Source organism: Leuresthes tenuis, unplaced genomic scaffold (assembly GCF_036924035.1).
Source record: "Leuresthes tenuis unplaced genomic scaffold, fLeuTen1.0.hap1 SCAF_194, whole genome shotgun sequence".
NCBI lineage: Eukaryota > Metazoa > Chordata > Actinopteri > Atheriniformes > Atherinopsidae > Leuresthes > Leuresthes tenuis.
The window spans coordinates 1-61,155 of NW_027325548.1; the positions used below are offsets into that span (position 1 = coordinate 1).

The 61,155-nt window shown below is 41.5% G+C and overlaps 7 non-coding genes and 4 pseudogenes across 7 annotated transcripts; 4 read left to right on the forward strand and 7 right to left on the reverse strand.

Moving 5' to 3' along the window:
- Positions 1–1,739: 1,739 nt before the first annotated feature.
- LOC140287979 (U2 spliceosomal RNA) lies at positions 1,740–1,927 on the reverse strand. Its single transcript, XR_011911915.1, has one exon. It is a non-coding gene; the product is annotated as a U2 spliceosomal RNA (small nuclear RNA).
- Positions 1,928–2,202: 275 nt separating this feature from the next.
- On the reverse strand, positions 2,203–2,316 carry LOC140287975 (U5 spliceosomal RNA). Its single transcript, XR_011911911.1, has one exon. It is a non-coding gene; the product is annotated as a U5 spliceosomal RNA (small nuclear RNA).
- A 411-nt stretch (positions 2,317–2,727) lies between these two features.
- On the reverse strand, positions 2,728–2,861 carry LOC140287974 (U2 spliceosomal RNA; annotated as a pseudogene).
- A 302-nt stretch (positions 2,862–3,163) lies between these two features.
- On the reverse strand, positions 3,164–3,253 carry LOC140287972 (U2 spliceosomal RNA; annotated as a pseudogene).
- Positions 3,254–39,158: 35,905 nt separating this feature from the next.
- On the forward strand, positions 39,159–39,348 carry LOC140287971 (U2 spliceosomal RNA). Its single transcript, XR_011911910.1, has one exon. It is a non-coding gene; the product is annotated as a U2 spliceosomal RNA (small nuclear RNA).
- A 411-nt stretch (positions 39,349–39,759) lies between these two features.
- On the forward strand, positions 39,760–39,873 carry LOC140287977 (U5 spliceosomal RNA). Its single transcript, XR_011911913.1, has one exon. It is a non-coding gene; the product is annotated as a U5 spliceosomal RNA (small nuclear RNA).
- Positions 39,874–40,148: 275 nt separating this feature from the next.
- LOC140287980 (U2 spliceosomal RNA) lies at positions 40,149–40,336 on the forward strand. The gene has a single exon (XR_011911916.1). It is a non-coding gene; the product is annotated as a U2 spliceosomal RNA (small nuclear RNA).
- A 2,516-nt stretch (positions 40,337–42,852) lies between these two features.
- LOC140287981 (U2 spliceosomal RNA) lies at positions 42,853–43,020 on the reverse strand (annotated as a pseudogene).
- A 298-nt stretch (positions 43,021–43,318) lies between these two features.
- On the reverse strand, positions 43,319–43,432 carry LOC140287976 (U5 spliceosomal RNA). The gene has a single exon (XR_011911912.1). It is a non-coding gene; the product is annotated as a U5 spliceosomal RNA (small nuclear RNA).
- Positions 43,433–47,336: 3,904 nt separating this feature from the next.
- On the reverse strand, positions 47,337–47,456 carry LOC140287978 (U5 spliceosomal RNA). Its single transcript, XR_011911914.1, has one exon. It is a non-coding gene; the product is annotated as a U5 spliceosomal RNA (small nuclear RNA).
- A 12,188-nt stretch (positions 47,457–59,644) lies between these two features.
- LOC140287982 (U2 spliceosomal RNA) lies at positions 59,645–59,821 on the forward strand (annotated as a pseudogene).
- The last annotated feature ends 1,334 nt before the right edge of the window (positions 59,822–61,155 follow it).

A 61,155-nucleotide genomic window follows, 5' to 3' on the forward strand; every position in this document is an offset into this window, starting at 1 on the left:
ACCTCCGCTCCCTCTTTTGATTGTGTATGTTCGGGCATTCGAACCTTTTCTTACCCGCCTTTTACAAACTATGGTCGGACATTCAAACCTTCTTGTGGCCGAACACATCCACTTCTGCTTGTGATGATGTATAGTTGGGCATTCACACCTTTTCTTACCCATTTTTCAGTAATTATTGGTGGACATTCAGACCTTCTTGCAGCTGAACACCTCCGCTCCCGCTTTTGATGGTGTATAGTCGGGCTTTCGAGCCTTTTCTTCAACGGTGTTTACAAATTATGGTTGGAAATTCAGACCTTGCAGCCGAACACCTCCGCTCCCTCTTTTGATCATACATTGTCGGGCATTCGCACCTTGTCTTACCCGCTTTTTACAAACCATGGTCGGACTTTCACACCTTCTTGTAGCCGAACAACTCCGCTCCCGCTATTGATTGTGTACAGTCCGGTTTTTTAACCTTTTCTTACCCGCTTTTTACCAACTATGGTCGGACATTCGCAGCATCTTACAGTGGAACACCTCCGCTCCCTCTTTTGATGGTGTATGTTCGGGCATTCGAACTTTTTCTTACCCGCTTTTTACAAACTATGGTCGGACATTCAAACCTTCTTGTAGCAGAACACATCCACTTCTTCTTTTGATGATGTATGGTTGGGCATTCGCACCTTTTCTTACCCATTTTTCAGGAATTATGGGTGGATATTCACACCTACTTGCAGTCGAACAGCTCTGCTCCCACTTTTGATTATGTTTGGTTGGATATTCGAACCTTTTCTTAACTGCTTTTTACAAACTTTGGTCGGACGTTCACACCTTCTTGCAGCCGAACACCTCCGCTTCCGCTTTTGATGGTATATATTCGGGCATTCGAACCTTTTCTTACCCACTTTTTACCAACTATGGTCGGACTTTCACACCGTCTTTCAAGTGTAACACCTCCGCTCCCTCTTTTGATGGTGTATGTTCGGGCATTCGCACCTTTTCTTACCCGCTTTTTACAAACTATGGTCGTACATTCAAACCTTGTAGCCGAAAACCTCCACTCCCTCTTTTGATCATACTTTGTCGGGCATTCGCACCTTTTCTTACCCGCTTTTTACAAACTATGCTCGGACATTCAAACCTTCTTGTAGCCAAACACATCCACTCCTGCTTTTGTTGATGTATGGTTGGACATTCGCACCTTTTCTCACCCGCTTTTTGCAAACTATGGTCGGCCATTCACAGCTTCCTCTCCACCATACTTGTATGGTGGGATATTCACACCCACTTGCATCCGAAGACCTCCGCCCCCACTTTTGTTGATATTTAGCCGATCATTCGCACCTTACCCGCTTTTGGCAAACTATGGCCTTCTTGCAGCCAAAAACCTCTGATCTCGCTTTTGATGATGTAAGGTTGGGCATTCAGACCTTGCTTCACCTGCTTTTCACCAAATATAGTCGGACATTCACACCTTCTTGCAGCCGAACACTTCCGCTCCACCTTTTAGTTTTCTATGGGGCATTCACACCTTTTTTTACACCGCATTTTATAAAAACACCACAGGAACACCGTATTGAGGCTTTGTTCTGACCGCTCATTCGGTGTCGCGTTTCTTTCAAGCAATTCTCCTGGTTAGCCCACACTCGGCTCGCTCCCAGAGCCATGTTAAAGTCTGCTTCGCATTCACTCTCTTTTCTCAGCAGATTAAAGAAACTTCCATCCTGCACCGCTGTTTGCTTTTTCACAAGAGCAGAGGAGAGCGCACCGTTCCCAGCGGCACTGCAGTACCGGGTCGATGCTTGGAGTGAACGGAGCAAGCTCCTTTTTCAACTCCTATTGATAAAAATCCATTTAATATGTAGTCCTTGCATAGACATATAACATATTAAACTGATAAGTACAGATACTACACTTGATCTTAGCCAAAATGCCGAGAAGCGATAACTGTCCACTGGTTCACGTCCGAGGGCCCTTCCTGGCACAATCCGCACTTGTAGCGGTGTTCGTTTTATGGCCATAGTGTCACTTTGCACCTCCGCCCACCCGCTGCACTGAGCACTCTTCAACCCTTTTAAATGGCATAACTTTACACTACCGCACGCTCCAGCGAGCACCATTCAAGCAACATCGGCACAGTCGCAACAAGTGAGGCGACTCTACTCAGAGAAGTCACTCTGCGCAGTAACAAGATTTCTTTTGCACAGACAGAAAGGGCTTCACCCGCAAAGGTAAAGCCTGCCAAAAATAGAAACAACTCATTAGTGCTGCTCTACACGGAAGTCTTTAGTAAAAGGCGAAAGACTTGTACATTATGAAGAGAAACCAGTGTATGATTATCCATCACTGCGGGAGCAGGGCATCAGGCTAGTTGGCATAGCCACCTTCCCCATGGTGAGCTTTGCTTGGTTGAGACGCTTGCTCCCCCCCCTTGCTCCTCGGCTGACCAAGTAGGAACAATCGGGCCATATTCGATGGCTGCCTTGTCTTTTACTCTGTGCAAAAGACAAGGCAGCCACAAACAACACGGGAACACCGTGTTGAGGCTTTGATCTGACTGCTCATTCGGTGTCGCGTTTCTTTCAAGCAATTCTCCCAGTTAGCCCGCACTCGGCTCGCTCCCAGAACCGTGTTAAAGTCTGCTTCGCATTCACTCTCTTTTATCAGCAGATTAAAAGAAAGTTTCATCTTAGGCTCCCTGAAACTTCCATCCTGCACCGCTGTTTGCTTTTTCACAAGAGCAGAGGAGAGCGCACCGTTCCCAGCGGCACTGCAGTACCGGGTCGATGCTTGGAGTGAACGGAGCAAGCTCCTTTTTCAACTCCTATTGATACAAATCCATTTAATATGTAGTCTCGCATAGAGGACATATCAGACATTCAATTCAATTCAATTCAATTCAATTTTATTTATATAGCGCCAGATTACAACAATTGTCATCTCAAGGCACTTAAGTAATATAGTCCAATTCAAGCCAATTGGAATTCAATTCATTGTAATCATGATCCAATTAATTCATATAGAGCCAATTCAAAAAATTAATATCCTAGCTAAGGAAACCAACAGATTGCACCGAAACGTGTCTTCAGTCCAATCTCCCGTCCTGAGCGTGCCTGTGGCAACTGTGGAAAGGAACGACTCCCTTTTAACAGGAAGAAACCTCTGGCAGAACCAGACTCAGGAAGGGTGGCCATCCGCCTCGACCAGCTGGGGTTTAAGAAGATAAGAACAGATACTACACTTGATCTTAGCCAAAAGGCCGAGAAGCGATAACTGTCCACTGGTTCACGTCCGAGGGCCCTTCCTGGCACAATGCGCACTTGTAGCGGTGTTCTTTTTATGGCCATAGTGTCACTTTGCACCTCCGCCCACCCGCTGCACTGAGCACTCTTCAGCCCTTTTAAATGGTATAACTTTACACTACCACACGCTCCAGCGAGCACCATTCAAGCAACAACTTTGCACTCCAGCTTCGAACATCGGCACAGTCGCAACAAGTAAGGCGACTCTACTCAGAGAAGTCACTCTGCACAGTAACAAGATTTCTTTTGCACAGACAGAAAGGGCTTCATCCGCAAAGGTAAAGCCTGCCAAAAATAGAAACAACTCATTAGTGCTGCTCAACGTTGTACTTTGCAGTAAAAGAAAGAGCAAATCTAATGTTTCAGGAATCCGAGAATAAGCTTACTTTCATGAGTTCTTCACGATTTCGGATTTTGCTATAAAATGAATTCCTTCACTCAAACTAAATTAAAACTGCTAAACCGCTAATCTGTTACATACAAGGCAGATGTCAAATTCACCGAAATAGGATCTAAGGGTATTTGGCCAATCGAGCTGTAGCAGCTTCGGTAAAAGAGTATAAGTTGAAGAGTTTGTGAATAAAGGTGTGCGCACACATAGTGAGTTGTAGGAAAATAGGCAGGGAGCAATGCCGGCTGGGGTATATGTTCTTGTATGTTGTCTGACTGTTTGATTTGAATGTGTTGTGTAAGTGTCCTGTTGAATGTTACATGTTTGGGCTTTGACACGCTTCACTGTGGTTGTTAACTGTGTGGTGTGTCCTGAAATGTTATATGTTTGGGCTGTGTGACATGCTTAATGCTTTTCAGTAGCAACCCACTTATTCATATATAGCAACTGACAACATAAGAAGTCCGGACATACTTTGATAGTAGTTGTAGAAGTATCCTTATTGATAATAGATAAACTAATTCATAGTGATAGAACAGTAGATGAACAGGTGCCTGCACATGTCTCATGAAAATAAAATGGGTGTATGATTGCTGACGGCAGAGCAATACTGCCAAACTTATGAGTTCTTGTGGCAAACTTGATTCAGTGTCTTGACGTGTATACGCTGTTTTGCTGACTTGTCACAAGAAACAAAGTGTGTTTGATAAGATCCGACCATTTTATTACGGGAGGATCAGTATGTATGGATTCTGATGTGACTGATAAACCCATTCGTATCTTAAGCATAATCTAATACGTGAGACAACGCCCTGGCACACAATCAAAAAAAAAAAAGAGAGAGAGCGGTTTTGTGTCCCCACAGTCCATAATGTAGAAAAGAGAGAAAAAAGCCTTTCTGATTTGGTGTGTGTGCTCACAGTGCAGAGTGTAGAGAAAAGAGAGAAAAGAAAGCCGTTTTGGTGTCACGGGTGTTGTGACTTACACACACACATTTCTGAATTGAGAAAGGAAATTATTTTAGAGAAAGCACTAGAGTTTAGATCCCACATTTGTTGATAGGCATTCATTTAATTTTTCTTTTAATCAGTTTTAAAGTGAATACTAACTGAGAAATGAAAAAGGTGAAGAGTTTAGAAGCTTGGTTCAAGAGCAAAACTTGGTTTATGATCAGCTGAGTCTCTAAACAGAACAGCAAAGGGCTTCATCGAACATTTAAAAAAGATTCAGATTGTTAGAATATCCAGAATTTATAGGAATGGTGGTGATTACTCTTATTTTCTAGAATGGAAATAACTGCACCATGTCTGTTTTATGAATTTAAGGGGCTAAAAAGTTTTGTTCTCGTTTTTCTATGATTAACCGAATGTATGTGAGAGTCCAAACAGACAGAAGGGCCGAGCGCTGGACCTTCCAAAAAAGATGAGACAGGCTGGACCTGTGCCATACTAGTTAAGACCTGCCTGTGGATAACAGGTTCATTAAACTCTCACACACACAAACTCACACACGTTCGCACACATACACCCATACACACACACCTTCTTGAACTTGCTGCAAGATTAAACATTTGCATTAACTGACTCCAGCAACTCTGAGTCTCATTGAGAGACTTTTCTCAACAATTGGGTCCTCAAACCAGATCTCAACGTTTTTTCCGCTTTCCAGGGTCGGAGCTGAAACCGTGCACGGGGGAGTCCAGTACTCCTAATGAAAGACCCCCTGCTGAATTGCGGTAATTAGGGGCCAGTGTCCACTGAAAGGGGGAAACAGGGACGAGATCGTACTTTTGAATCAATGGCCAGAAGCCATTGGCAGTGCAGGCATCAACAATAATGGTGTTATTTCACCCATTAACACTTAAGGTACCTCATGCAGTGGCTGTGATATGGTTACTTAACAAAATATCTTTACCAGACATCTCTCCTACATAACAGTTCTTCTTTCACAGCCACACCTTGTTGTCGAGAGATGTGCTACACTTAATCCATCCACACTGCTACCTACCCCACAGATGGAAAGCCTCATGATTGCATGTCAGAAATAACCATCAGTGTTTTACCCAGGCCAGACTTAACTGATATACGTTATGAAAATGCAGAAATAACTATATTTATTCAACAGGTCAAGCAAAAAACCCTGATGGCACAAATGCTACAGGATTTGCAGTAGTAACAGAAACTGAAGTTTTCTTAAAACAACCACTACCAAAAAATTACTCTGTTCAAGCAGTCGAATTGGTAGCTTTAACTGAAGCTTGTAAATTAAATAACAAAAAGGTTGTTAACGTTTACACTGACAGTCAGTATGCCTTCTCAACTGTACATGTGTTAACACAGCATTGGAAAAACAGGTATGTTGACATCCACAGCTAAATGTATAAACTACAAATATTTTAGCATTATTAGATGTTATTCAATTGCCATCTACAATAGACTCGTATGAATGACCGGAAGGAAAACCATACTGCCAAAGAATTTGTTTAAATATGCTGCAGTATTGAGCCACGGACCATGTCATGTCTCAACAGGAGGGATGGAAGCAATAATGAACAAGGTTTTTACAGCATATGGTTTTACTAATTATTGAATTTTTTTTTTTAGAATAAATAAATGAATAAAGTTTTGTCTAGCAGGTCAAATATGTGCAAAATACATTCCACAGGGCAATCTAAGACCAAAACGAAGATAATTCCCTAAGCCAGTGTATCTTTTTCAACATATTTGTTTGTATTTCATTATTTCATTATTGTGTAGATTTCATTGAACTAAATTAATGTTAAGGGAAACGATTCTGCTCAGTGACAACAGAGGTTTTTACCAAATGGTCTGAAATATTTCCATGTGCACAAGCAGATGCACTCTCAGTAGCAAAATCACGCGTAAAATAACTCATTTCTAGATTTGAAATTCCTGAAAAGATCTTCAGTGATAATTTGACACACTTTGTAAACTATGTCATCTCACTGATGGCAAAGAACTTAAAATAGATCTTAGAAACCACTGTGATATAGAAGGTTTCGCTAACACATTGGAATTGTTTTACTATTTACATATGCATGTGCAGTGAAGAATTGCTTGCTGCTGATAAATGCAAAGAAGAACAGCTTACACATAGATGCTCACATATAGGCTGCTGAATGCAATGAAGACCTGCTTATCCAGTAAAGTTCAATGTCAATGTGTAATATTCAATTAGGATTTGCAAAACAGTGAAGTTAAACAATGAATGGGTCCATAGTCGGTATGAGAAGACTACAGGAATATTTACCTGGGTGTACGTTCAAACAGAGATGAGAAAATTGCGATAAATTATTGTTTGTTTGTTTGTTAGTATGTATATGAATGTTATGTGTATAAACTGTGTTGAGTTGTAGTTACTCAGTAGTGTCTCAGTGAAACAACCGACGGGGGAAGCCTTGCGGTGACAACAAAAGCAGTGTTTTACTGATCAGTCAAGTTGCTCCAGTGTACTCCATACAAACTGGTTGGCTACTGAAGGGATAGAAAATGGGGAATACTTGTTTTAAAGCAAACAAGGAATTAGATGGGAAAAATACATGTTTTAACGGGACCCAGACAATATTATATAGATGTCGCCACTGAAGTAAAGAACATTTACGTGGGATGGTGTGAGGGTCCTCGTTTGGCTGACGTTCGCCGATATGCTCGCCATGCTCAGAACCAAGTTGAGACGCGTAAGACAACCAAAAGGGACAAGTGTGAAAAGGAGCTGCATTTGGCAACCATGACCATGTATTACGCAGTTGGTGTAAACAGAGGACGAGGCCGAAGTCGAAGACGTGGACGTGTGGGAGAGGAGGTCGAAATGGGCCACGCCAGAGCTGTGATCCGAATATTTGTTTTTACTGTGGCCAGACTGGACACTGGAAGAAGGACTGTCCACAGCTAAAAAGTGATGAAATTGGGCAAAAGGCTGACTGAGGGTGGGAGGCAGGTTCTGGACGTCACGCGGCAGCGGAGCCTCCACTAATGGGTGATAGCACAAACACACTCACACATTTTTCCTGCTCTGTGTAGTGAAGCAACGCTTGCCGACTGTGATTCACGTAGTAAAGTTTTGCATGCTATTTCCGTCCTAGAGCAAAGATATTTCTCTCAGAATATAGGAACTTATGTTCATCAGTAGTGACGTCAGGGGAGTTTGATTGTCCTCCAAAGTTAAGTGGAAACCACGTTTACTGTATGTCTGCATCAGGCCAGGTTGTGAAGGAGAAAATGACAATGCCCATTGCGTGTTGTCACTCCCGATGAGCTCTCCTTCAAACACTCATTTTTGTTATCAGAGTTGTGTCCCATTAACCTGATGGGCTGTGATCTCATGTGTAAATTAGGCATTATTTTAACTTCTACACCAGAGGGTGTTAAGGTTATGTTACAGCCTGACAAAGTTTTCACAGCAGTGCAGTTTGATTCATCGGCACTTACATATGCTTATGAGTGGAAACTTCCCAGCTCTCCTTTTTCACAACAACTAGTGGAAGAAGCAAAAGCGTTAGTTTCACCCCTTTCTGATTTCATGCAACCTACTGATTTGCACTGCACATCACACATTTCTTTGGGGCCTGACAATGACTATGAGAAGAAGTGAAAAAATATGTGCGCCTACTTTATTGGCTGTGTCGCTCACTCCAGAGCACTTCGATTTTTTTAATGTTTGTGGTACTCGCCCTCACATTTCCTTGGCCAAACGTACACACTGGCAGTGACAAGGTGTGGGAGAGTTTGTTGCGACATGTCAGAAAGAAATGGAGTGGACCGTTTCACCTGCTGATCCAAATTTGATGTTTTCTGAACGATTGTCAGCATACAAAAAAACATTTTTGAGTACAATGCATTGTCAAAGAACTGTGGACTTAATTCCTACCACAGAATCACATTTTGAAGCATGTTTTTTATCTGAAACAGATTTGTCTTCGATACCCATGTTGGCTGAAGTGCCCAATGATCTTTGGGCTAAGAGCAAATATGATGTGGGGTTGATAAAAGGCTGTGAACCAGTAATTGTCACCCCTAAATCAGACTTTTGTCCATGTAAAAAACAATACTCTTTTAAGCCTGAAGCAATTAAAGGGATTAAACCTGTTTTTCAATCTTTTCAGAAAACAGGCGTTATTGTTCCTTTTGAAAATTCACCTGTGCTTACTCCATTGTTTCCTGTTAAAAAGATTAAAGATGCTGGCCAGCCAGATGAATGGCGTTTTGTACAGGACCTCCAAGCGGTGAATGCTAAAGTTTAGCCACATGCTCCTACTGTGCCCAACCCACACACTATTTTGTCTCAAATTACATCAGATGCACAGTTTTTCTCAGTGGTTGACTTGTCGCCAGTGCACCCTGATAGCCCATTTTGGTTTGCTTTTTAGTTTGAAGGGAGATCTTGGACTTTTACCCGGTTATGCCAGGGGTACTGTGAAAGTCCCACTATTTACAATGCTGCCCTCAAAGCTAGTCTGGATTAACTTCAATCAACCACAGGTTCTGCTCTTTTGCAGTATGTGGATGACATCCTTTTATGTAGTCCATCTAAACAACAGTGTGAAAAAGACCAAATGACTCAAATAACTTTCTTGCTTTCAAAATCTTTCCTCTAGTGACGCTGACTTAGAGAGGGATGAAGATAATCATGTTTAATTGTTCATGTTTTGATTGTTTATCATTGGACCCTTTATTACTATGATGCCTGCATTTTAAACTCACGTTGTGTGCAAATGCAGGCTGATGTTTTACAGATAAAGTTATTATTTTCCTTGTTTCTTTTGGGTTGATTAATATAATGGTATTATTATAATCAAAAGGGAGGAATGTAATGGAAAATAATTCTTATATGCATTGTATTGAGTGTTACTGTGTATAACCTGCAAATGACCGAGCTGCAAGGTACCACCCTGCCCTGTTTTCTTAAATTCCTCTTTACAATGGTGGGCTTGTTATAATGAGATAGCTGCACTTTAGGGGGGACAGGGTTAGGCTGGTATTTACGAGTGTGTCTGGGTAACCTCAACTGATGGTTGGGGAGGAAAGTTAGAAGAACAATCAATTATACCCAAAAACAGATGACGTGATGAGCGGGCAATATAACTGTGTGTTTTTGCTTCAGTGGTCAGAGCAACTCTGTATTCTGTACTGTGTTGTTCTCTCTTGCAAGATATTATTATTAAAGCCTCTTATCTCCTCACAAGAAAATAACTGACTCCCCAAATGCAAGTGTCAAGACAAATGATCAAACTTCTCCAAGCTTCAGTCTGCAGAGAAGTACAAGACAGGGTTGCTCACTTTCTCCCTCACTTTTTGCTATTTTCATCAAACCTTTAGCAGCTGCTATCAGACAAGATAGAAATATTAAAGACATCCAACCCCAAAATATTGAGCATAAAATAAGTCTTTATGCTGATGATGTATTACTTTTCCTTCAGAACTCACAGACGTCTCTCACTCACGATCACACTCATAAATAAATTCTCAGCACTTTCTGACTACTCTATCAATTGGTCTAAGACCACAGTTCTGCCCATTAACTGTAGGGTCCAGAATATACCTGCGATCACTTTACAGTCAGGAAATATTAGATATTTAGGCATAAACATTTCCTCCAGGCTCTCAGAGCTAACAAAGCTAATTTATGTGCAATTATTAAAGACAGTAGAGGACAATCTCTCTCGTTGGAAGTCCTTACCTATATCACTTATGGGGAGAGTTACAACCATTAAAATGATGATACTACCAAAAGTTAACTATTTGTTCTCAATGATCCCCATAAAACCAACCTGCTACTTGGTTTAAGTCACTAGATTCATGCATCTCCAAATTTCTGTGGAAAAACAAACCACCACGTATTAGTTTAAAAACCCTACAGAAGACCAAGGACAGTGGTGGATTAGATTTACCTAATTTTCAGCACTATTCCTTAGCCAATAGGTTACGGTATATATCAAAATGGTTTAAACCTAGCCCAATAGATGAACATGGATAAATATAGAACAAGCATTGTGTGATAATCTGGAAATCTCTGACCTGCCACTTATTAGTCAAAACGTAAAAAATCACAAATGTTTCAAAAGCATTAACATCAGCACCTCTCTGACAGCCTGGTGGGAATTTCTTAAAATAACAAAGTCTTCACTTGTCTAAGCTTACACCCATCTGGAACAATCCTGACATCCTGCAAAACAAAAAAATGCTAAACTTTACTCTCTGGAAGATCAAAGGAATCAAACATCTGGAACATATAATCCAAAATGGACATTTTATTTCATTTGATGAGCTCATATCACAACATGAGATAGGCAGCAATAAATTCCTAGAATATCAACAACTTAAGTCTATAATAACAAAGAAATATATCCTCCACCAACCAGACTTACAACTCCCGATTAGGGTAGTAGAATTTCTAAGCATCTGCACCCCAAAACTACTATCAAAAATATATAAATTATTGTCTAAGATAGATGACACAATGTCTCTACCGTCCTCAAAATGGGAGGCAGATTTATCCATCAGTTCTAGTCATAGCTTCTGGCCACATATATGTTTGAACACCTTCAGAATGACTCGAAATCCTAATTTACAGCTCATACAATACAAAATTCTTCATAGAACACACTATACAGGACAAAGGATGTTCAGGATGGGTCTAACACACTCAAACATCTGCTCACATTGCACAGATAACACACCTGATGATTATGCACACGCTTTGTGGTTTTGTGCGCCTGTCCAGAGGTTCTGGCTTGAAGTCTGTGCGGACCTATCAACATGACTAAAGTGTAGCATTCCTGCATGCCCCACACTGTGCATACTGGGTGACTTAGATAACATCAATGTGGAATTTAGCTTAGCACACATGATCCTCACAGTGTTATGTATAGCAAAGAAAACTATTCTCATGAACTGGAAAGCGAAGAACAATCTGTGTATTAACCAGTTTAGAAATTTTCTTTTAGATTATATTAGCATGGAAACAATGTCTGCTTCCTCAAAACATCAATTGGCTGAATTTAATTCTCTCTGGTCCCTTCTGATTAGCTTGATCACATAGTGGTGGTGGTGGGTTGCTGTCCCGTCGCTCTGGGCGGTTGGGTGTGTGCTGGGGGGGGCTGTGTGGCTTCGGGCGTCTGGTGGTCTCTCGGGTCGTGGGGAAATACAGCAGCCCTGTATTATTGCTTCCTGTGAAATCAAGATACAATGTGCACATGCTGGTTACAAATAAGAAAATACAAACAACAAACAGTTTCTTCCATGGTTCACAGCATGTGTATGATCATCTTCATCGCTGGTCTCAGTAAGGATGTTTCAATCTTCGGTGTCAGAGGTTACTAGCACTTAACACACCGGTGGAGTACAGCTTTTACTGCTGACTCTTATCTTTGTCCTTCCGGGCGTGTTGGTTAGGCTGATGTATGTCAGGGTGGAAGTCATCTACTGGTTCTGGTACCTTCTTACAGTGACTGGCATGAATCCAGGTTGCTCTCTCTGCAACTTTAACAGCTGTGTGAGTGACCAGTAGCACCTGGAACGGGCCTTGCCAACGTTTGGACTTCCAATGTTTCCTGCGAAGTTCCTTCACCACCTGTCATCTGGTTGGAGTGGTGTGTTTTCTGTGGCTGGAAGGGCTGCTTTTACTGCCTGTGAAACTTGAGATAGAACAGTGGAAAGGTTTCGACAGTAAGACAACATAGCATCATCACAAACAGTTGTGGAAGGGAGGGGTCTGGTTACAGGTCCCAATCCCAGGTTAGGAGGTCTGCCAAATAAAATTTCAAATGGGCTGAGATTCACTTGAGCTCTGATTCTCATTCTCATGTAGGTAAGCACAATAGGTAATGCTTTTGTCCATGGCAGACCTGTTTCTTCACAACATTTGGCTAACTTGGACTTTAATGTACCATTTTCTCTTTCCACAGCACCTCCACTCTGTGGATGATAAGCACAATGTGTGCGCAAGCTTATTCCCAGGAATTTACCAACCTCAGTCAATGCAGTGTTTACAAAATGTGTGCCATTATCACTGCTGATCTTCTCTGGAATGCCCCATCTAGGAATGATTTCTGTTTAGCAGTGCTTTAGTCACTGCATTACTGTTTGCATGTTTTGCAGGGAAAACTTCAACCCATTTACTAAACACGTCCACTATTACTAGTGCATATTTCTTTCCTTCAGCTGGTGTGAGTTCAACAAAATCCATCATCAAATGTTCAAAAGGTTTCTCTGGTGGAGGGTGTGCAACTTGCGATGTGTGTAATGCCTTTCCTACATTATGTGTGGCACAAACCATACATGACTGACAGTATTTTTGCGCATATGAACTGAACCCTTTTGTGAACCACTGAGCAGTGAGTGCATTCAGCATCCCCCCTTTTGACACATGGTTCAACCCATGTGTCAATTTTGAAAAATGAGGAAAAAAATGTTTAGGTAGACAGGGTTCACCATCAGGTCCCATCCAAACACCATCCGTATGAGTTGCACCCACAGAGGACCAAATGCGTCCAGAGGACCAAATTTCATCTGCAGAGGCAAAAGTTTGCAAAGCATGGAGATCTGTGAGGGAGTCTTTTGCCTGCAAAGAGAGGGAAGCGAAAACAGGAAAAAAATTAGCTGCTTGCTTAGCTGCAGCATCAGCTCTGGCATTGCCACAAGCAACAGGATCGTCTGAGTTAGTGTGAGCCGCACACTTACAGACCGAGATTGCTGTAGGCAAAAGGATCGCATCAAGAAGATCAGAAACCTGCTTGGAGTTCAGAATAGTTTTACCATCTGATTTAAGGAAATGCCTGTGTTTCCACAGCGCACCAAAGTCATGAACAACACCAAAAGCATATCTGGAATCTGTGTAAATAGTGACAGACTTACCAGCTGCCAACTTACAAGCTTCAGTAAGTGCAATAAGCTCAGTAGTTTGAGCAGAGAAATGTTTAGGAAGAGAACCAGACAACAAAGTGTCATGTGAAGAACATACTGCAAACCAAACACAGTTAGTACCTGTGGCTGGATCACGCAAAGCTGATCCATCTACAAAAAGAATCATGTCAGAGTTTGGAAGAGGAGTCTCTAAAAGATCAGGTCGGGGTGTACAAACTTGTTCCAAAACAGCTTCACAGTCATGAGGCTCCCCATCCTCAGGAGTCGGAAGCAAAGTAGCAGGATTCAGAACAGTACAATGTTTAACAGTGACATTTGGCATATCACGGAGCACAGAGGTGTATCTGAGCCAACAAGCAGTTGAAAGATGTGAAGTTTTCTGCTCGAGAAGAATAATGGCAACAGCATGAGGAACCAAAACAGTCAAATTAGCGTAGCCCACAATATCTTGGGAGGCCAGGACAGCTTTCTCTGCAGCTGCAACAGCACGAAGACAACCAGGCAGGCCTGCAGCCACAGAGTCCAGTTTTGCTGAGAAATGAGCCACTGGCCTTTGCCTGCCCCATGTTCCTGCATAAGAACAGATGTCATACAACCATGCTTGTCATCAACTGCCTGTATGAAAGGTTTATGAGGATCTGGAATGCCAAGTGTTGGTGCTGTTTGAAGAGCCAGCTTAAGCTGACTAAAGGCTGATTCAGCCTCAGGAGTCCATGGAACACGATCAGCTGACTGGAGCTGCATGTCAGAACTGCAGCTGCCTTTACCATGGATAAGAGCACCTAAGAGAGCTTCGAGAAAAGAGTAGTTAGGAATAAAGTTCCTGCAGTAAGATGTTATACCTAAGAATGACATAAGCTGTTTTTTAGTAACCGGTTTAGGAATGATCTGAACTGCAGCAACATGTTTAGGAGAAAGTGAGCGCCCATCCTTAGAAATCACATGACCCAAAAAGGTGACTTCGTCCTGTACAAACTGTAACTTAGAAAGGCTGGCTTTATGGCCATAAGAAGGAAGATGTTTCAACAGATTCACTGTCTTTTTCACACTGTTGTTTAGATGGACTACATAAAAGGATGTCATCCACATACTGCAAAAGAGCAGAGCCTGTGGTTGATTGAAGTTAATCCAGACTAGCTTTGAGGGCAGCATTGTAAATAGTGGGACTTTCACAGTACCCCTGGCATAACCGGGTAAAAGTCCAAGATCTCCCTCCAAACTAAAAAGCAAACCAAAATGGGCTATCAGGGTGAGAAAAACTGTGCATCTGATGGAATTTGAGACAAAATAGTGTGTGGGTTGGGCACAGTAGGAGCATGTGGCTGAACTGCAGCATTCACCGCTTGGAGGTCCTGTACAAAACGCCATTCATCTGGCTGGCCAGCATCTTTAATCTTTTTAACAGGAAACAATGGAGTAAGCACAGGTGAATTTTCAAAAGGAACAATAACGCCTGTTTTCTGAAAAGATTGAAAAACAGGTTTAATCCCTTTAATTGCTTCAGGCTTAAAAGGGTATTGTTTTTTACATGGACAAAAGTCTGATTTAGGGGTGACAATTACTGGTTCACAGCCTTTTATCAACCCCACATCATATTTGCTCTTAGCCCAAAGATCATTGGGCACTTCAGCCAACATGGGTATCGAAGACAAATCTGTTTCAGATAAAAAACATGCTTCAAAATGTGATTCTGTGGTAGGAATTAAGTCCACAGTTCTTTGACAATGCATTGTACTCAAAAATGTTTTTTTCTATGCTGACAATCGTTCAGAAAACATCAAATTTGGATCAGCAGGTGAAACAGTCCACTCCATTTATTTCTGACATGTAGCAACAAACTCTCCCACACCTTGTCACTGCCAGTGTGTACGTTTGGCCAAGGAAATGTGAGGGCGAGTACCACAAACATTAAAAAAATCGAAGTGCTCTGGAGTGAGCGACACAGCCAATAAAGTAGGCGCACATATTTTTTCACTTCTTCTCATAGTCATTGTCAGGCCCCAAAGAAATGTGTGATGTGCAGTGCAAATCAGTAGGTTGCATGAAATCAGAAAGGGGTGAAACTAACACTTTTGCTTCTTCCACTAGTTGTTGTGAAAAAGGAGAGCTGGGAAGTTTCCACTCATAAGCATATGTAAGTGCCGATGAATCAAACTGCACTGCTGTGAAAACTTTGTCAGGCTGTAACATAACCTTAACACCCTCTGGTGTAGAAGTTAAAATAATGCCTAATTTACACATGAGATCACAGCCCATCAGGTTAATGGGACACAACTCTGATAACAAAAATGAGTGTTTGAAGGAGAGCTCATTGGGAGTGACAACACGCAATGGGCATTGTCATTTTCTCCTTCACAACCTGGCCTGAGGCAGACATACAGTAAACGTGGTTTCCACTTAACTTTGGAGGACAATAAAACTCCCCTGACGTCACTACTGATGAACATAAGTTCCCATATTCTGAGAGAAATATCTTTGCTCTAGGACGGAAATAGCATGCAAAACTTTGCTACGTGAATCACAGTCGGCAAGCGTTTCTTCACTACACAGAGCAGGAAAAATGTGTGAGTGTGTTTGTGCTATCACCCATTAGTGGAGGCTCCGCTGCCGCGTGACGTCCAGAACCTGCCTCCCACCCTCAGTCAGCCTTTTGCCCAATTTCTTTGGTTGCCCGCTCATCACGTCATCTGTCTTTGGTTGATAGTTGATTGTTCTTCTAACTTTCCTCCTAAATTTCATCACTTTTCAGCTGTGGACAGTCCTTCTTCCAGTGTCCAGTCTGGCCACAGTAAAAACAAATATTCGGATCATAGCTCTGATCCCACACGTCCACGTCTTCGACTTCGGCCTCGTCCTCTGTTTACACCAACTTCGTAATACATGGTCATGGCTGCCAAATGCAGCTCCTTTTCACACTTGTCCCTTTTGGTTGTCTTACGCGTCTCAACTTGGTTATGAGCATGGCGAGCATATCGGCGAACGTCAGCCAAACGAGGACCCTCACACCATCCCACGTAAATGTTCTTTACTTCAGTGGCGACATCTGGCATATTTTCTTCTGAGGAGATAAGAGGCTTTAATAATAATATCTTGAAAGAGAGAACAACACAGTACAGAATACAGAGTTGCTCTGACCACTGAAGCAAAAACACACAGTTATATTGCCCGCTCATCACGTCATCTGTCTTTGGTTGATAGTTGATTGTTCTTCTAACTTTCCTCCTAAATTTCATCACTTTTCAGCTGTGGACAGTCCTTCTTCCAGTGTCCAGTCTGGCCACAGTAAAAACAAATATTCGGATCATAGCTCTGATCCCACACGTCCACGTCTTCGACTTCGGCCTCGTCCTCTGTTTACACCAACTGCGTAATACATGGTCATGGCTGCCAAATGCAGCTCCTTTTCACACTTGTCCCTTTTGGTTGTCTTACGCGTCTCAACTTGGTTATGAGCATGGCGAGCATATCGGCGAACGTCAGCCAAACGAGGACCCTCACACCATCCCACGTAAATGTTCTTTACTTCAGTGGCGACATCTGGCATATTTTCTTCTGAGGAGATAAGAGGCTTTAATAATAATATCTTGAAAGAGAGAACAACACAGTACAGAATACAGAGTTGCTCTGACCACTGAAGCAAAAACACACAGTTATATTGCCCGCTCATCACGTCATCTGTCTTTGGTTGATAGTTGATTGTTCTTCTAACTTTCCTCCTAAATTTCATCACTTTTCAGCTGTGGACAGTCCTTCTTCCAGTGTCCAGTCTGGCCACAGTAAAAACAAATATTGGGATCATAGCTCTGATCCCACACGTCCACGTCTTCGACTTCGGCCTCGTCCTCTGTTTACACCAACTGCGTAATACATGGTCATGGCTGCCAAATGCAGCTCCTTTTCACACTTGTCCCTTTTGGTTGTCTTACGCGTCTCAACTTGGTTATGAGCATGGCGAGCATATCGGCGAACGTCAGCCAAACGAGGACCCTCACACCATCCCACGTAAATGTTCTTTACTTCAGTGGCGACATCTGGCATGAGGCCTTTAATTATTGCATTGCATGCAATACTCTCCCATGGTCCTGATTCATTACCCAAATCCCTTGGTCTCTGATGACCGCTGTGCTTGCTGACTTCCTCAAGGAGGCGGTGTACAAAATCATCAGTCCCTTCACCGGGTTTCTGTTTGCAGGTGTAAATGTGGGACATATTGATTTTGGTTGGAAATTGAGTGGTGATGGCTTGACACAGTCTTTGGTTGGCTGCTTCATATTGAGCGTTATCATTATGTCCTCGTTCACTGTTGGTAGGTCGCAAATCCAGTTGTAGCATACTGGCCTCTATTTTGCAGAGGTCGGACGGTTTGAACTTTTTTGCCAATATGCGATGCAATTCAACCCCAGTCGGGCAGAATTGTGCGCAGAAATCTCGCAACTCGTCAGCAAAATGGGGTCCAGAAATCTCTGGATCTGGTAAGCATTGTTATGCTTCCATGATGTCAGTCTCAGTCCAGGGTCGATAAACCAGTAATGGTCCAGTGGGAACTGCAACTTTAACCATAGGCATGGTTTGAATCTGGTTTTGTTTTTTCTCACGTTTAGATCTCTGAAGTCCAGATTGTGGGTAAAGGATTTTTGTCACTTGCGTTAAAAGTTCTTGGGCAGGTACGCTGGAGAACCAAACGTCTTCCTTTTCCTCATCATCAGACCTATGTAGCTGATGTTGTGAGAATGATGGAATTTCTTCCCGAGGGAGGATGGAAGAAGTCCCTTCTTCCCGAGAGCCAGAGGCTTGTGGCAGGGCTGGCTGTTGTTGTTGCAGGCGTCGTGGAGGGCAGGAGTCCAGGTCTGGATCCGGCTAAATTATTATCATCATTCCGTCATGGCATTTGTTTAACATTTTCCTTTCTTTCTCTTAATACACTTTATTTTTTCCAAAATTCTATACCTTTCTTACTTCTTATTTAAACTTAATTTTCTTTTTTTTTGCTTCATCTCTTTCTCATATTTGCAAAACTTTTCTTCTAATTTTCTTATTTCTAACATACTAAAAGAACCTTCTGGTGGAAAACCTCTGGACCATATGTCTTTTTCATTTCATCATGCTTAGGTCCCCCGGTAGGGTCAAAAGTCTGAGACCTACTGTTTCCAATTCTCAGACTTGGAATGGGGAAATATATTCCTTCACTCAAAGGACGTCTCCAATGAGGACCTTAATCTGTACTCACACTTCTTCGGAGTACTTCACACTTCTTCGGACTGCTTCAAAAGTTTCACTTACCCATGAAATCTCTGTCTCACTAATGACACAACCGGGAAACCCTCTTTTATTCAAATAAAAACTAAAAAGCAGTCCTATCGTCTCAGACTATCATATTTCAAAAATGATCCCAGCGCTGGTATTCAAGAAAAGGACCTGCCAGTCCTCTCTCTCAGAAAAGCCCTTGGAGGTATGAGGCTGGAACAGCTACTTCAGTCCAGGCTGGCCATGCACTGCGATCCGGTCCAGAGACACCAGTCGAGGGATCCTGTTCGTGACGCCAAAATTGTGGTGGAAATTTAGTAACGCACAGAGTCAGTTATTTTCTTCTGAGGAGATAAGAGGCTTTAATAATAATACCTTGAAAGAGAGAACAACACAGTACAGAATACAGAGTTGCTCTGACCACTGAAGCAAAAACACACAGTTATATTGCCCGCTCATCACGTCATCTGTCTTTGGTTGATAGTTGATTGTTCTTCTAACTTTCCTCCCCAACCATCAGTTTAGGTTACCCAAAAGGAGTGTATTGCTCCATCACAAGTATGCTTCTTTCATATACAGGGTAATATGAAGAATTTTATGCCTGAAACCTATTAAGACATGCAAAAATATGAAGGACAAAGCAGTTTTAACTTGGTTTGAGTGAAGGAATTCATTTTATAACAAAATCTGAAATTGTGTAGAACTCGTGAAAATAAGCTTATTCTCGGATTCCTAAAGGTTCAGTGTTGTTCTTTCCTATCCTGCAAAGTACAACGTTCTTTTTTGTTTAAAGCTATTTAGACATGGATAAATATGAAGGACAAAGCAGTTTTAACTTGGTTTGAGTGAAGGAATTAATTTTATATCAAAATCCGGAATTGTGTAGAACTCGTGAAAAGAAGCTTATTCTTGGATTCCTGAAAAAAATTAGTGTTGTTGTTTCCTATCCTGAAAAGTACTACGTTCGTTTTTGTTTAAAGGTATTTAGACATGGATAAATATGAAGGACAAAGCAGTTTTAACTTGGTTTGAGTGAAGGAATTAATTTTATATCAAAATCCGATATTGTGTAGAACTCGTCAAACAACGCTTATTCTCGGATTCCTGAAAAGGTTTAGTGTTGTTCTTTCCTATCCTGCAAAGTACAACGGTCTTTTTTGTTTAAAGCTATTTGGACATGGATAAATATGAAGGACAAAGCAGTTTTAACTTAGTTTGAGTGAAGGAATTCATTTTATATCAAAATCCGAAATTGTGTAGAACTCATGAAAGTAAGCTTATTCTCGGATTCCTGAAACTTTAGATTTGCTCTTTCTTTTACTGCAAAGTACAACGTTGAGCAGCACTAATGAGTTGTTTCTATTGTTGGCAGGCTTTACCTTTGCGGATGAAGCCCTTTCTGTCTGTGCAAAAGAAATCTTGTTACTGTGCAGAGTGACTTCTCTGAGTAGAGTCGCCTTACTTGTTGCGACTGTGCCGATGTTCGAAGCTGGAGTGCAAAGTTGTTGCTTGAATGGTGCTCGCTGGAGCGTGTGGTAGTGTAAAGTTATACCATTTAAAAGGGCTGAAGAGTGCTCAGTGCAGCGGGTGGGCGGAGGTGCGGAATGCGAAGTAGACTTTAACACGGCTCTGGGAGCGAGCCGAGTGCGGGCTAACCAGGAGAATTGCTTGAAAGAAACACGACACCGAATGAGGTGGCTGTTTTGGAACAAGTTTGTACACCCCGACCTGATCTTTTAGAGACTCCTCTTCCAAACTCTGACATGATTCTTTTTGTAGATGGATCAGCTTTGCGTGATCCAGCCACAGGTACTAACTGTGTTTGGTTTGCAGTATGTTCTTCACATGACACTTTGTTGTCTGGTTCTCTTCCTAAACATTTCTCTGCTCAAACTACTGAGCTTATTGCACTTACTGAAGCTTGTAAGTTGGCAGCTGGTAAGTCTGTCACTATTTACACAGATTCCAGATATGCTTTTGGTGTTGTTCATGACTTTGGTGCGCTGTGGAAACACAGGCATTTCCTTAAATCAGATGGTAAAACTATTCTGAACTCCAAGCAGGTTTCTGATCTTCTTGATGCGATCCTTTTGCCTACAGCAATCTCGGTCTGTAAGTGTGCGGCTCACACTAACTCAGACGATCCTGTTGCTTGTGGCAATGCCAGAGCTGATGCTGCAGCTAAGCAAGCAGCTAATTTTTTTCCTGTTTTCGCTTCCCTCTCTTTGCAGGCAGAAGACTCCCTCACAGATCTCCATGCTTTGCAAACTTTTGCCTCTGCAGATGAAATTTGGTCCTCTGGACGCATTTGGTCCTCTGTGGGTGCAACTCATACGGATGGTGTTTGGATGGGACCTGATGGTAAACCCTGTCTACCTAAACATTTTTTTCCTCATTTTTCAAAATTGACACATGGGTTGAACCATGTGTCAAAAGGGGGGATGCTGAATGCACTCACTGCTCAGTGGTTCACAAAAGGGTTCAGTTCATATGCGCAAAAATACTGTCAGTCATGTATGGTTTGTGCCACACATAATGTAGGAAAGGCATTACACACATCGCAAGTTGCACACCCTCCACCAGAGAAACCTTTTGAACATTTGATGATGGATTTTGTTGAACTCACACCAGCTGAAGGAAAGAAATATGCACTAGTAATAGTGGACGTGTTTAGTAAATGGGTTGAAGTTTTCCCTGCAAAACATGCAAACAGTAATGCAGTGACTAAAGCACTGCTAAACAGAAATCATTCCTAGATGGGGCATTCCAGAGAAGAACAGCAGTGATAATGGCACACATTTTGTAAACACTGCATTGACTGAGGTTGGTAAATTCCTGGGAATTGTGCTTATCATCCACAGAGTGGAGGTGCTGTGGAAAGAGAAAATGGTACATTAAAGTCCAAGTTAGCCAAATGTTGTGAAGAAACAGGTCTGCCATGGACAAAAGCATTACCTATTGTGCTTACCTACATGAGAATGAGAATCAGAGCTCAAGTGAATCTCAGCCCATTTGAAATTTTATTTGGCAGACCTCCTAACCTGGGATTGGGACCTGTAACCAGACCCCTCCCTTCCACAACTGTTTGTGATGATGCTATGTTGTCTTACTGTCGAAACCTTTCCACTGTTCTATCTCAAGTTTCACAGACAGTAAAAGCAGCCCTTCCAGCCACAGAAAACACACCACTCCAACCAGATGACAGGTGGTGAAGGAACTTCGCAGGAAACATTGGAAGTCCAAACGTTGGCAAGGCCCGTTCCAGGTGCTACTGGTCACTCACACAGCTGTTAAAGTTGCAGAGAGAGCAACCTGGATTCATGCCAGTCACTGTAAGAAGGTACCAGAACCAGTAGATGACTTCCACCCTGACATACATCAGCCTAACCAACACGCCCGGAAGGACAAAGATAAGAGTCAGCAGTAAAAGCTGTACTCCAACGGTGTGTTAAGTGCTAGTAACCTCTGACACCGAAGATTGAAACATCCTTACTGAGACCAGCGATGAAGATGATCATACACATGCTGTGAACCATGGAAGAAACTGTTTGTTGTTTGTATTTTCTTATTTGTAACCAGCATGTGCACATTGTATCTTGATTTCACAGGAAGCAATAATACAGGGCTGCTGTATTTCCCCACGACCCGAGAGACCACCAGACGCCCGAAGCCACACAGCCCCCCCCAGCACACACCCAACCGCCCAGAGCGACGGGACAGCAACCCACCACCACCACTATGTGATCAAGCTAATCAGAAGGGACCAGAGAGAATTAAATTCAGCCAATTGATGTTTTGAGGAAGCAGACATTGTTTCCATGCTAATATAATCTAAAAGAAAATTTCTAAACTGGTTAATACACAGATTGTTCTTCGCTTTCCAGTTCATGAGAATAGTTTTCTTTGCTATACATAACACTGTGAGGATCATGTGTGCTAAGCTAAATTCCACATTGATGTTGTCTAAGTCACCCAGTATGCACAGTGTGGGGCATGCAGGAATGCTACACTTTAGTCATGTTGATAGGTCCGCACAGACTTCAAGCCAGAACCTCTGGACAGGCGCACGAAACCACAAAGCGTGTGCATAATCATCAGGTGTGTTATCTGTGCAATGTGAGCAGATGTTTGAGTGTGTTAGACCCATCCTGAACATCCTTTGTCCTGTATAGTGTGTTCTATGAAGAATTTTGTATTGTATGAGCTCTAAATTAGGATTTTGAGTCATTCTGAAGGTGTTCAAACATATATGTGGCCAGAAGCTATGACTAGAACTGATGGATAAATCTGCCTCCCATTTTGAGGACGGTAGAGACATTGTGTCATCTATCTTAGACAATAATTTATATATTTTTGATAGTAGTTTTGGGGTGCAGATGCTTAGAAATTCTACTACCCTAATCGGGAGTTGTAAGTCTGGTTGGTGGAGGATATATTTCTTTGTTATTATAGACTTAAGTTGTTGATATTCTAGGAATTTATTGCTGCCTATCTCATGTTGTGATATGAGCTCATCAAATGAAATAAAATGTCCATTTTGGATTATATGTTCCAGATGTTTGATTCCTTTGATCTTCCACAGAGTAAAGTTTAGCATTTTTTTGTTTTGCAGGATGTCAGGATTGTTCCAGATGGGTGTAAGCTTACACGGGACAAGTGAAGACTTTGTTATTTTAAGAAATTCCCACCAGGCTGTCAGAGAGGTGCTGATGTTAATGCTTTTGAAACATTTGTGATTTTTTACGTTTTGACTAATAAGTGGCAGGTCAGAGATTTCCAGATTATCACACAATGCTTGTTCTATATTTATCCATGTTCATCTATTGGGCTAGGTTTAAACCATTTTGATATATACCGTAACCTATTGGCTAAGGAATAGTGCTGAAAATTAGGTAAATCTAATCCACCACTGTCCTTGGTCTTCTGTAGGGTTTTTAAACAAACTGTGGTTTGTTTTTCCACAGAAATTTGGAGATGCATGAATCTAGTGACTTAAACCAAGTAGCAGGTTGGTTTTATGGGGATCATTGAGAACAAATAGTTAACTTTTGGTAGTATCATCATTTTAATGGTTGTAACTCTCCCCATAAGTGATATAGGTAAGGACTTCCAACGAGAGAGATTGTCCTCTACTGTCATTAATAATTGCACATAAATTAGCTTTGTTAGCTCTGAGAGCCTGGAGGAAATGTTTATGCCTAAATATCTAATATTTCCTGACTGTAAAGTGATCGCAGGTATATTCTGGACCCTACAGTTAATGGGCAGAACTGTGGTCTTAGACCAATTGATAGAGTAGTCAGAAAGTGCTGAGAATTTATTTATGAGTGTGATCGTGTGAGTGAGAGACGTCTGTGAGTTCTGAAGGAAAAGTAATACATCATCAGCATAAAGACTTATTTTATGCTCAATATTTTGGGGTTGGATGTCTTTAATATTTCTATCTTGTCTGATAGCAGCTGCTAAAGGTTTGATGAAAATAGCAAAAAGTGAGGGAGAAAGTGAGCAACCCTGTCTTGTACCTCTCTGCAGACTGAAGCTTGGAGAAGTTTGATCATTTGTCCTGACACTTGCATTTGGGGAGTCAGTTATTTTCTTGTGAGGAGATAAGAGGCTTTAATAATAATATCTTGCAAGAGAGAACAACACAGTACAGAATACAGAGTTGCTCTGACCACTGAAGCAAAAACACACAGTTATATTGCCCGCTCATCACGTCATCTGTTTTTGGGTATAATTGATTGTTCTTCTAACTTTCCTCCCCAACCATCAGTTGAGGTTACCCAGACACACTCGTAAATACCAGCCTAACCCTGCCCCCCCTAAAGTGCAGCTATCTCATTATAACAAGCCCACCATTGTAAAGAGGAATTTAAGAAAACAGGGCAGGGTGGTACCTTGCAGCTCGGTCATTTGCAGGTTATACACAGTAACACTCAATACAATGCATATAAGAATTATTTTCCATTACATTCCTCCCTTTTGATTATAATAATACCATTATATTAATCAACCCAAAAGAAACAAGGAAAATAATAACTTTATCTGTAAAACATCAGCCTGCATTTGCACACAACGTGAGTTTAAAATGCAGGCATCATAGTAATAAAGGGTCCAATGATAAACAATCAAAACATGAACAATTAAACATGATTATCTTCATCCCTCTCTAAGTCAGCGTCACTAGAGGAAAGATTTTGAAAGCAAGAAAGTTATTTGAGTCATTTGGTCTTTTTCACACTGTTGTTTAGATGGACTACATAAAAGGATGTCATCCACATACTGCAAAAGAGCAGAACCTGTGGTTGATTGAAGTTAATCCAGACTAGCTTTGAGGGCAGCATTGTAAATAGTGGGACTTTCACAGTACCCCTGGCATAACCGGGTAAAAGTCCAAGATCTCCCTCCAAACTAAAAAGCAAACCAAAATGGGCTATCAGGGTGCACTGGCGACAAGTCAACCACTGAGAAAAACTGTGCATCTGATGTAATTTGAGACAAAATAGTGTGTGGGTTGGGCACAGTAGGAGCATGTGGCTGAACTTTAGCATTCACCGCTTGGAGGTCCTGTACAAAACGCCATTCATCTGGCTGGCCAGCATCTTTAATCTTTTTAACAGGAAACAATGGAGTAAGCACAGGTGAATTTTCAAAAGGAACAATAACGCCTGTTTTCTGAAAAGATTGAAAAACAGGTTTAATCCCTTTAATTGCTTCAGGCTTAAAAGGGTATTGTTTTTTACATGGACAAAAGTCTGATTTAGGGGTGACAATTACTGGTTCACAGCCTTTTATCAACCCCACATCATATTTGCTCTTAGCCCAAAGATCATTGGGCACTTCAGCCAACATGGGTATCGAAGACAAATCTGTTTCAGATAAAAAACATGCTTCAAAATGTGATTCTGTGGTAGGAATTAAGTCCACAGTTCTTTGACAATGCATTGTACTCAAAAATGTTTTTTTGTATGCTGACAATCGTTCAGAAAACATCAAATTTGGATCAGCAGGTGAAACAGTCCACTCCATTTCTTTCTGACATGTAGCAACAAACTCTCCCACACCTTGTCACTGCCAGTGTGTACGTTTGGCCAAGGAAATGTGAGGGCGAGTACCACAAACATTAAAAAAATCGAAGTGCTCTGGAGTGAGCGACACAGCCAATAAAGTAGGCGCACATATTTTTTCACTTCTTCTCATAGTCATTGTCAGGCCCCAAAGAAATGTGTGATGTGCAGTGCAAATCAGTAGGTTGCATGAAATCAGAAAGGGGTGAAACTAGCGCTTTTGCTTCTTCCACTAGTTGTTGTGAAAAAGGAGAGCTGGGAAGTTTCCACTCATAAGCATATGTAAGTGCCGATGAATCAAACTGCACTGCTGTGAAAACTTTGTCAGGCTGTAACATAACCTTAACACCCTCTGGTGTAGAAGTTAAAATAATGCCTAATTTACACATGAGATCACAGCCCATCAGGTTAATGGGACACAACTCTGATAACAAAAATGAGTGTTTGAAGGAGAGCTCATCGGGAGTGACAACACGCAATGGGCATTGTCATTTTCTCCTTCACAACCTGGCCTGATGCAGACATACAGTAAACGTGGTTTCCACTTAACTTTGGAGGACAATCAAACTCCCCTGACGTCACTACTGATGAACATAAGTTCCTATATTCTGAGAGAAATATCTTTGCTCTAGGACTGAAATAGCATGCAAAACTTTACTACGTGAATCACAGTCGGCAAGCGTTGCTTCACTACACAGAGCAGGAAAAATGTGTGAGTGTGTTTGTGCTATCACCCATTAGTGGAGGCTCCGCTGCCGCGTGACGTCCAGAACCTGCCTCCCACCCTCAGTCAGCCTTTTGCCCAATTTCATCACTTTTTAGCTGTGGACAGTTCTTCTTCCAGTGTCCAGTCTGGCCACAGTAAAAACAAATATTCGGATCAGAGCTCTGGCGTGGCCCATTTCGACCTCCTCTCCCACACGTCCACGTCTTCGACTTCGGCCTCGTCCTCTGTTTACACCCACTGCGTAATACATGGTCATGGTGACCAAATGCAGCTCCTTTTCACACTTGTCCCTTTTGATGGTCTTACGCGTCTCAACTTGGTTCTGAGCATGGCGAGCATATCGGCGAACGTCAGCCAAACGAGGACCCTCACACCATCCCACGTAAATGTTCTTTACTTCAGTGGCGACATCTATATAATATTGTCTGTAAAAACATGTATTCCCCATTTTCTATCCCTTCAGTAGCCAACCAGTTTGTATGGAGTACACTGGAGCAACTTGACTGATCAGTAAAACACTGCTTTTGTTGTCACCGCAAGGCTTCCCCCGTCGGTTGTTTCACTGAGACACTACTGAGTAACTACAACTCAACACAGTTTATACACATAACATTCATATACATACTAACAAACAAACAAACAATAATTTATCGCAATTTTCTCATCTCTGTTTGAACGTACACCCAGGTAAATATTCCTGTAGTCTTCTCATACCGACTATGGACCCATTCATTGTTTAACTTCACTGTTTTGCAAATCCTAATTGAATATTACACATTGTTAGAAAAATTCTCTGTAAAATTAGGCTCAGAGTCGCTGGATACGATTAATTAACACAAAACATTTATTTCTTGCAAGAAAGAGACAAGTCCGCACAAATCCACACAACCTGTCGGGAAGACCGCTCAGAGTTGTCTCCCGACCAAATGGTGCTCCAGCTATTTATGTTGTTTATGCTTGCTGATCACACAATGTTATGAGAAAAGGCGCTTTTCTCACCATTCATTATTATGGGAAGGAACATTCAATGTTATGGGGAAAGGTGCTTCTCTCCCCATTCCTTGTTATGGGAAGGAACATAAGAGGTGCTTCTCACCAGTTAATATTATGGGAAAGACTAGTACCAGAGTCAAAACTCTTTTGCTTGAATCATAGAAGGTGAACAGATGGAGGGACTCTTCTGTCATAGTATAACTATATAATTTTTCCAACATTCCCTCCTGTTTATGCTATGAAGTATTAAAACTGTACAATTAACATTGAATGTATTTCTATCGTTCGCAGTGCATAGGAGCGAAAAACCCATTTGCTTTATTTACGGGAAAATTCTCCTATGGCCCCATTCTCTCCTTGGCGACCGACCGCTTAGTCACTCACTCAGTATCAAAGGTCACACTCCGAACCGTTAATTTCAATGAATGGTGATGGACCTAGGTGTGACCAGCAAACACAAAACGGATACAACCAAAAATACATGGAAATAAGGACAAACAAACAATAAAACTATGACTAAATGATTAATGGACAAAATTAATACAATGGAATAATAAAAATGGAAATATGACACAAACAAAAAATTAATGAAATGAAAATAAGAATAATAAATGAAAATATGATTATATGCAATTAATAAATAATATGAAATTGATATTAAATGGAAAAATTAATAAAATGAAAAATAATAATAAATGAAAATCAAGAACAGTCAAACAATAATAATAATAATACAATGCAGTTTATTCAGTCCACTCTGCAATCGTCTGCTTCTGGCCGAACATCAGTCCGGCTGGGTCTGGAACTGCTAAGCTATCTTGGAAGGAGAGGTTACTAGCACTTCACTTCCCGGAAGAGGTCTTTACCACCTCTTATTCCCTAACTAATCCTCTTTTAGGACACTTCAGGATATAATTCAGCCATACAGTGGTTGAAGGCTGTAGATTGTTAGACGTTACTTGGTGGAATGAACTCTTCAAATCAGCTTTTCATTCAGTTGGGGTGGAGCGCTTAGCTTCACCGTCCACCCTTTTGTACACATGTGGATAAAAATTTGTGATTGTTCCGCCATCATCTTGGCATGATGGGAATTCCAGAATTCCAGAAACCTGTTCAGTTACCTGACTTTGAGTCCTGTAGTGGTTCTGCTGCTGATGCAGTTCATCAAACTGTGGACAAATGTTAGCAGGAAGAAGCAACATATCATCTTTACAATGCTCTACATTCAGGAATTGCCTTTTATTAGGTCCAATTCCCATGTTCATTGGTCTTTCATATGAACGCAAAAATAATCATTAGAGAAATCATTTAGAATTCACTCGGGGTCATTCAAAGTACTTTGAACTTTAAAGGTTATCATCGTCTCCATCGTCCACGTGTAGCTCGTTGTCATCATCTCCCTCTATCTGTTGATACATTATGCAGGTAAGGGTGGTTTCAATCAGTCTTTGGGACAGTCCTGTCAAGCATGTGATACAACATCAAGCACAGGTGGCTACTATGGCTGTGACAACAGACAGAGACCAAACCACTTCTCCATCATGTCAGTGAAGGGGTCGTTGATTTTCTATCAGCTCTGCAGAGAGTGAGGCGAGTCCCTCTTTGTGATTCTGCCATCTGCGGAAGTATTGTTAGGAATAAAGGAACAGAATAAAGTTCCAAACATTTTAATTGTTCAGCAATGCCTCGTAGATGTAATTTATCCAATAAACATTTTTATTTATTGTTGCCCACCAGAAAAGAAAAGATTCAAAGTCTGTAGTTACTTGATTTCTAGCTTTAAATTCATCTGGGACTCAGAACTCCAATGCTATCCAGGTACACTCTGTTGTCAAATGAACCTCCAGACGCAGTTGAACGCTTGAGACATTGCAGTTTCTCACCCAAGGCCTTAAAGTCCCCCACAGGGAACAGATGGTAAGGCATCTGTAGTTGGGCTATTGTGCAGCTGCCAGTTAGGCAGAAGGACGGACCTCAGTTTCATATCCCCACACAGCCACCAGAGGTCTGCTCTCATGGAAGTCTGGTTCCGAAACCAAGATGCTGAGTAGTTACCTGCATCCTGAGTGACATTGATGGATTTTTTTACAATAATCTGACATGAGTGTACCCACATTCTTACCTGTACCCCTGTGGATGAAACATATATAATTACCCGTATAAGCCAACGCTGAGGGCAGTACATCTCTTTTCTTAACTGCTGGGAACAACAAAGAGAGAGTTTTACATTGCTCTGTGTTAGGTACAAAAGATTCATTATGCAATTGTAATGCAATTGTAATGCTTCATTTCTAAATTTATGTTCTGGCTTTAGCACATTCAATACAATTAGATTGGTTATTTTGTCATGCTGTACACATTCTAACAAAATTCCAACTGATACACTGGCGATTCTTAAAATAATTGAGCATAAGTCAATGTCAGCCACCCCATCTATTCCTGCAACAAAAAATAGGTTGACAAGTTATCTGTTGGACCTGAAGGACCTCCTATCTCTGTGGTCAGTCTGTGTCAAGGGTCTGAGGGTGATTCAATGCATTATCTTTTAGTTTTTTATTAATCTGTGCTTAATCCCATAGAATTAGGAATACGATAATAAGAATAATGATTAACAATACACAACTGGTTCCTTTTAACCTACAAAATCCTGGTAATCTGAATGGATGCCACGGCTGCTGTCTGTCTATCCCTGTCTTATTTTAGCCACACCCTATGTTCTCATTTTAGCCGTTGTTTTCTTCACTGAGGTTGAGACGAACCCCCTCCTGTTGAGAGAATTCCCCTTTGTAGTCAGACTTATGCCTCAGAGAACGGTGGTGGGTAACTAATCTTTCCCTACTTCTGCAGGTCGTGGCCTTACTGGTTTATAGTGTGATGAGGATCCAGGATATATTAGTTTAGCTGCTGTGGGTGCTGTAAGCAGTACCTGCTATGAACCTTCCCACCTTGGGCTGGAGCAGTTATCTTTCTTTATCACTTTGATGAGGATCCAGTCTCCAGGTTTTAGAGATTCCTCCACAGGGTCACCTGGAACAGACACTAGACAGAATAGATCTCTCTACTTGTTAACATTTTAACCATGTATCCTGCTAAGGTTTCTTCTCTTTCTTCATCATGTCTGGTGAATAGTTCTGTGGTAGTAAAAATGGTCATACATTATACATCATCTCAAATAGAGTTAATTCTGTGCTAGTTAGAGTAATATGTATGTTTAGGACTACTAGTGGTAAACAGTAACCCAATTCTTCCCAGTTTCTTCAGTCTTGCACAGTGGTTTCTGAGATCCTTTTTTGTTTTTAAGTTCTTCGCCATCAGGAAGATAATGTTGTTTACAAAGTGCGTCCCTGTTATCACTGTAGATTTTTCAGGAATTCCAAATCTAGGTAATATTTAATTCACCAGTGTTGAGGGTACATCTGCCTGTGCATTTGGAAATACTTCACTTCATTTGGTAAAACATCACTAATCACCAGGGAGACCCCTTTATTTAATTCAATGAAATCTATACAAACGTGTTGAAAAGGGTCCTCCGGCCCCGGGAACTGTCCTCGTCCCGGTCCTAGGCCATATGTATGGATCATATTTTGCACATATTTGACATGTTAGACAAAAATTCTTTATTATCATATTATGATATTATGATTTTATTATAATTAAAACCATACACTGCAAAAACCTTGTTCATTGTTGCTACCTTCCCTCCTGTAGAGACATGACGTAGTCCATGGCTCGATACTGAAGCATATTTAAACAAACTCTTTGGCAGTATAAGTTCTACATTTCATAGTAAATGGCACCTTTATTCTTCCAGATCTGTCCTTGTAAGTGTATATTTGGTTTTGCATGCGTGGTCCAATTTAATGGACTAGTATATGCATCCAGTTTCTCAGAATAAACGCTCAGGATGGCTCTTACCATTTGCTGATTTGACCCAAATAATTTCCTTGGATTCCTCAACTCCCGGAATGTCATCAGGATGGATTACAGTTCGTGTTGCACCTGTGTCGCATAGAAAAGTTACCTCCGTCCCGGAAACATTCAATGTAATCTCAGGTTTGATGTCATACTATAAGATAAGTTCAATTCCCTCTAAGTTTAGCACTTTTTCTGGCTTTTCTGCTTCTATCCTGGTTACAGCTCCTGTTTTTTTCTTATCTAGTCATAACTGACTCCCAAACTCTTCCTCTATCTTACTGTTGCTCCTGCAGTCCCTCGCCCAATGCCCCCTCCTTCCACACAGCCTCCTGCTCTGTCTCTCCTTCTACTTCCTCTGTCTCTGCTCCTGTTGTGATCTGTGTTTTTGCTTTCCCTCATCACCTAAATAGTTGCTTCTCTCCCTTCCAACAAAAAGTTTAGTCCTTTCTTCCTTTTCTTTTTGTTGTCAGAGTGCTACTCTGCATGCCCTCTTTATTCCATTGCTGTGCAAACACATTAAGATGACTGTTTATTGTCATGTTACAAGTCACACAAAATTACTCTCTGCATTTGACCCATCTAGTTTGGCACCTGTTGAACACACATGCACACACCTTTCTGTTTAATTTAATTAATATTTATCTGCAGGCTTAGAAACTGCTTATAGTATTAATATATTACTCCATATATTACGCTGATTTATTGCAGCTGTCTTTAAATTTCTCTTTAAGAAAGCTATTGTTTGATATCTGACTCACATAGCATATTTCATTGCTGTGTTGGTTTTTTAAAAAAAACATATTTTATATATAAAATATATAAATATATTTATATATCTATATATATATACTAATACTCACTTTAACCCATTCTGTGAGATAAATGCTTTAATCTCTGATGAATATGATGTCAGTTCATAAGTTTTAGGGAAGTTAGTCAATCAGAAGTAATGAAGCATTACTTAACCATAGCATTACTTAACATTAATATGTTAAATTCTCTATTTTCGGCTTATGTTTCTGATACACTTATGATTTTGTTGCAGAAGAGCTAATCTCAAATTTAGAAAATGTTTCAGTTTGGCTTGAAAATCATCTGCACCTGAAGGGTTTGACTGTCTGGTCTCAGACCTGCTTCAGGTGGAAATTATTTCATTTTTTAATGCCTTGAACTTTGTCATTAAAGAATATTCCGACTTCATTACCCTTATATGTAGAAATGAGTTCTAAATGCAACCTGGAGGGTTTGTTAATCTGTTTACTGTAGCAAGCAAGACATGAGAGTTGTTACTGCAGTTTTTTTTATGATTTCAGAAAATAACTCTCTCTTCATCTATGCAAAGTCACACACTGAGTTAGACCAAACATTTCAAAGACAGCAGTGAGTTCTTTAGCTTGCTTATTATGGCCTACATCTATGTGCACCTTCAAGTCCCCTGTTATGATTAAACAGTCAACAGCAGTGCACACAATTTAAAGAAATTCCAGTAAAATCATCAATAAAATCATTCTGCGGTGAGACAAAGTATTTAAGATAATTTTATCTCCCTTTTTAAATGACACATGCTCGAATTAAAGACAAAAATAAATGTTTTATCTTGTGAGTGGGTATATTGGCCCTGAATATGGCACAAAGACCCTCCCCACTCTCTGTCTTGTTGTTTCATCTCTCAGTTAAACACATACTGTGAGATGAAAGTATCAAAAGCATTGTTAGACAGGAAAAAGTCAGAAAGCTGTTGGTATACAACTTTTCCTAGGACTTTGCCTAAGAATGGCAGGTTTGATATGGAATTTATAAAAATCACAGGTTGTAAAACATCTTTTGCTCAGATAGTTTTTCCTGTGAAAGGAGTAAAGATTTGAAATGATCTGTTTGTTTGTCTGAGATCTTCTGAACTTTAACTCTTTAAGAGAGCTGTTAAATCTTAATACACAAACTTGTACAAATGTCTAGCTCTAATCCTTGTTGTTCTTTTTTTTTTTTGTTGTTGTGTTTTTTTTTAACTAGATTTACTTTGTACATTACTTTTGTCTTCCCCTTCTCTAGGATTGGACAATTTTACCATGTTCAATTCTCCCTCAAACCCAAATTTATTTTCTCATCTCTCTAAGTATTCAATATTATCGGATTTTTTCTGAAACATGATTTTAGCACTCCCACTTAACTCCCGGTTAGCTTTAAAACAGGTATTTCCCATACTGTCCTTTTGCAGCTAATCAATTTTCAGTGGAGTTATTTTGAGTACTACCGAATGAAACACTACTTCTGTCGTTATGTCACGAGCAACAACCAGATTCCAATGTTCACTTCAACTCAATTAGTCAGTAATACATTTTTTCTGTCGTCACCATCAACAACATCACACACCAGCAGCTGTTTCACTCTTATACATACATAGCAAATAAAACAACACTGTAGCAAAGAAGGAAAAAATCACAATTTAACAAACAAATAATTCAGCAACCAGCCCTTTTAGCAAACCAACAATTCTATCACAAAGCAACAGTTCAACAATGACCTATACCTTCAGCAACAATACACACACACACACACAGCTGTTTTACTCCCATACATACATAGCAAATAAAACAACACTGCAGCAAAGACTTTAACAAACAGTTCGACAAACAAACAATTTAACAACCAGCCCCTTTAACAAACAAACGATTAGACGTATAACACTAACAAAAACTAACATGGATTTAAAACTTGCGATCTTTCATCGCAAACTCTCTTAAGAAAGATTCCGTTTTCTAACGCGCTGCGCGGAGTTATTTATTCCTGTAGTCTTCTCACACAGACTATGGACTAACCTTTTCTGACTGCATTTTTGTTGTCCTTGGTTAATCCCACCACTACACACGGTTACCAGTTAAAAGGCTGACATTTTCTGATCGTTTCATTTGTGGGTTATCCAACACAACATACAGGTACCAGTTAAAAGGCTTTTTTCCTTTGCCTCACCTTTTCTGACTGCTTCTTTTATGGGTTCATCCAGCACAATTTACACACAGTTACCAGTTAAAAAGATGACCTTTTCTGACCGCTATTAGGTTTCTATGGGTTAATCCTATACACAGTTACCAGTTAAAAGGCTGACCTTTTCTGACTGCTTCTTTTATGGGTTAATCCAACACAACCTACACACGGTTACCAGTTAAAAGGCTAACGTTTTCTGACTGCTTCAATTGTGAGTGTTCCAACATAACTTATACACAGTTATCAGTTAAAAGGCTTCTTTACTAGGTTGCATTCGAAATAGTAATATTCTTAGGAAAATAACAACGACTCAATCTATTTAAAGGCCTCCATTTTCTATGACTATAACTGGAGCACCATTTTATATCAATTGCTAGTTAATCAAAATTTTCCCTAATAATCACACTATTTCCAACCAACAATAGTAATACAAAGGGTTCCTTACCATAAATCCATTGGTAAGTTAAACAACGAAGAATCCAGCGAGTCTGTCCACTGATTCAAAAATAGATTCTGTCACCTTTCCTCCAGCCAGTGGCAGCCGGCCTCTATCAGAAACTGTGCTGAGAGGACTTCAGTTAGGAATCCTGGACTCCCCCGTGCACGGTTTCAGCTCCGATTCTGGAAGGTGGAAAGGACTTAGAATCCGGCTCGAAGGACCATTATGTTAGAAAAATTCTCTGTAAAATTAGGCTCAGAGTCGCTGGATACGATTAATTAACACAAAACATTTATTTCTTGCAAGAAAGAGACAAGTCCGCACAAATCCACACAACCTGTCGGGAAGACCGCTCAGAGTTGTCTCCCGACCAAATGGTGCTCCAGCTATTTATGTTGTTTATGCTTGCTGATCACACAATGTTATGAGAAAAGGCGCTTTTCTCACCATTCATTATTATGGGAAGGAACATTCAATGTTATGGGGAAAGGTGCTTCTCTCCCCATTCCTTGTTATGGGAAGGAACATAAGAGGTGCTTCTCACCAGTTAATATTATGGGAAAGACTAGTACCAGAGTCAAAACTCTTTTGCTTGAATCATAGAAGGTGAACAGATGGAGGGACTCTTCTGTCATAGTATAACTATATAATTTTTCCAACACACATTGACATTGAAATTTACTGGATAAGCAGGTCTTCATTGCATTCAGCAGCCTATATGTGAGCATCTATATGTAAGCTGTTCTTCTTTGCATTTATCAGCAGCAAGCAATTCTTCACTGCACATGCATATGTAAATAGTAAAACAATTCCAATGTGTTAGCGAAACCTTCTATATCACAGTGGTTTCTAAGATCTATTTTAAGTTCTTTGCCATCAGTGAGATGACATAGTTTACAAAGTGTGTCAAATTATCACTGAAGATCTTTTCAGGTATTTCAAATCTAGAAATGAGTTATTTTACGCGTGATTTTGCTACTGAGAGTGCATCTGCTTGTGCACATGGAAATATTTCAGACCATTTGGTAAAAACCTCTGTTGTCACTGAGCAGAATCGTTTCCCTTAACATTAATTTAGTTCAATGAAATCTACACAATAATGAAATCCAAACAAATATGTTGAAAAAGATACACTGGCTTAGGGAATTATCTTCGTTTTGGTCTTAGATTGCCCTGTGGAATGTATTTTGCACATATTTGACCTGCTAGACAAAACTTTATTCATTTATTTATTCTAAAAAAAAAAATTCAATAATTAGTAAAACCATATGCTGTAAAAACCTTGTTCATTATTGCTTCCATCCCTCCTGTTGAGACATGACATGGTCCGTGGCTCAATACTGCAGCATATTTAAACAAATTCTTTGGCAGTATGGTTTTCCTTCCGGTCATTCATACGAGTCTATTGTAGATGGCAATTGAATAACATCTAATAATGCTAAAATATTTGTAGTTTATACATTTAGCTGTGGATGTCAACATACCTGTTTTTCCAATGCTGTGTTAACACATGTACAGTTGAGAAGGCATACTGACTGTCAGTGTAAACGTTAACAACCTTTTTGTTATTTAATTTACAAGCTTCAGTTAAAGCTACCAATTCGACTGCTTGAACAGAGTAATTTTTTGGTAGTGGTTGTTTTAAGAAAACTTCAGTTTCTGTTACTACTGCAAATCCTGTAGCATTTGTGCCATCAGGGTTTTTTGCTTGACCTGTTGAATAAATATAGTTATTTCTGCATTTTCATAACGTATATCAGTTAAGTCTGGCCTGGGTAAAACACTGATGGTTATTTCTGACATGCAATCATGAGGCTTTCCATCTGTGGGGTAGGTAGCAGTGTGGATGGATTAAGTGTAGCACATCGCTCGACAACAAGGTGTGGCTGTGAAAGAAGAACTGTTATGTAGGAGAGATGTCTGGTAAAGATATTTTGTTAAGTAACCATATCACAGCCACTGCATGAGGTACCTTAAGTGTTAATGGGTGAAATAACACCATTATTGTTGATGCCTGCACTGCCAATGGCTTCTGGCCATTGATTCAAAAGTACGATCTCGTCCCTTTTTCCCCCTTTCAGTGGACACTGGCCCCTAATTACCGCAATTCAGCAGGGGGTCTTTCATTAGGAGTACTGGACTCCCCCGTGCACGGTTTCAGCTCCGACCCTGGAAAGCGGAAAAAACGTTGAGATCTGGTTTGAGGACCCAATTGTTGAGAAAAGTCTCTCAATGAGACTCAGAGTTGCTGGAGTCAGTTAATGCAAATGTTTAATCTTGCAGCAAGTTCAAGAATGTGTGTGTGTATGGGTGTATGTGTGCGAACGTGTGTGAGTTTGTGTGTGTGAGAGTTTAAAGAACCTGTTATCCACAGGCAGGTCTTAACTAGTATGGCACAGGTCCAGCCTGTCTCATCTTTTTTGGAAGGTCCAGCGCTCGCCCCTTCTGTCTGTTTGGACTCTCACATACATTCGGTTAATCATAGAAAAACGAGAACAAAACTTTTTAGCCCCTTAAATTCATAAAACAGACATGGTGCAGTTATTTCCATTCTAGAAAATAAGAGTAATCACCACCATTCCTATAAATTCTGGATATTCTAACAATCTGAATCTTTTTTAAATGTTCGATGAAGCCCTTTGCTGTTCTGTTTAGAGACTCAGCTGATCATAAACCAAGTTTTGCTCTTGAACCAAGCTTCTAAACTCTTCACCTTTTTCATTTCTCAGTTAGTATTCACTTTAAAACTGATTAAAAGAAAAATTAAATGAATGCTTATCAACAAATGTGGGATCTAAACTCTAGTGCTTTCTCTAAAATAATTTCCTTTCTCAATTCAGAAATGTGTGTGTGTAAGTCACAACACCCGTGACACCAAAACGGCTTTCTTTTCTCTCTTTTCTCTACACTCTGCACTGTGAGCACACACACCAAATCAGAAAGGCTTTTTTCTCTCTTTTCTACATTATGGACTGTGGGGACACAAAACCGCTCTCTCTCTTTTTTTTTTTGATTGTGTGCCAGGGCGTTGTCTCACGTATTAGATTATGCTTAAGATACGAATGGGTTTATCAGTCACATCAGAATCCATACATACTGATCCTCCCGTAATAAAATGGTCGGATCTTATCAAACACACTTTGTTTCTTGTGACAAGTCAGCGAAACAGCGTATACACGTCAAGACACTGAATCAAGTTTGCCACAAGAACTCATAAGTTTGGCAGTATTGCTCTGCCGTCAGCAATCATACACCCATTTTATTTTCATGAGACATGTGCAGGCACCTGTTCATCTACTGTTCTATCACTATGAATTAGTTTATCTATTATCAATAAGGATACTTCTACAACTACTATCAAAGTATGTCCGGACTTCTTATGTTGTCAGTTGCTATATATGAATAAGTGGGTTGCTACTGAAAAGCATTAAACATGTCACACAGCCCAAACATATAACATTTCAGGACACACCACACAGTTAACAACCACAGTGAAGCGTGTCAAAGCCCAAACATGTAACATTCAACAGGACACTTACACAACACATTCAAATCAAACAGTCAGACAACATACAAGAACATATACCCCAGCCGGCATTGCTCCTTGCCTATTTTCCTACAACTCACTATGTGTGCGCACACCTTTATTCACAAACTCTTCAACTTATACTCTTTTACCGAAGCTGCTACAGCTCGATTGGCCAAATACCCTTAGATCCTATTTCGGTGAATTTGACATCTGCCTTGTATGTAACAGATTAGCGGTTTAGCAGTTTTAATTTAGTTTGAGTGAAGGAATTCATTTTATAGCAAAATCCGAAATCGTGAAGAACTCATGAAAGTAAGCTTATTCTCGGATTCCTGAAACTTTAGATTTGCTCTTTCTTTTACTGCAAAGTACAACGTTGAGCAGCACTAATGAGTTGTTTCTATTTTTGGCAGGCTTTACCTTTGCGGATGAAGCCCTTTCTGTCTGTGCAAAAGAAATCTTGTTACTGTGCAGAGTGACTTCTCTGAGTAGAGTCGCCTCACTTGTTGCGACTGTGCCGATGTTGCTTGAATGGTGCTCGCTGGAGCGTGTGGTAGTGTAAAGTTATACCATTTAAAAGGGCTGAAGAGTGCTCAGTGCAGCGGGTGGGCGGAGGTGCAAAGTGACACTATGGCCATAAAAAGAACACCGCTACAAGTGCGCATTGTGCCAGGAAGGGCCCTCGGACGTGAACCAGTGGACAGTTATCGCTTCTCGGCCTTTTGGCTAAGATCAAGTGTAGTATCTGTTCTTATCAGTTTAATGTCTGATATGTCCTCTATGCGAGACTACATATTAAATGGATTTGTATCAATAGGAGTTGAAAAAGGAGCTTGCTCCGTTCACTCCAAGCATCGACTCGGTACTGCAGTGCCGCTGGGAACGGTGCGCTCTCCTCTGCTCTTGTGAAAAAGCAAACAGCGGTGCAGGATGGAAGTTTCAGGGAGCCTAAGATGAAACTTTCTTTTAATCTGCTGATAAAAGAGAGTGAATGCGAAGCAGACTTTAACACGGTTCTGGGAGCGAGCCGAGTGCGGGCTAACTGGGAGAATTGCTTGAAAGAAACGCGACACCGAATGAGCAGTCAGATCAAAGCCTCAACACGGTGTTCCCGTGTTGTTTGTGGCTGCCTTGTCTTTTGCACAGAGTAAAAGACAAGGCCGCCATCGAATATGGCCCGATTGTTCCTACTTGGTCAGCCGAGGAGCAAGGGGGGGGAGCAAGCGTCTCAACCAAGCAAAGCTCACCATGGGGAAGGTGGCTATGCCAACTAGCCTGATGCCCTGCTCCCGCAGTGATGGATAATCATACACTGGTTTCTCTTCATAATGTACAAGTCTTTCGCCTTTTACTAAAGACTTCCGTGTAGAGCAGCACTAATGAATTGTTTCTATTTTTGGCAGGCTTTACCTTTGCGGGTGAAGCCCTTTCTGTCTGTGCAAAAGAAATCTTGTTACTGTGCAGAGTGACTTCTCTGAGTAGAGTCGCCTCACTTGTTGCGACTGTGCCGATGTTGCTTGAATGGTGCTCGCTGGAGCGTGCGGTAGTGTAAAGTTATACCATTTAAAAGGGCTGAAGAGTGCTCAGTGCAGCGGGTGGGCGGAGGTGCAAAGTGACACTATGGCCATAAAACGAACACCGCTACAAGTGCGCATTGTGCCAGGAAGGGCCCTCGGACGTGAACCAGTGGACAGTTATCGCTTCTCGGCATTTTGGCTAAGATCAAGTGTAGTATCTGTACTTATCAGTTTAATATGTTATATGTCTATGCAAGGACTACATATTAAATGGATTTTTATCAATAGGAGTTGAAAAAGGAGCTTGCTCCGTTCACTCCAAGCATCGACCCGGTACTGCAGTGCCGCTGGGAACGGTGCGCTCTCATCTGCTCTTGTGAAAAAGCAAACAGCGGTGCAGGATGGAAGTTTCTTTAATCTGCTGAGAAAAGAGAGTGAATGCGAAGCAGACTTTAACACGGCTCTGGGAGCGAGCCGAGTGCGGGCTAACCAGGAGAATTGCTTGAAAGAAACGCGACACCGAATGAGCGGTCAGAACAAAGCCTCAATACGGTGTTCCTGTGGTGTTTTTATAAAATGCGGTGTAAAAAAAGGTGTGAATGCCCCATAGAAAACTAAAAGGTGGAGCGGAAGTGTTCGGCTGCAAGAAGGTGTGAATGTCCGACTATATTTGGTGAAAAGCAGGTGAAGCAAGGTCTGAATGCCCAACCTTACATCATCAAAAGCGAGATCAGAGGTTTTTGGCTGCAAGAAGGCCATAGTTTGCCAAAAGCGGGTAAGGTGCGAATGATCGGCTAAATATCAACAAAAGTGGGGGCGGAGGTCTTCGGATGCAAGTGGGTGTGAATATCCCACCATACAAGTATGGTGGAGAGGAAGCTGTGAATGGCCGACCATAGTTTACAAAAAGCGGGTGAGAAAAGGTGCGAATGTCCAACCATACATGATCAAAACAGGGAGCGGAGGTGTTTGGCTGCGACAAGGTGTGAATGTCCACCCATAATTAATGAAAAGCGGGCAACAAGTAGGTTCGAATGCCCAACCATACATCATCAAAAGCAGGAGTGGATGTGTTCGGCTACAAGAAGGTTTGAATGTCCGAGCATAGTTTGTAAAAAGCGGGTAAGAAAAGGTTCGAATGCCCGAACATACACCATCAAAAGAGGGAGCGGAGGTGTTCCGCTGTAAGACGGTGTGAATGTCCGACCATAGTTGGTAAAAAGTGGGTATGAAAAGGTTCGAATGCCCAAATTCGGCTGCAAAAAGGTGTGAATGTTCGACTAAATTTTGTAAAAAGCGGGTAAGACAAGGTGCGAATGCCTGACAATCTATGATCAAAAGCGGGAGCGGAGGTGTTCAGCTGCAAGAAGGTCTAAATGTCCATTTTTAATTAATAGAAAACATGAAAGAAAATTTTCGAAAATCAATCCGCACATGATCATAAGTGGGAGAGGAGGTGTTCAGCTGCAAGAAGGTGTGAATGTCCTACCATAATTGCTGAAAAATGTGTTAGAAACGGTAAGAATGCCGGAATATACATCATCAAAAGAGGTGGTGTTCGGCTGCAAGTAGGTGTGAATGTCTGAGTAAAGTTCAAATATATTAACAAAAGCGGGAGGAGAGGTCTTCGGATGAGTGGTTGAGAATTTCCAACCATAATCTATAAAATGCGGTGAAAAAAAAGGTGTGATAGATACCTAAAAGGTGGAGCGGAAGTGTTCGGCTGCAAGGTGTGAATGTTATATATATAGTTGGTGAAAAGCAGGAAAAGCAAGGTCTGAATGCCCAATCTTACATCATCAAAAGCGAGATCAGAGGTGTGTGGCGGCAAGAAAACGGGTAAGGTGTGAATGATCGACTAAATATCAACAAAAGTGGGGGCGGAGGTCTTCGGATGCAAGTGGGTGTGAATATCCCACTATACAAGTATGGTGGAGAGGAAGCTGTGAATGGCCGACCATAGTTTGCAAAAAGCGGGTGAGAAAAGGTGCGAATGTCCAACCATACATGATCAAAACAGGGAGCGGAGGTGTTTGGCTGCGACAAGGTGTGAATGTCCACCCATAATTAATGAAAAGCGGGCAACAAGTAGGTTCGAATGCCCAACCATACATCAACAAAAGCAGGAGTGGATGTGTTTGGCTACAAGAAGGTTTGAATGTCCGAGCATAGTTTGTAAAAAGCGGGTAAGAAAAGGTGCGAATGCCCGACAAAGTATGATCAAAAGAGGGAGTGGAGGTTTTCGGCTACAAGAAGGTTTGAATGTACGACCATAGTTTGTAAAAAGCGGGTAAGAAAAGGTGCGAATGCCCGAACATACACCATCAAAAGAGGGAGCGGAGGTGTTCCGCTGAAAGACGGTGTGAATGTCCGACCATAGTTGGTAAAAAGCGGGTAAGAAAAGGTTCGAATGCCCGATTATATACCATCAAAAGCGGAAGCGGAGGTGTTCGGCTGTAAGAAGTTGTGAACGTCCGACCAAAGTTTGTAAAAAGCAGTTAAGAAAAGGTTCGAATATCCAACCAAACATAATAAAAAGTGGGAGCAGAGCTGTTCGACTGCAAGTAGGTGTGAATGTCCAGCCATAATTCCTGAAAAATGGGTAAGAAAAGGTGCGAATGCCCAACCATACATCATCAAAAGAAGAAGTGGATGTGTTCTGCTACAAGAAGGTTTGAATGTCCGACCATAGTTTGTAAAAAGTGGGTAAGAAAAAGTTCGAATGCCCGAACATACACCATCAAAAGAGGGAGCGGAGGTGTTCCGCTGTAAGACGGTGTGAATGTCCGACCATAATTGGTAAAAAGCGGGTAAGAAAAGGTTAAAATACCCGACTGTACACAATCAATAGCGGGAGCGGAGTTGTTCAGCTACAAGAAGGTGTGAAAGTCCGACCATGGTTTGTAAAACGCGGGTAAGACAAGGTGCGAATGTCCGGACTCCTATTGATAAAAATCCATTTAATATGTAGTCCTTGCATAGACATATCACATATTAAACTGCTAAGAACAGATACTACACTTGATCTTAGCCAAAAGGCCGAGAAGCGATATCTGTCCACTGGTTCACGTCCGAGGGCCCTTCCTGGCACAATGCGCACTTGTAGCGGTGTTCTTTTTATGGCCATAGTGTCACTTTGCACCTCCGCCCACCCGCTGCACTGAGCACTCTTCAGCCCTTTTAAATGGTATAACTTTACACTACCACACGCTCCAGCGAGCACCATTCAAGCAACAACTTTGCACTCCAGCTTCGAACATCGGCACAGTCGCAACAAGTAAGGCGACTCTACTCAGAGAAGTCACTCTGCACAGTAACAAGATTTCTTTTGCACAGACAGAAAGATCTTCACCCGCAAAGGTAAAGCCTGCCAAAAATAGAAACAACTCATTAGTGCTGCTCTCCACGGAAGTCTTTAGCAAAAGGCGAAAGACTTGTACATTATGAAGAGAAACCAGTGTATGATTATCCGTCACTGCAGGAGCAGGGCATCAGGCTAGTTGGCATAGCTTGGTTGAGACGCTTGCTCCCCCCCCTTGCTCCTCGGCTGACCAAGTAGGAACAATCGGGCCCTATTCGATGGCTGCCTTGTCTTTTACTCTGTGCAAAAGACAAGGCAGCAACAAAAACACCACGAGAATCCCGTATTGAGGCTTTGTTCTGACCGCTCATTCGGGGTCGCGTTTCTTTCAAGCAATTCTCCTGGTTAGCCCACACTCGGCTCGCTCCCATAGCCGTGTTAAAGTCTACTTCGCATTCACTCTCTTTTCTCAGCAGACTCTTGGGATTTTATCTATAAAATGAATTCCTTCACTCAAACTATGTGAAAACTGCTTTGTCCTTAATATTTACCATGTCTAGAAAGATTTAAACAAAAAAAACAACGTTGTACTTTGCAGTAAAAGAAAGAGCAAATCTAAAGTTTCAGGAATCCGAGAATAAGCTTACTTTCATGAGTTCTTCACGATTTCGGATTTTGCTATAAAATGAATTCCTTCACTCAAACTAAATTAAAACTGCTAAACCGCTAATCTGTTATATGTAAGGCAGATGTCAAATTCACCGAAATAGGATCAAAGGGTATTCGGCCAATCGAGCTGTAGCAGCTTCGGTAAAAGAGTATAAGTTGAAGAGTTTGTGAATAAAGGTGTGCGCACACATAGTGTGCTGTACGAAAATAGGCAGGGAGCAATGCCGGCTGGGGTATATGTTCTTGTATGTTGTCTGACTGTTTGATTTGAATGTGTTGTGTAAGTGTCCTGTTGAATGTTACATGTTTGGGCTTTGACACGCTTCACTGTGGTTGTTAACTGTGTGGTGTGTCCTGAAATGTTATATGTTTGGGCTGTGTGACATGCTTAATGCTTGTCAGTAGCTACCCACTTATTCATATATAGCAACTGACAACATAAGAAGTCCGGACATACTTTGATAGTAGTTGTAGAAGTATCCTTATTGATAATAGATCACTAATTCATAGTGATAGAACAGTAGATGAACAGGTGCTTGCACATGTCTCACGAAAATAAAATGGGTGTATGATTGCTGACGGCAGAGCAATACTGCCAAACTTATGAGTTCTTGTGGCAAACTTGATTCAGTGTCTTGACGTGTATACGCTGTTTCGCTGACTTGATTGTCACAAGAAACAAAGTGTGTTTGATAAGATCCGACCATTTTATTACGGGAGGATCAGTATGTATGGATTCTGATGTGACTGATAAACCCATTCGTATCTTAAGCATAATCTAATACATGAGACAATGCCCTGGCACACGATAAAAAAAAAAAAGAGAGACAGCGGTTTTGTGTCCCACTCTAAAACTATCAGGCAGTCGGTCGAGTTTTTCAAAATCTTTAAAAACATCTAAAATGTCTGATGATAAAAGGTCCCAATAGGTCAGATAGAATTCTGCAGGAAGCCCGTCTAAACCCGGAGCTCGACTTCTCTTAAAACCTGTTAGGCATTTTTTTAACTCTAAAGCAGTAAAATTCTGTGTCAAGTGTGCATTCTCTTTTACGGTTTTGTCAACGAATTTTAAGATTTCTGCCGATGTTTCCAAGTGCACTGGTTTCTCTTTGTACATGTTACTATAAAAGGTATGTACAGTTTCAATCATCTCTTGTGTGGATTTTGTTAAAAACCCATCTTCTCTTTTTAGATTTTGAATACACTCCTTTTTATTTATAACTTTCTTTCTTTTTCACCTTCCTCAATTTCCTGCTCCCTGCTTCTTACAAAAATTCCTTTACTCTTTATTTCTGCTAAAACTGACATTTCCTTTTTGACATCTTTGATTTCTTCTTTAAAGTCTATGCCACACTGATTTAGTTTAAAGTAGCGCTGTAAGCGTTTATGTAGTCCCATCATACATCTATTCTCTTTCCTTTTTTTACGTTTACCTTGCTGTTTAAAAAAAGTCTGGGTCGTTTCCTTCACCATTTCCCACCATTGTGCATGTGTTTCGTAGAGGTCTTGAAGGGTCTGCCACTCTTTATAACATTCCCTGTACTGACTGACTATGATTTCATCCTCCAACAGGGAACAGTTGAGTTTCCACAGACCACTTCCTACCGTCACACCAGAAGGGGGTGAAAGGGTGCAGGAGAGCATAAGGTGGTCTGAAAAGAAAACAGGGGTTAATCTAACATCAGTGGGTGGGCAATCTCTAGTAAAGAAATAATCAATGCGAGAGGCTCTGGTGCCATCATGACTAAACCAGGTGAAGCTCTCCTCTCTGGGATGCATGGTTTTAAAACAGTCAGTAAGCTTAAAATCCCTGCATATGCCCTGAAGTAAAATCGAAGTCTTATCCACTTTAAAATCTACCCCTGCTCTTTTTCTATCTTTCCTGCTCAAGATACAGTTAAAATCCCCTCCTACAACTAAAGGTACTTGCCCTAGCATGTAAAGCTGTATATCTTCTAAAAGGTCATACCTTTCATTTTTTCCATTGAAACCATAAATATTTAAGAGGTTAAAGTCTTGCCCCATAAAATTCAAGTGTGCTAAAAGTGCCCGTCCGTCTCTCACCACTGTGCTACCTTTCACCAGAACATGCGGATTTTTAATTAGAATGGCCACACCATCATTTTTATTTTGATTTGAGCCACTCCATATCGATAAATGGGGCCACATTTCCTCCCATTGTCTATGGTTTTTTAAAAAAGGTAGTCCACATTCTTGTATTAAAAACACATCTGATTTTATGGAGTCTAAGAAGGATAAAATACTCTGGGCTCTTGTCTTTGATTTCACACTTCTCACATTTAGTGTTGAGAAGGTGAGAACCATTAAAAGCATAAAGGAAAGTAGGTATGTCATTTTCGTTTTTCTAAGTTATCAAAACAAATTACACACAGGTTATTTCTTGGGAAACTAGCTCTTCCTTCATTTCTTTAGGTGAAAAGTGAGTAGGGTGATCTATATTTCCTTTTCGGACTCTCGGTGTTGGCCTCTGACGCAATGTTGCATTTAACTTTGAGTCCCTGGGGGTTGATTGCAGAGCTGAAGTTAAAAAGGAGACCTCATTTGGTGAGTCGGAGGGGAAGACTCTAGGTTCTTCCACTGAAGAACTGTCTGAAAGGGACCTAACCCTTCCCCTCTTCTCTGATACCACTGGGGAATCAGAGGCTCAGATGCCGTCCTCTTCGGCTGTTGACCTTCGGGGAGGTGAGTATCTTCACTAGACTCACCTGTCTGCTCTTCCTCCTCATTTAGCGTAGCTCCACCCTCTGCCTGTGAATTCTCACAGACTTCAACACTGAGTGGTGAGGCCTCTACAGGCCCCTCCCCTTTTTGCTCCTCACTTCCAATCCAAGCTCTTGGCAGGAAGTTTGAATTTATTGGGTCAACCTCTTCACTTTGTTCACCAACTGCCACCTTTGGTCCTTCTCTTTGTTGGCTTGACTGTGGCTTTACCGTCTTTAATTTGTTGGCAAAAGATTTAGGGCAATCTCTGAAGAGGTGATTTAATTCTCCACAGAGATTACATTTCCTGCCATTTGGACACTCTCCAAAAGTTTGCCCAATTTCTCTGCTCTTCCCACATAACACCTTGGTACAAGCCTCAACCAGGTGTCCATGCTCACCACACTTGCGGCAGAACTTGGGCTGCCCCTGGTAGTGGATGTAACCTCGGTTTTCAAGGTGGCCAGAGTGTCGCCCACCCGCTGCACTGAGCACTCTTCAGCCCTTTTAAATGGTATAACTTTGCACTCCCGCACGCTCCAGCAAGCACCATTCAAGCAACAACTTTGCACTCCAGCTTCGAACATCGGCACAGTCGCAACAAGTAAGGCGACTCTACTCAGAGAAGTCACTCTGCACAGTAAGAAGATTTCTTTTGCACAGACAGAAAGGGCTTCACCCGCAAAGGTAAAGCCTGCCAAAAATAGAAACAACTCATTAGTGCTGCTCTCCACAGAAATCTTTAGTAAAAGGCGAAAGACTTATGAGAAAGAGTTATGAAGAGAAACCAGAGTACGATTATCCGTCACTGCGGGAGCAGGGCATCAGGCTAGTTGGCATAGCCACCTTCCCCATGGTGAGCTTTGCTTGGTTGAGACGCCTGCCCCCCCCCCCCCCCCCCCCCCCCCCCCCCCCCCCCCCCCCCCCCTTGCTCCTCGGCTGACCAAGTAGGAACAATCGGGCCCTATTCGATGGCTGCCTTGTCTTTTACTCTGTGCAAAAGACAAGGCAGCAACAAAAACACCACGAGAATCCCGTATTGAGGCTTTGTTCTGATCGCTCATTCGGTGTCGCGTTTCTTTCAAGCAATTCTCCCGGTTAGCCCACACTCGGCTCGCTCCCATAGCCGTGTTAAAGTCTACTTCGCATTCACTCTCTTTTCTCAGCAGACTCTTGGGATTTTATCTATAAAATGAATTCCTTCACTCAAACTATGTGAAAACTGCTTTGTCCTTAATATTTACCATGTCTAGAAAGATTTAAACAAAAAAAACAACGTTGTACTTTGCAGTAAAAGAAAGAGCAAATCTAAAGTTTCAGGAATCCGAGAATAAGCTTACTTTCATGAGTTCTTCACGATTTCGGATTTTGCTATAAAATGAATTCCTTCACTCAAACTAAATTAAAACTGCTAAACCGCTAATCTGTTATATGTAAGGCAGATGTCAAATTCACCGAAATAGGATCAAAGGGTATTTGGCCAATCGAGCTGTAGCAGCTTCGGTAAAAGAGTATAAGTTGAAGAGTTTGTGAATAAAGGTGTGCGCACACATAGTGTGCTGTACGAAAATAGGCAGGGAGCAATGCCGGCTGGGGTATATGTTCTTGTATGTTGTCTGACTGTTTGATTTGAATGTGTTGTGTAAGTGTCCTGTTGAATGTTACATGTTTGGGCTTTGACACGCTTCACTGTGGTTGTTAACTGTGTGGTGTGTCCTGAAATGTTATATGTTTGGGCTGTGTGACATGCTTAATGCTTGTCAGTAGCTACCCACTTATTCATATATAGCAACTGACAACATAAGAAGTCCGGACATACTTTGATAGTAGTTGTAGAAGTATCCTTATTGATAATAGATCACTAATTCATAGTGATAGAACAGTAGATGAACAGGTGCTTGCACATGTCTCACGAAAATAAAATGGGTGTATGATTGCTGACGGCAGAGCAATACTGCCAAACTTATGAGTTCTTGTGGCAAACTTGATTCAGTGTCTTGACGTGTATACGCTGTTTCGCTGACTTGATTGTCACAAGAAACAAAGTGTGTTTGATAAGATCCGACCATTTTATTACGGGAGGATCAGTATGTATGGATTCTGATGTGACTGATAAACCCATTCGTATCTTAAGCATAATCTAATACGTGAGACAACGCCCTGGCAGACGATAAAAAAAAAAAAAGAGAGAGAGCGGTTTTGTGTCCCCACAGTCCATAATGTAGAAAAGAGAGAAAAAAGCCTTTCTGATTTGGTGTGTGTGCTCATAGTGCAGAGTGTAGAGAAAAGAAAGCCGTTTTATTGTCACGGGTGTTGTGACTTACACACACACATTTCTAAATTGAGAAAGGAAATTATTTTAGAGGAAGCAGTAGAGTTTAGATCCCACATTTGTTGATAGGCATTCATTTATTTCTTCACTTCTGATGAAGTTTCAACAATAAACAACAAACTTTGTATTATGAGAAAGAACCAGACTCATTCTTCAGGAATCCGAAAATAAGCTCTATTTTATGAGTTATGCACGAATTCGGATTCTCCTATAAAACGAATTCATTAACTCAAACCAAGTTAAGACTGCTTTGTCCTTCATATTTATTCATGTCTAATCAAGTTTCAACGATAAACAACGTTGTACTTTGTAGAATGAGAAAGAACTTCTTCAGCAATAAGCATCTCTCGACATATGACGAAATACAGATTTTGCTATAAAATTAATTCCTTCTATCAGCCTGACTTAAAACTGTTTGTCCTCCTTATTTATCCACTTCAAATCAAGTTTCAACAATTAAAAAAAAATTGTAGTTTGAGAAAGAACAACTTAATCTTCAGCAATCAGTATAAAAAGAAGTGCAAATGCCAACCATACATACCTAAAAGGTGGAGCGGAAGTATTCAGCTGCAAGTAGGTGTGAATGTTCGACCATAATTTGTAAAAAGCGGGTAAGAAAAGGTTCGAATGCCCGACTATATATTAACAAAAGCGGGAGGAGAGGTCTTCGGATGAGAGTGGGTGAGAATTTCCAACCATAATCTATAAAATACGGTGAAAGAAAATATGTGAATGCCTCATAGAACACTAAAAGCGGAAGTGTTCGGCTGCAAGAAGGTGTGAATGTCCGACTATATTTGGTGAAAAGCAGGTGAAGCAAGGTCTGAATGCCCAACCTTACATCATCAAAAGCGAGATCAGAGGTGTTTGGCTGCAAGAAGGCCATAGTTTGCCAAAAGCGGGTAAGGTGCGAATGTCCGACTAAATATCAACAAAATTTGGGGCGGAGGTCTTCGGATGCAAGTGGGTGTGAATGTCCGACTATATTTGGTGAAAAGCAGGTGAAGCAAGGTCTGAATGCCCAACCTTACATCATCAAAAGCGAGATCAGAGGTGTTTGGCTGCAAGAAGGCCATAGTTTGCCAAAAGCGGGTAAGGTGCGAATGACCGACTAAATATCAACAAAAGTGGGGGCGGAGGTCTTCGGATGCAAGTGGGTGTGAATATCCCACCATACAAGTATGGTGGAGAGGAAGCTGTGAATGGCCGACCATAGTAAAAGGCGGGTGAGAGAAGGTGCGAATGTCAAACCATACATAATCAAAACAGGGAGCGGAGGTGTTCTGCTGTAAGAAGGTGTGAATGTCCAACCATAGTTGGTAAAAAGCGGGTAAGAAAAGGTTAAAATACCCGACTGTACACAATCAATAGCGGGAGCGGAGTTGTTCGGCTACTAAAAGGTGTGAAAGTCCGACCATGGTTTGTAAAAAGCGGGTACAAAAAGGTGCGAATGCCCGACAATGTATGATCAAAAGAGGGAGTGGAAGTTTTCGGCTGCAAGAAGGTCTGAATGTCCAACCATAATTTGTAAAAACCGGGGAAGAAAAGGCTCGAAAGCCCGACTATACACCATCAAAAGTGGGAGCGGAGGTGTTCAGCTGCAAGACGGTCTGAATGTCCATCAATAATTGCTAGAAAACATGAAAGAAAATTTTCAAATATCAAACTGCACATGATCATAAGCGGGAGAGGAGGTGTTCAGCTGCAAGAAGGTGTGAATGTCTACCCATAATTACTGAAAAATGGATAAGAAAAGGTGCGAATGTCAAACCATACATAATCAAAACAGGGAGCAGAGGTGTTCTGCTGTAAGAAGCTGTGAATGTCCAACCATAGTTGGTAAAAAGCGGGTAAGAAAAGGTTAAATTACCCGACTGTACACAATCAAAAGAGGGAGCGGAGTTGTTCAGCTAAGAGAAGGTGTGAAAGTCCGACCTTGGTTTGTAAAAAGCGGGTAAGAAAAGGTTCGTATGCCCGAATATACACCATCAAAAGCGGAAGTGGAGGTGTTCGGCTGCAAGATATTGTGAACGTCCGACCAAAGTTTGTAAAAAGCAGTTAAGAAAAGGTTCGAATATCTAACCAAACATAATCAAAAGCGGGAGCAGAGCTGTTCGACTGGAAGTAGGTGTGAATGTCAGATCATAATTTGCAAAAAGCTGATGAGAAAGGGTGAGAATGCCCGACTATACACCATCAAATGCGGTAGCGGAGTTGTTCGGCTGTGAGTAGGTGTGAATCTCCAACCATAATTGCTGAAAAATGTGTTAGAAAAGGTAAAAATGCCGGTCCATACATCATCAAAATCGGGAGAGGTGGTGTTCAGCTGCAAGAAGGTCTAAATGTCCATCAATAATTGCTAGAAAACATGAAAGAAAATTTTCGAAAATCAAACCACACATGATCATAAGTGGGAGGGGAGGTGTTCAGCTGCAAGAAGGTGTGAATGTCCACCCATAATACCTGAAAAATGGGTAAAAAAAAGGTGCGAATGCCCAACCATACATCATCAAAAGCAGGAGTGCATGTGTTCGGCTACAAGAAGGTGTGAACGTCCAACCAAAGTTTGTAAAAAGCAGTTAAGAAAAGGTTCGAATATCCAACCATACATAATCAAAAGCGGGAGCAGAGCTGTTCGACTGCAAGTAGGTGTGAATGTCAGATCATAATTTGCAAAAAGCTGATGAGAAAGGGTGAGAATGCCCGACTATACACCATCAAATGCGGTAGCGGAGTTGTTCGGCTGTGAGTAGGTGTGAATCTCCGACCATAATTGCTGAAAAATGTGTTACAAAAGGTAAAAATGCCGGTCCATACATAATCAAAATCGGGAGAGGTGGTGTTCAGCTGCAAGAAGGTCTAAATGTCCATCAATAATTGCTAGAAAACATGAAAGAAAATTTTCGAAAATCAAACCACACATGATCATAAGTGGGAGAGGAGGTGTTCAGCTGCAAGAAGGTGTGAATGTCCACCCATAATACCTGAAAAATGGGTAAAAAAAAGGTGCGAATGCCCAACCATACATCATCAAAAGCAGGAGTGCATGTGTTCGGCTACAAGAAGGTGTGAACATCCAACCAAAGTTTGTAAAAAGCAGTTAAGAAAAGGTTCGAATATCCAACCATACATAATCAAAAGCGGGAGCAGAGCTGTTCGACTGCAAGTAGGTGTGAATGTCAGATCATAATTTGCCAAAAGCTTATGAGAAAGGGTGAGAATGCCCGACTATACACCATCAAATGCGGTAGCGGAGTTGTTCGGCTGTGAGTAGGTGTGAATCTCCGACCATAATTGCTGGAAAATGTGTTAGAAAAGGTAAGAATGCCGGTCCATACATCATCAAAAGCGAGAGAGGTTGTGTTCGGCTGCAAGTAGGTGTGAATGTCCAGCCATAATTACTCACAAACGGGTAAGAAAAGGTAGTATTGCCAGACCATATATGATCAAAACAGGGAGCGGAGGTGGTTCAGCTGCAAGAAGGTTTGAATGTCCGACTAAAGTTCAAATATATTAACAAAAGTGGGAGGAGAGGTCTTCGGATGAGAGTGGTTGAAAATTTCCAACCATAATGTATAAAATGCGGTGAAAAAAAGGTGTGATAGAACACTAAAAGGTGGAGCGGAAGTGTTCGGCTGCAAGAAGGTGTGACTGTCCGACTATATTTGGTGAAAAGCAGGTGAAGCAAGGTCTGAATGCCCAACCTTACATCATCAAAAGCGAGATCAGAGGTGTTTGGCTGCAAGAAGGCCATAGTTTGCCAAAAGCGGGTAAGGTGCGAATGTCCGACTAAATATCAACAAAATTTGGGGCGGAGGTCTTCGGATGCAAGTTGGTGTGAATGTCCGACTATATTTGGTGAAAAGCAGGTGAAGCAAGGTCTGAATGCCCAACCTTACATCATCAAAAGCGAGATCAGAGGTGTTTGGCTGCAAGAAGGCCATAGTTTGCCAAAAGCGGGTAAGGTGCGAATGACCGACTAAATATCAACAAAAGTGGGGGCGGAGGTCTTCGGATGCAGGTGGGTGTGAATATCCCACCATACAAGTATGGTGGAGAGGAAGCTGTGAATGGCCGACCATAGGAAAAGGCGGGTGAGAGAAGGTGCGAATGTCAAACCATACATAATCAAAACAGGGAGCGGAGGTGTTCTGCTGTAAGAAGGTGTGAATGTCCAACCATAGTTGGTAAAAAGCGGGTAAGAAAAGGTTAAAATACCCGACTGTACACAATCAATAGCGGGAGCGGAGTTGTTCGGCTACTAAAAGGTGTGAAAGTCCGACCATGGTTTGTAAAAAGCGGGTAAGAAAAGGTGCGAATGCCCGACAATGTATGATCAAAAGAGGGAGTGGAGGTTTTCGGCTGCAAGAAGGTCTGAATGTCCAACCATAATTTGTAAAAACCGGGGAAGAAAAGGCTCGAAAGCCCGACTATACACCATCAAAAGTGGGAGCGGAGGTGTTCAGCTGCAAGACGGTCTGAATGTCCATCAATAATTGCTAGAAAACATGAAAGAAAATTTTCGAATATCAAACTGCACATGATCATAAGCGGGAGAGGAGGTGTTCAGCTGCAAGAAGGTGTGAATGTCTACCCATAATTACTGAAAAATGGGTAAGAAAAGGTGCGAATGCCTAACCATACATCATCAAAAGAGGGAGCGGAGGTGTTCCGCTGTAAGACGGTGTGAATGTCCGACCATAGATGGTAAAAAGCGGGTAAGAAAAGGTTAAATTACCCGACTGTACACAATCAAAAGAGGGAGCGGAGTTGTTCAGCTAAGAGAAGGTGTGAAAGTCCGACCTTGGTTTGTAAAAAGCGGGTAAGAAAAGGTTCGTATGCCCGAATATACACCATCAAAAGCGGGAGCGGAGGTGTTCGGCTGCAAGATATTGTGAACGTCCGACCAAAGTTTGTAAAAAGCAGTTAAGAAAAGGTTCGAATATCTAACCAAACATAATCAAAAGCGGGAGCAGAGCTGTTCGACTGGAAGTAGGTGTGAATGTCAGATCATAATTTGCAAAAAGCTGATGAGAAAGGGTGAGAATGCCCGACTATACACCATCAAATGCGGTAGCGGAGTTGTTCATCTGTGAGTAGGTGTGAATCTCCAACCATAATTGCTGAAAAATGTGTTAGAAAAGGTAAAAATGCCGGTCCATACATCATCAAAATCGGGAGAGGTGGTGTTCAGCTGCAAGAAGGTCTAAATGTCCATCAATAATTGCTAGAAAACACGAAAGAAAATTTTCGAAAATCAAACCACACATGATCATAAGTGGGAGGGGAGGTGTCCAGCTGCAAGAAGGTGTGAATGTCCACCCATAATACCTGAAAAATGGGTAAAAAAAAGGTGCGAATGCCCAACCATACATCATCAAAAGCAGGAGTGCATGTGTTCGGCTACAAGAAGGTGTGAACGTCCAACCAAAGTTTGTAAAAAGCAGTTAAGAAAAGGTTCGAATATCCAACCAAACATAATCAAAAGCGGGAGCAGAGCTGTTCGACTGCAAGTAGGTGTGAATGTCAGATCATAATTTGCAAAAAGCTGATGAGAAAGGGTGAAAATGCCCGACTATACACCATCAAATGCGGGAGCGGAGTTGTTCAGCTGTGAGTAGGTGTGAATCTCCGACCATAATTGCTGAAAAATGTGTTAGAAAAGGTAAGAATGCCGGTCCATACATCATCAAAAGCGAGAGAGGTTGTGTTCGGCTGCAAGTAGGTGTGACTGTTCGACTAAAGTTTGTAAAAAGTGGGTAAGACAAGGTGCGAATGCCTGACAATGTATGATCAAAAGCAGGAGTGGAAGTGTTCGGCTGTTTACTAGGATTCAATGAAAACTAAAAGGTGGAGCGGAAGTGTTCGCCTGCAAGAAGGTGTGAATGTCCGACTATATTTGGTGAAAAGCAGGTGAAGCAAGGTCTGAATGCCCAACCTTACATCATCAAAAGCGAGATCAGAGGTTTTTGGCTGCAAGAAGGCCATAGTTTGCCAAAAGTGGGTAAGGTGCGAATGACCGACTAAATATCAACAAAAGTGGGGGCGGAGGTCTTCGGATGCAAGTGGGTGTGAATATCCCACCATAGAAGTATGGTGGAGAGGAAGCTGTGAATGGCCGACCATAGTTTGCAAAAAGCGGGTGAGAAAAGGTGCGAATGTCCAAGTTCGGCTGAAAAAAACTGTGTTCGGCTGCAAAAAGGTGTGAATGTTTGACTAAAGTTTGTAAGACAAGGTTCGAATGCCTGACAATGTATGATCAAAAGCGGGAGCGGAGGTGTTCAGCTGCAAGAAGGTCTAAATGTCCATCATTAATTGCTAGAAAACATGAAAGAAAATTTTCGAAAATCAATCTGCACATGATCATAAGTGGGAGAGGAGGTGTTCAGCTGCAAGAAGGTGTGAATGTCCTACCATAATTGCTGAAAAATGTGTTAGAAACGGTAAGAATGCCGGACCATACATCATCAAAAGCTAGAGAGGTGGTGTTCGGCTGCAAGTAGGTGTGAATGTCTGACTAAAGTTCAAATATATTAACAAAAGCGGGAGGAGAGGTCTTCGGATGAGTGGTTGAGAATTTCCAACCATAATCTATAAAATGCGGTGAAAAAAAAGGTGTGATAGAAACCTAAAAGGTGGAGCGGAAGTGTTCGGCTGCAAGAAGGTGTGAATGTCCGTCTATAGTTGGTGAAAAGCAGGAAAAGCAAGGTCTGAATGCCCAATCTTACATCATCAAAAGCGAGATCAGAGGTGTTTGGCTGCAAGAAAACGGGTAAGGTGTGAACGACCGACTAAATATCAACAAAAGTGGGGGCGGAGGTCTTCGGATGCAAGTGGGTGTGAATATCCCACCATACAAGTATGGTGGAGAGGAAGCTGTGAATGTCCGACCATGGTTTGTAAAACGCGGGTAAGACAAGGTGCGAATGTCCGACAATGTATGATCAAAAGAGGGAGCGGAGGTGTTCGGCTGCAAGGTCTGAATTTCCAACCATAATTTGTAAACACCGTTGAAGAAAAGCCTCGAAAGCCCGACTATACACCATCAAAAGCGGGAGCAGAGGTGTTCAGCTGCAAGAAGGTCTGAATGTCCACCAATAATTACTGAAAAATGGGTAAGAAGAGGTGTGAATGCCCAACTATACATCATCAAAAGCAGAAGTGGATGTGTTCGGCCACAAGAAGGTTTGAATGTCCGACCATAGTTTGTAAAAGGCGGGTAAGAAAAGGTTTGAATGCCCGAAAATACACCATCAAAAGAGGGAGCGGAGGTGTTCCGCTGTAAGATGGTGCGAATGTCCGACCATAGTTGGTAAAAAGCGGGTAAGAAAAGGTTCGAATGCCCGAATATATACCATCATAAGCGGAAGCGGAGGTGTTCGGCTGCAAGAAGGTGTGAACGTCCGACCAAAGTTTGTAAAAAGCAGTTAAGAAAAGGTTCGAATATCCAACCAAACATAATCAAAAGTGGGAGCAGAGCTGTTCGACTGCAAGTAGGTGTGAATTTCCACCCATAATTCCTGAAAAATGGGTAAGAAAAGGTGCGAATGCCCAACCATACATCATCAAAAGAAGAAGTGGATGTGTTCTGCTACAAGAAGGTTTGAATGTCCGACCATAGCTTGTAAAAAGTGGGTAAGAAAAAGTTCGAATGCTCGAACATACACCATCAAAATTGGGAGCGGAGGTGTTCCGCTGTAAGACGGTGTGAATGTCCGACCATAATTGGTAAAAAGCGGGTAAGAAAAGGTTAAAATACCCGACTGTACACAATCAATAGCGGGAGCGGAGTTGTTCGGCTACAAGAAGGTGTGAAAGTCCGACCATGGTTTGTAAAACGCGGGTAAGACAAGGTGCGAATGCCCGACAATGTATGATCAAAAGAGGGAGTGGAGGTGTTCGGCTGCAAGGTCTGAATTTCCAACCATAATTTGTAAACACCGTTGAAGAAAAGCCTCGAAAGCCCGACTATACACCATCAAAAGCGGGAGCAGAGGTGTTCAGCTGCAAGAAGGTCTGAATGTCCACCAATAATTACTGAAAAATGGGTAAGAAAAGGTGTGAATGCCCAACTATACATCATCAAAAGCAGAAGTGGATGTGTTCGGCCACAAGAAGGTTTGAATGTCCGACCATAGTTTGTAAAAGGCGGGTAAGAAAAGGTTTGAATGCCCGAACATACACAATCAAAAGAGGGAGCGGAGGTGTTCCGCTGTAAGAAGGTGTGAATGTCCAACCATAGTTGGTAAAAAGCGGGTAAGAAAAGGTTAAAATACCCGACTCTACACAATCAATAGCGGGAGCGGAGTTGTTCGGCTAAAAGAAGGTGTGAAAGTCCGACCATGGTTTGTAAAAAGCGGGTAAGAAAAGGTTCGAATGCAAAAATATACACCATCAAAAGCGGAAGCTGAGGTGTTCGGCTGCAAGTAGGTCTGAATGTCCACCCATAATTAATGAAAAGCGGGCAACAAGTAGGTTCGAATGCCCAACCATACATCAACAAAAGCAGGAGTGGATGTGTTTGGCTACAAGAAGGTTTGAATGCCCGAGCATTGTTTGTAGAAAGCGGGTAAGAAAAGGTGCGAATGCCCGACAATGTATGATCAAAAGAGGGAGTGGAGGTTTTCGGCTACAAGAAGGTTTGAATGTCCAACCATAGTTTGTAAAAAGCGGGTAAGAAAAGGTGCGAATGCCCGAAAATACACCATCAAAAGAGGGAGCGGAGGTGTTCCGCTGTAAGATGGTGCGAATGTCCGACCATAGTTGGTAAAAAGCGGGTAAGAAAAGGTTCGAATGCCCGAATATATACCATCAAAAGCGGAAACGGAGGTGTTCGGCTGCAAGAAGGTGTGAACGTCCGACAAAAGTTTGTAAAAAGCAGTTAAGAAAAGGTTCGAATATCCAACCAAACATAATCAAAAGTGGGAGCAGAGCTGTTCGACTGCAAATAGGTGTGAATGTCCACCCATAATTCCTGAAAAATGGGTAAGAAAAGGTGCGAATGCCCAACCATACATCATCAAAAGAAGAAGTGGATGTGTTCTGCTACAAGAAGGTTTGAATGTCCGACCATAGTTTGTAAAAAGTGGGTAAGAAAAAGTTCGAATGCCCGAACATACACCATCAAAAGAGGGAGCGGAGGTGTTCCGCTGTAAGACGGTGTGAAAGTCCGACCATAATTGGTAAAAAGCGGGTAAGAAAAGGTTAAAATACCCGACTGTACACAATCAATAGCGGGAGCGGAGTTGTTCGGCTACAAGAAGGTGTGAAAGTCCGACCATGGTTTGTAAAACGCGGGTAAGACAAGGTGCGAATGCCCGACAATGTATGATCAAAAGAGGGAGCGGAGGTGTTCGGCTGCAAGGTCTGAATTTCCAACCATAATTTGTAAACACCGTTGAAGAAAAGCCTCGAAAGCCCGACTATACACCATCAAAAGCGGGAGCAGAGGGGTTCAGCTGCAAGAAGGTCTGAATGTCCACCAATAATTACTGAAAAATGGGTAAGAAAAGGTGTGAATGCCCAACTATACATCATCAAAAGCAGAAGTGGATGTGTTCGGCCACAAGAAGGTTTGAATGTCCGACCATAGTTTGTAAAAAGCGGGTAAGAAAAGGTTCGAATGCCCGAACATACACAATCAAAAGAGGGAGCGGAGGGGTTTCGCTGCAAGAAGGTGTGAATGTCCGAGCATAGTTTGTAAAAAGTGGGTAAGAAAAGGTTCGAATGCCAAAATATACACCATCAAAAACGGAAGCCGAGGTGTTCGGCTGCAAGTAGGTGTGAATGTCAGATCATAATTTGCAAAAAGCTGATGAGAAAGGTGTGAATGACCGACAATAATTATCTAGTTTAATGGATTGGTTTAGACATTTATAACAGCATTTTAAGAACAAAGAGAGAAACAAAAAGGGACAACGCTTCATGGTGGAAGGTGATGTATAAATAACTGTGTATATGATGAAGGAGAGACCATTTGAGCAGCACAGCCATTTCGCAGCACAGGGACAGCAGTCCAAGTTAAAAGATCTCCCATGTGGTATCACCTGTCACACTGTGTCAAGGCATCAAAAGAAGAAAAAATCACCAAACTCAAGGACAAAGAGACGAAGACTCCGGTGAACGAAGAGAGAGGACTTACAAACCAGAAATACAAAAGGATGCTCGATATCAAGATCCAGAAGAAGAGGCTAACAATGCCACGAACACTTACGATGCTGGGAATGATGCCAGCAATGAACAGAGAAGAAGATTCAGTGTCATCAATCTGCAACACGTGCCTCTAATGAGGGGTTGAATATAGAATCCTCAACGATTACAACGTCTCTGGGAACTGTGACAACAACAAGGTTTAAACCATTTTGATATATATTGTAACCTATTGGCTAAGGAATAGTGCTGAAAATGAGGTAAATCTAATCCACCACTGTCCTTGGTCTTCTGTAGGGTTTTTAAACTAATACGTGGTGGTTTGTTTTTCCACAGAAATTTGGAGATGCATGAATCTAGTGACTTAAACCAAGTAGCAGATGGTTTTATGGGGATCATTGAGAACAAATAGTTAACTTTTGGTAGTATCATCATTTTAATGGTTGTAACTCTCCCCATAAGTGATATAGGTAAGGACTTCCAACGAGAGAGATCGTCCTCTACTCTCTTTACTAATTGCACATAATCCATCTGTACTTATCAGTTTAATATGTGATATGTCTATGCAAGGACTACATATTAAATGGATTTTTATCAATAGGAGTTGAAAAAGGAGCTTGCTCCGTTCACTCCAAGCATCGACCCGGTACTGCAGTGCCGCTGGGAACGGTGCGCTCTCCTCTGCTCTTGTGAAAAAGCTAACAGCGGTGCAGGATGGAAGTTTCTTTTAGTCTGCTGAGAAAAGAGAGTGAATGCGAAGTAGACTTTAACACGGCTCTGGGAGGTTTCGCTAACACATTGGAATTGTTTTACTATTTACATATGCATGTGCAGTGAAGAATTGCTTGCTGCTGATAAATGCAAAGAAGAACAGCTTACACATAAATGCTCACATATAGGCTGCTGAATGCAATGAAGACCTGCTTATCCAGTAAAGTTCAATGTCAATGTGTAATATTCAATTAGGATTTGCAAAACAGTGAAGTTAAACAATGAATGGGTCCATAGTCGGTATGAGAAGACTACAGGAATATTTACCTGGGTGTACGTTCAAACAGAGATGAGAAAATTGCGATAAATTATTGTTTGTTTGTTTGTTAGTATGTATATGAATGTTATGTGTATAAACTGTGTTGAGTTGTAGTTACTCAGTAGTGTCTCAGTGAAACAACCGACGGGGGAAGCCTTGCGGTGACAACAAAAGCAGTGTTTTACTGATCAGTCAAGTTGCTCCAGTGTACTCCATACAAACTGGTTGGCTACTGAAGGGATAGAAAATGGGGAATACTTGTTTTAAAGCAAACAAGGAATTAGATGGGAAAAATACATGTTTTAACGGGACCCAGACAATATTAAATACTCAGACAGATGGGAGAAGAAGTGTAGTTTTGTAGGAAATCACAAAATTATTACATAAAATGAGTGAAATCAATTGAAGAATGCCTTTCTGAAGAGCTGTTTACCACAGATGAGCAGCTTTGCGACCAAGCACATTGTAGATCGCTTTACTGCCAAAATGATCTAGTTTAATGGATTGGTTTAGACATTTATAACAGCATTTTAAGAACAAAGAGAGAAACAAAAAGGGACAACGCTTCATGGTGGAAGGTGATGTATAAATAACTGTGTATATGATGAAGGAGAGACCATTTGAGCAGCACAGCCATTTCGCAGCACAGGGACAGCAGTCCAAGTTAAAGGATCTCCCATGTGGTATCACCTGTCACACTGTGTCAAGGCATCAAAAGAAGAAAAAATCACCAAACTCAAGGACAAAGAGACGAAGACTCCGGTGAACGAAGAGAGAGGACTTACAAACCAGAAATACAAAAGGATGCTCGATATCAAGATCCAGAAGAAGAGGCTAACAATGCCACGAACACTTACGATGCTGGGAATGATGCCAGCAATGAACAGAGAAGAAGATTCAGTGTCATCAATCTGCAACACGTGCCTCTAATGAGGGGTTGAATATAGAATCCTCAACGATTACAACGTCTCTGGGAACTGTGAC